The sequence below is a fragment of the Lytechinus pictus genome, unplaced genomic scaffold (genome assembly GCF_037042905.1).
Source record: "Lytechinus pictus isolate F3 Inbred unplaced genomic scaffold, Lp3.0 scaffold_19, whole genome shotgun sequence".
Lineage (NCBI taxonomy): Eukaryota > Metazoa > Echinodermata > Echinoidea > Temnopleuroida > Toxopneustidae > Lytechinus > Lytechinus pictus.
In genome coordinates, this window is record NW_026974140.1 from 12,980,074 (window position 1) to 13,052,162 (window position 72,089).

The 72,089-nt window shown below is 34.9% G+C and overlaps 2 protein-coding genes across 2 annotated transcripts; both read right to left on the bottom strand.

The window, feature by feature from the left end:
- Positions 1-297: 297 nt before the first annotated feature.
- Positions 298-23,225, bottom strand: LOC129259957 (Krueppel-like factor 12). The gene is made up of 7 exons (XM_064114472.1): positions 22,827-23,225; positions 21,410-21,467; positions 20,807-20,914; positions 7,629-7,788; positions 6,438-6,666; positions 5,535-5,791; positions 298-5,045 (listed from the first exon to the last, which is right to left on the bottom strand). Exons 1-7 carry the CDS (start codon positions 22,889-22,891, stop codon positions 4,873-4,875), a joined length of 1,050 nt encoding a protein of 349 aa, XP_063970542.1. The 5' UTR covers positions 22,892-23,225; the 3' UTR covers positions 298-4,872.
- A 33,624-nt stretch (positions 23,226-56,849) lies between these two features.
- LOC129260649 (magnesium transporter NIPA2-like) lies at positions 56,850-67,213 on the bottom strand. The gene is made up of 5 exons (XM_054898603.2): positions 66,906-67,213; positions 61,509-61,565; positions 61,226-61,316; positions 59,863-60,023; positions 56,850-59,242 (listed from the first exon to the last, which is right to left on the bottom strand). The coding sequence occupies exons 1-5, from the start codon at positions 67,144-67,146 to the stop codon at positions 58,599-58,601; spliced, it is 1,194 nt and encodes a 397-aa protein (XP_054754578.2). The 5' UTR covers positions 67,147-67,213; the 3' UTR covers positions 56,850-58,598.
- Between the last annotated feature and the right edge of the window lie 4,876 nt (positions 67,214-72,089).

Consider the following 72,089-nt stretch of genomic DNA (forward strand, 5'->3'; position numbering starts at 1 on the left):
GGCAAAATTGTTTCAGTTGTGTACAATGATGACCCCAATGAAAGCAATGTGTCTAATCTGGCTAGATTGACCACTGAAATGTCATGTGCGATGGCCCTCAACAAGCATCACTTTTCATCAGACTTACATGTAACTCTTTGTAACCCCCTCCCTTCCCCAGATGTAAAAAATGGTTAAACAAAATAACTCTTTTTCATGATCATTCGAACACATAATATCATTTAATTTCCTGGCTTTCTACTTCACACAAAAACAAATATTCCACTCGGCATATCAAGTAAACAAATAAACAAATCATTTTGTTCAAAAGGGCTTCATTATTACTTTTATTGAGGAAAAAATCTGAGTTTGGCATGAATATAATGCACATATATATTCTTTAGCTATTTACATTGTAATAAAGACAAGATTACATAGAGATTAGCACAAAACTTTCAACATATACACCGCCTATAATCCAAGCCTACATAAACACATAACAACTCTCAATAAATGTCTTCCACACTCAAAGTACCAAATTTAATTCTTGTAGACTCGTTTCAGTTAATAATATAATAAAGTAAAATGCAAAAATATTTGTATGAATTGTAGGTACATTGTTACTCAATCCCCAAGAATAAAGCCTTAAAATTAGAAAGAAAAGTTTGAATCTGAAGTCTGAGTAATTACTGTGAGCAAATGTTCATGTTTTGCATGTCAGACCAATTAAAACAAAAAAAATCAAATATATATCAAACACAGCATACAAAAACATTTATTTTCTACACATTACGATGACAAGACTTTTTGAAAAGCAATCTCAACTTCCAACATAAAACAAAGCAGGATTGCAACCCTGCAATCAAACTTTGCAAATTATTTATATATTTCAAATTATCAGTGACTTAGCAGAATTTAAAATAACTATAACTTTGACTCACTACATCAAATAGTGCTTTTCACTGAGAAACAAATTGTAAGTAGAAATTAGAGAAATGTTATTTCGTGTTGAAACATATACACGTTTTTAGCTTTGAAAAGAAATAACAAATGTAATAAGAGAGAGTGGGGATCATGGGAAAGAGAGAGAGAGGGGGAGCATGGGAAGAGAAGACAGCAAGATAAAGATTTTCAAAATGCAATGATATTAGAATGAAAGTGAGAGAGAGGGAGTGAGGAGACGGACAGATCAAATTTAAAAAAATAGAAGACAGAGGGGAAAAAGGAAAAGCAATAGAAAAACAGAGGAAGAAACAAGTGAATAAAAATTGTGATGTAAGAAAGAAACAATAAGATTGGCAAGTAACATAATTCAAGACTTTCAATATCCTTCATTTGAGAATACCCTTTAAAAACAAAACAAAAAAGAATTATTTTTTTAGCTATTTAGGATTCAGAATTAATGCATTAAGATTCAATTTAGAGTATCACACTTTCTAGAATCTCTCAGTACAATGCAAATAAGTATCATTGAGTCATTGCAACTCATAAAACATAAGATTTTTTTCTTTTTTTTTAAGTTTTCAAACAAACTCTCTTCATAATATTTTTAACAAAATGAATCTACAAATGAACCAAAACCAGAAACAGATACCCCTTCCTCTTTTAGACACACTACCATACAAATATCTGGGCCCTACTTCATAAAATATGTTACTCTTATAAGCTACTGGAATCATGTCACTTAATTGGTTAATAGTAAACTTGTAATTTATCTTTTATGAAACAGGGCCCTGGTGATCTATTGAACAAGCTTTTTACACACTTTGGACGGATAAATAGTGAGTAATCTTTGCATTTGATTGACACTAGAATGAACCCAACTAAATCAACAGAGACAAAAATAGTTTCACATTAATCAAGTGCATTATTCTGAAGACTATGTTAATATCTACTCTATTCCCATGATAATTGCTTTCTTAATAAATCCTAGATACAACTTTAAGGGTATGCTCTCTAATTTGGGAGGTTTTAATCTTTTTGTTTAATATTATTTATATGAACTTGTACAGCATGTCCTTTTGTAAAACAAATGAGAGGAAAATTATTCTATTTTTGTTTTATTGTTGTATATTGCCAATTTGAGTAGTAAAAGCTGATTATATGAAACCTTCATACAGTGCTGTAGGTCTCATGGTTTACCTTGCTTACCTTTCATTAGAAGGAGCTTTGTATATAGTTGTCTTGTCATGTGTCATGATCTTTTCAACTTTATTTTTCATTACACTTTATACTCAAATGTGTAGAACTCTCTACACTTTCAAACAATCTTTCACCTCTTTCTAATATCAATATTAAGTGATGGAAAAAAATAAAAGATATATCTCTGAAAAATAAATAATGAACATGACACAGAACACTTTCTTAACAATCTCAGTAAACAAAGAGTGCTTTAAACTAATCACTATCAAAGCCTGTGTGTTCTCAAAATTTTCCTTTAGAGATGGACAATTTTGAAGTGATTTTACACAACAGAAAAACCATGAAAGAACATGATTGGTTGAATAAATGTTGTGAACTTAGCTATTTGGGGCCTGTTGGAATACTTTCATTTAAATGTGTAAAATCATATTTAAAACACTTTCTTTATTTCATTGAGTTATTTTATCCATACAAGCAAAATCAGAATATATGATTACCAATTTCAATAGTTCCTGAAAGTTTCTAATTTAAAAACCATTATTCTTTAATTCAATAATGCACAGCATATCTGGTTTTATTAAAACAATGATCATAGCCTTGTACCAAATAACATACAGAATTCAAAAACACACTTATAAAAATAAGTCAAAATAAAGAAATAAACATAAAGACATTCACACACTCACGCACTGAGACAATGTTACACAATTTTGCAGCAATAAATGGCATATAATAATATATAATTCTGATTATGAATGATAACCAATAAAATGGCAAAATGTAATATAATGTTTGAGGGTAGGTGATTGAGTAAGTCGGCTGTTAGACTTGGGTGAATTCCAGCACCACTTAAAAAAGGAGAGAATTAAACCACATCATAATAACTATAAGTAACATACTATAATTTCAATACCATATAATTTCACACATGGACACCCTCAACTAGTATACATAGATATTGAAACACATAAAAATATATCCAAAAATACACATATTACTGGTGACATTGAGTAAAGACTTTTCCTTTCCTGATATTCTTCTTCTTTTTTCATAGAGATAAAAATTATTCAGAAAAAACCATTCCAGGATAAAACGATGACATCATCATCTTGACTCTTCAAAGAAAGTTTACTTCTATTTAAACTCTACTCTTTAATTTGAAGAAACATTCTTGTTTTTATTTTATCACTGAGATATTTCATTATAATCTACAAACCCAAAACGTGGAAATTTTAATAAATGTGAATGCACGATTGCAAAAATATCATAGATTTATCACCTTTTCCTTAAACCACTTTAGATCAAGATAGACAAAAAAAAATGTTGTTACACAATTTGCCCATATCAGACTCTGCATAAAGATAATTAAATCAGTTAATTCAATATCATCCAAGTCATAGATATTAGTAAAATGGACTTTGAAAATATGTTTCATTCCTGTAAGTTAAATACACAATTATATCTGTAAAAATGCTGGACTCCCTTTCTTTGATGTGCAGGTTATTTAATCAAAACTTTGCCATCATCTAATGTAAGTAATTCTGTTGTAAAACACCTTATATACATCAGACCAGCATTCAATTCATCTATTTCATGTTCAGATAATTAAAAAAATTATAATTCATAAAACTGAATTGGAGAATGAAATGGAAGAAATAATAAGGAATATATCAAGTTAAATCTCATTTTAATTCATCTAGAAGACAATTTACAAGGAATAAATAGCAGAAAAGCATACCATGACAATAAATGTTTTGAAACCGAATTGTGGAAATATCATTTGCTATTATTTTCATCATAGAAGACAAAGTAGGAGTATTTCAACAGATTAATATTTCATCTATGAATGCACAGAAATAATCTAAAATTTCAAAATGTTTTAATACAACATACAAATGAAACAACTTACTACAGTAAATACAGTGTAAATCTAACTTTGGGTGAAAGTACATTCTGAACTTTGCATACAGGTACCTTTGGTCTTGTGCATTACTTGGTATATACCTACTTGCTTTATAAAATTATAATATGGTGATGGTATACCCAAATCGTATGATAAAGATACCATTTTTTATCATATACAGATGCGACTGTAAGCATATATTATACATAAATGGGAGTCAAGAATGACACTGTTTAATACCTGAGATCTTCTACAGGCATTTCCTGCCTCTACAATTGAAATTCAGTTTAGAATCATCTTCTTTACCGCTCTACAGAGTACAAAGAGACTCCATGGTTCCAGAGAACTTGATGCGTGAAGTTCTAATCACAACAATGGACCACATGGGTTCATCACACACCTTCGGATGGAATCAGCTAATAAAAATACAAGATGGCTTAAAAGAAAAGCAATGATCCAATCACAGAGGATGATATGAATGAGATAGTCTTTCAATCATCCAAGGAAGGATTCTGCCTATTTTCAAGGAAGCATCAGCTTTGCAAAGACTAAATTTGAGTAGTCTTCCAGCCATCCTGAAGATCTCGCTACCTCACACAAAGATACGAAACAATTCTATCGGAACACACTTCTATTTCAGACTTCAGGTAGCTCAATGGCTTTGGAAATATTGATCCATCAAGCGATCTAAGAAACATCTTGGTTAGATAGTCACCATGTTTCCTTCTGCAGGACCAAAGCTCTTCCTGGTTTAGAACCACATCAAGTCTGCTGCCCTCTACCATCACAGTATGACAACATCAAATCAAAAGACGCACATCCACATGGCCGGTTTGGTTAAAAGTAAGTCAGTGTCTCTTCATGTGGAGCGAGAGATGATCAGATCTTGAGAATGCCCTCTCGCAGTGAGGACATTTAAATGGCTTATCACCCGTGTGCTTACGATAGTGTCTGGTGAGTTCATCAGAACGGGCAAAGCTCCAACCACACCCATCCCATTGGCATTTATATGGCTTTTCACCTGCACAGATAGGACGGAGAAAAGAAATTCGCAATCACAGCAGGAAAGAAATGGTTTAATTTGCAAACTGGAGAATTGTAATTTTATGCACACAATAATTAGCAGTTGGTGTTTCTGAAAGGGGAAATCTGTTGAAAGATGCCAGAAATACAATTTAAACTTTTTAATACAGATATTTTGCACCCGAACGATTGACATTTTGGGTATTTTTTCGTGGTCTATTCTGGTAATGAATGTTGCATGCAGATGCTTGTTGAATGTCAGAATTTTTATCAACAAAAAGCATATTTCAACTGTAATTTATAAACAGCTTTATAAAGCCCCATCATCATCTTTTGACCAGACAGCTTAAAGGAGGGCCATGAAGGAGCAAATAAAAAAAAACTCCAAGGGTGAAAGTATATGACAGAAGATTGAATATCAATATCTCTTTCAGTAAATCAGTAATATCAATTACTCTTTCAGTAAAGAAACTAATGACAAACTCACCCGTGTGTGTCCTTCTATGTGCCTTGAGATGCGAGCTCTTGGTATAGACCTTGTTACACCCAGCGAAGTCACACTGGTGGACCCGTCTCCTCTTACCATGATCCATGACAACAGTCTGTAGACTAAGGGGTAGGTTAGGATCACCTGCAGTAGGTACTACCATCCTTGGTCTTCTGTTACCTGAGGGTTGGTTGATGGATTGGTTCATGGAGTGAGGTGGATGCCATGTCCTTGCTAGGTTGTCTGAGATGAGGTTACTGGGAGGGGAGACCATAGGAAAGTGTGTTTGAGTAACATGTCTGTGGTAATATCAGCATTTATTACATAATAAATAATTTTTCAAATAAATTCCAATCAATCATTACATATATATCATTTTTAAAATCAAATATCCAATCATGGCCACACACTATGTGTTTCCTCATGAGTCAATATACTAGAGTAAGAAAGGGGTGAAGCAACCAAGGACAATTTATGTTGTTTTTTTTTCAAACTGATATTGAAGCAACTGATGGATACTTTGGCAGATTTTTTTTCTTCAGATTTGCGATAAAAAGTAGGTTATGACAATATCCAGAAAGAGTTCTTTTTTAATCTTTATTCTTAAGCAGTCATTAACAAAGGATTTTGAGTTCATTAGATATGGTGTTACAAGCTATTTCAAAAATATATCAACCTGTTCATTGATATTTGACATCACGACCCTTACATCTCAAATGACAGCCCTCTCTTTTAATATTAGACACAGTTGCAGTGTCATGAAAATCTGCTTATCAAGATACAGTGCCAACATATTTTCATGGTTAGCCTGACAGAATGGTAGAAGGCAAACTGAAAAACAAATACATTTACACCCATCAAGGTTGAGGCATACCACAAAAGTAAATTTTTTATATAACTTACTCAGCTGCTCTAGTAATTTTAATAAGGGCGCCAGCGCCTGTTCTCGTGATACTCTCAAGGGTGACGTTGGGTTGGTCATCATCCTCATCCTCCTGGTCATCCTCCTCATCGTTGTCATCTGCTATTAAGACACCATCCCTGTCATGCATTCTGTCATTGTGTCTTAGAACTGGCGATGGGATATTGAGTGTTGCTGCTGAGTGTTTCTTCAAGTCTAAAGCACCATTACCTGTTGAAGATAATGTCAGAGCAGGTAAACATTTCATATTCAGCATTGCATAGTTTATGGGTAAAAATATGTATTAATTTACAAGATACAATGGCCATGCATGCATATCCCCCGATTCCTATATATACATTTTGATTGTTATTTTGATTGTTATATTCAATTGTATAGCTTTTATCAAATTTCCAGAGATCTTTATATGTTTTCTAAGACTTACCATCACTGAATCAGTGATGAAAGGACATTATAATGTAAACTTGCAAATTGCAATGCAAATACACACCAATATGGTTCCTCAAACAACTACCCCTCCCCCCCCCCCCCCAAGTACATATATGAATCATGCAAATAGTTAAATTTATCAATTTTAATTAAATGATACTTCTTTTCAAGAGGAAATCAAGAAAAACACAAAGGTATTCAAAATCATTTTTTCCTCAAAAATTGGACTTTGTTCTACATTATTTCATGGTTCATGTCACAAGGTAAATGTTTGACTTGAACAGTGAATTGATCAAGCAAACATATTTTCTGCTGTTTTCTACATATTTATCTCTTGTGCAATCAAACAGTCAGGTATACAAATGATACTGCAGGAAATACTTGTGGTCATTTGGGTATGAAGAAGGGATTATCTATCATTAAACAATGTAGAATAATTGATTTGCATCTTCAACATAGCTCAATGTGCAACACCCTATTATTCATGTTAAGTATTAAGGTTAAAAAGATATTTGACTATATTTCAACCAACAAAACAAAATCTTACCTTGTCAAAGAGACTCGATTTGAATTTTCAAGAACAAAATGATCTTAAATTTCTTTGAATGAGTGACAGTGAGTGAAATTCACCTTCACAAAGTATTAGATGAAAGTGGAAAATTTATTTGATTTCAATCAAACAGGAATCTTAATCAAATAACTACTTGTTTAAGTGGGCGACACAGGAAATGCAAGCTACTTACTGTCTACTTTGTGATATGCCTTGAAAGTCTTGACTGGATAGATTGTGGTTTTATTGCTTTCTGACTGTGAGTTGGTTCTTTTCCTTGGTATAGAGAGGTCGACTGGTTCTGTTTGGTATGGTTCCTGGTCTACGGTGGGCGGAGAAGGTGAACTGTACGTCTGCAAGAGGGAAGAGAATGGGTACAGATACGATATGAAAACATTTAAGAATAATGATGACAAAACTAATAACAACAATAATTTAACTTTGATACAAATATTATTAACAATAAAATAATATTTACAATAAAATAATATTAATAATAACAATAATATCAATGATGATGGATATTCATAAAATGACATATCCAACATGGCACTCAAATACAGACCCTAACTCATACATTTGAGTGGCTACCATTTACAGTGTTCGGAGAATTAAAATTTAAAAAAATTATAGAACAAAATATCATATTTATTTCCCTTTTACAAAATCATATCCACAATTCCTCTGTATGACCTTTTGACCCACCTTCTCTCCATTTCCTCCACTAACTTCCCTTCTTCTTTTTTATGTTATCTTTCTTATTTCTACATTTTCTTCCTACTATCCTTTCCTCCCCTAATCGATCCACTTTACCAATCTAATCTTACCTATTATTTCCTGCACCACCCCCTCCTATCCCCTTCTCTCCTTCTTTTCTTTCTTCCAATCTATTATCCACTCTCTTGCTCCTCCCCCTTCAACCCCTAACACATATCTGGCAATTCACAATATTTTCTTTTAGAAACATATATTTTGTTTTCAACATTTTTACTACTCTTTTTTTAAACGCAGAATAAGTCTCCATAAAAATCTGCAAATTCAATTTGTTTTCAAATGAACTTATTTCATGCAATAAGACCTGAATAAATGAGAAAAAATTCGGAGGAAATGATAAGAGGAAGAATCGTGACTAAAAGACAATTTCCTGTAGCTTTATGAGGTCACCTAGTGTAATTACTTTTTTCACACAAGCGAGACTGTATATTTGGAATATACACAATGAAAATGACTAAAAAGGCAATCGAGTACGAAACGGGTGGTAAATATATAATATCCCTACAGTCCACTGGTGTCTATGGGGGAGGAGTTCTTGTGTAGGTGTATGGGAGAGGTTCTTTTCTGTTTTTTTTTTCTTAAGGCAAATGTCAATGACCCCCACCCCCTACACCCCCCCCCCCAAAAAAAAGGGAGAAAGGAAGCCCAATGTTGTGATTCAATATCGATGTAGATCCTGCCAAAACTAACAAGGCTGAGTTTAATATCAAAGCTGTAAGATTGACTTTAGGGGTGCCCGACCCCCCCCCCCCCCCCTCTAAAAAGGAAGAAATCCTACAGGCTTGGCTTTGTACACCTTTACAGAAGTCAGTCTACTTGTATCCTGTAAGCAGGGGAAATTGGTACAAGCCCTTTTTCCTCCCCTATAGACCTGAGTAAACAAACAGCAATGAAGTCAAAGTGGGATGCGTCCCATTACTGGGTAATGACAGCAATTTAATTCTCTGCTGTCGATAATCAAAAGTTATTTTCAGGTTTCTCACCTTGTGAAAAATATCTGCAAAATTTGTTTTGACTTTTTAATTAAAATGGCTCATTCATAAACAATGTATAGTAATCAACCATATTTTATTAAACTGTGTACATTCCTTGGACGCTGTGGGAACTAAAAACTTTATTATAAAAATACAATTCTTTTTTTTTGGCATGAGAACATTTTCAAAAGGAAATCTTTCATTTTTTTTTGCTTTTAAAATCATGTTTTCAGAAATAGTTTCTCTGAATTTAAGATTTTCTCATATATGAGAAAACTCAAATTCAGAGAAACTATTTCAGATTTGCTCTAAATACAATATTGTTCCATTTGAACCATACTATAAATAATATCAAACCCATATCTCATGAAAATTCTCTTAATTTAATCAGAAGACTATAAAATAGCCAGAGACATGATATATGAACCCAATAGATAATGCATCATGAATTATAAACAATGAATGCTTCCTCATTCAGGCTTCGGCTGGCTACAAAGGAATAGTTTCCATAGTGTATACGCACATGCACGTAAGCATGGCAATATATGCATGTACAGTAAACATAGGTTCATTAATAGAATTGAATTAGCTTTGTGTATTAATACTGTTGAATGCGGGGGGGGGGGGGTTACCAAGAAAATAATGTTTTTAACAATGCTAGGAATGAATACTAACCATATCAGCACTAATCACAATATAGATGAACAACTATATCAATGAGACATGTTTCATTCATACTATATAGCATATTGCTAAATACTTGGAGCATTCTTATGAAAAATGATTTCAGTTCTTTGTATGTGAACAATATTTTTGCCTCCTCTTGTTATTTCTGACAATGAATCTATGTGTGTTGTATACTTGAATTACTGAAAGTATTTCTTTAAGGAATACCTGAAATGCACATTTTTAAACCATTATTTGTTTATATTACTGTTTATTTCTGCATATTTTTGGTAAACATTAATGCGCTGATAATTTCAAATCTTAGAAAATAAGACTGATATCAGTATTATGTACAAAATCTTAATACAAGGATTGCACTTTTCAACATGAAAAAAGTACATATTTGTACACGTACGGTAAAATAATTTCTAAGTATTCAACCAATACCATAATTTGTAAACGGCAGAATTCACCATCATGAGAGATTTGTTTGACGTCAAACAACAGCAACAATTAACATATCAATGCTCCCCTTCCCAAAAGGATGAGAAAAAAATAACTGAGAAAACTGAAATGTACCAGAAATAATGAAAAAACAATGAATTGCAAACTGTTCTGTACTTCTGTACAAGAATCCCCTTTAATTTTCCACTCTTTTTATCAAATCCTTTATTATTGTAATTTTGTAAATATGTAATTCTCTTAATTCATTAACAAAATAAAACATACGAAGGGAAAACAAATCCTGAACAGACAGAACAAATAAAAATAACACTGGGGAGCAGAGTTGAGTAGGTGGGGAGATTTTGGGGGAGGTAACAGAGGGGATTATATTTGCTAATTTCATCTCTAATAAATGGTTTCCAAAGCAACCCACATCATTTTAATTATGTTTACTATTAAACTACGCAGGTTAATATTTTTCTGGTTGGTGAGTTGGTGGTTGCTAAATGCAAGATTGCTGCATTTAAGGTATTTCAAATATCACCATACCAATGAGAATAATAAAGAATGAAAAAAATATTTGCTGGCATGTTTAAAGGTTTGTTCAACATACAAAAATAAATCAAAAGCCTTGGATAAATTTTATAATAATAACAATAATATATATAATTTGTAATGCGCCAAATCCACTCGGCAGAGTGCCCAAGGCGCAGTGAAAGAAAGAAAGAACGAAAGAGAAAAAGTATAAATATAGTAGTAATAGATTTATCACACCTACTCACCCCACCCCCCCCCCCCCACAAAAAAGAGAAACAAATGCCCTACAGAGTCCTAGGAAACACAACTCTTTCATTCTCCAAAGATACATTGTTAACTGTTATAAGCCACTGAAATAATAGCATTTGATTGGTTGGGAGCAAGATTTTGTTGAAAGTAAATTCAGCACCTATATGTGAAACAGGTTCCCGTTGCCTTCATTCTATGCAGAAATCCATATTTCCTCAATGGTTTGCCACACCTCTTAGTGACACACCTAAATTTGATATAGATCTCTGGATCAACGGGAACAACCAAATACTCGGCTGGATACTTTTCACACCAGAAGAATTTCATTGATGGCAATTTATAAAGAACTACAGAAGTTTCATTAGAAACAGAGTGATTCATTTTAATTCTATACAAAAAAATTATATCATTCTAGTTTTGAACAAGTCAAAGAAATATGGTAAGAAAAATACCGACATACAAGTAAATATCAACATTTCTCCTTCTTCTTCTACAATTGGTTATTTCTTGTTTAAATGACATTTGGAAAATAGTCGGCATGATTAATTTCCAAAAGATTGTCTCAAGATCAATTCTACTTCACATAACTTTCATTTTCAGACATAACAAAAGAAGCCCAGGGGCATATGATTCAGTACTTCTGATTGGCATCAATTTCCATTTCAATCATTTCTCAATTAATTCCATTAAAAAAAATAAGAAGGAAGGGAGTAGTATTCTTCAATGGATTACTGATTAAATTTTGCTGTTTTTTCATGACTGAACAATGGTGGAAGGTAAACAAATCATGCAGATTTGTCTTTTTTTCATTGAATTAAAAGTGCCTTTCCAAAGGTCTGGTGTATCAAAACTAGCCAGAGTTGAGGTGCAGTGCTACCGCCATTCTTTTGACAGCCACGTCAAGCCAAGCCCAACCCTAAAGGTTGGGGGGCAACAGGGGCGGCCGATTTCTCTGGCAATGGGTCGGAAAGCAGGGCTTTGGTGCGTTTCCTGTTTTTCAATAGGCACATGACTGTTAGAAGTGAAGACTTCCTTCTGCCCTCTAAGTCTGATTCATACCCAGTGTCGAATGAAAGGTGGGCATTGACAAAAAAAATTACAGATGAATTGACTGTCAAAAGTGATGCACGTCCTGAATATCTGTCTGTCTGTCCGAGGGCCTGATCTTCTCTTGCTCTAGATTTAGGTGCTTCCCTTGAAAGTATATATCTGGGACTAAGCAATGATAGACTAGCTCACTTTCGAAACCCTTGGCATTGTAAATATGAAAGTGATTTGAGGTAGAATTGAAAGTAGGAGTGAAATATGAAAGATAAGATGAAAGCATATCCTATATTTTCTTGAAGTATATCAATAATTTCCTGAAGTATGGAGATTATTTCCTAACTAGTGGAAGATGCTGGATTTTTATGCAGAAAATACAATTTTTATGTACAAATTCATCAAGAAAGATATCCAGGGCTTACATATATTACCTTTAATACTAAATAGGTTCATTATTGCAGAAATGAATACCCTCTAGCGATTATATTACCTTTGTTTATGAGTTTATCAATAAAAATTTGTTAAAAAGAATGATGTAATCACTTTACATACAAGGTAACATGGTAGAATTAAGGAGGTTTTTCTAATCAAATATCACTTTAGAAGTAAGAGTACCCTATATCACTACACCTGTTCACATCAATTGACAGGCCTTTCGGGGGGGGGGGGGGTGAAAAAAATAGGATGACAATGGAGGGGCGTCAATCAGAGGCCTTAAAAATATATATATGCACAGTGTTCACTAGATTTTTACAAGTTCAGCTACACTCCCAAATGTACAAGAAAAAAAAAGGCAAGGTATGTTTTCCATATCAGGATTGGGGGTGGGGGTGAGCACCTCCCCCCCCCCCCCCTCCGTCACTCTCTAATATATGAGTTGCCTCATATTACCTTGTCTATGAATTAATACCCATGTTCTCACATTACTTCCGTGAGTACAGGTGAGCACGACTAGTCCTCGGATAAAGATCATATCACAAGTACATCATTCGTAGAAGGGATCAGTTTTATGACAGGCGACAATCCAAGGGGACAATATGTTACACCTCTCTTCTATCGGCCAGCACAGGGTCATTTCCTACTGCTGGCTGAAACTACATTCTCTTCATACAAGCTTAGGCTCCATCCGTCCGTTTAGACTCAACCTGATTCAATTTGTCATAATTAGTGGGAGGAGAATATTCATCAGATTTGTTTGTCTCCAGCCTACAAGACTCGGTCTCTTGGCTGACTGTACATAACATGATTATGTTGTCACAGCCCAATGTTCCTATGCACGATATGAAATGTTTGATTTGACAACTGTAGTTCACTCATATTTTTTTTCTTTGAAAATAGTACCTTAATTTGCCAATTTATAGGGTGTGGAAGCTGTTTTATTGTTCAGACATCACTTTAGACAAACTCACAATAATGAACAAGCAACAATCAACAATAAAATTAGCATATTTACTCAAATATTATGCTTTTAAATTATGTCTGTGTGCACCTTTCACTAAGTTTTTTTTATTCAATATCAATTACACATGGCGGTACTGATTGCTAATAATATAGCTGAACTTAAGTACACAGAAAGTGGAGGGTGATAAAAAATGGGAACTGCTACTGAAAAAAAGATGTATATGCATATTAAAGTCCTTAGGTAAAAACTTAGGCTCTACATTATTGATACCCATTAAGGCAACAAAATCTACTACATTTCACATAGGTGTTGAAAGATTAAGCAAAATGAGGAAAGAATAAAATAGGAAAATAATACTTGCAAAAGAAATGTATTCATGAGCATAATAATTAGGGGTGTGTGTGTTCCAGTTATTGTGAATGAAATACCTTCCTTTTTCTTTCAAATGGATCTAGTTAACTAATGGTATATTTCCAGATTACAAATTCATCGGGTGGGTGGCATAATTGGTAAAATACATGCACCATTGAGTATACTATCTGTTTTAATTTGCATGGGCCATGTTCTCTTTCACATGTTATATAATACATGGAATTGAAAAGAAGTTAACCCATTGCCTACTGGGCCCGGGCGATTCCTGTACAAAGCCTATGGGAAATAAAGAAATCAGTAGTCAACGGGTTAATAGATGGGGAGAAATGGATGACATCCCTGAATATCCATGTTATGTGGCTGTAACATGCTGTTTCAATTTGACTTGGGTTTGTTTAATTTGTTTTATTGATTTTTTTATGCGTGGCACATGATGATATTTTCCCCTATGCACTAAAGAAAAGAGCTGGTTAACGAGAGAAAGGATTAATTTTTTTCGAAAAAAATTCTTTACTATTGGTTATAATATGATATCCATCTATTTAAAATCAGTAATAGATTAAGGCTAGTCAATAATCATAAAAGTTTTAATAGTCTATAGATCTATAATTCATACGCAAAAGGGCTTATATCCAACTTTCAAAAACTATCTCTGTTACATTCTGCATACATATAAGTTTCATCAGTCTCTAATGAGCAAAGGTTGTACTGCTTCTAAATTGAGCAAATTATGGCTAGTATGGAGGGTAAGAAAACCTTACAGAGGGATTAACAACAAGATACTCTTCTAAACAGCATGACTCGCTATCCTCTTTTATGTTTCTTTAACCACTTGCGGTCTCTCTTAATCCACTTGTTAGACTCCTTAATCCAAACTGTTGTCACATGACATATGAGAAGCGTTGAATCACGTTTGTAATTGACCCCAACATAATTCCCCCCTGCGTATTAGGGCACGTATCGTGATAATTGAAAAACGATGGATCAAGAAGCCAATGAATGCTAATAATAGACTGCCATATTTTTTTAGAAAAAAAAATTGATAATTGAAGTTCTTGGGGTTAAAGGATTAACAGTTGTCTTGGATAGGGTATTCTTGAATAACCTTGTAAAGACTTATTTCAAACAGTCAGACTAAACCTTTCAAGAAGCTTTTCATTATTGTTCATGGTTGTACAGTTGTTGTAATGATCTTCACACTGTGAAAGTGCACAGGCCGATGAGTAGGCGGTAGGCCTATAACCTTAAACAATATAAGATGCGATAGTGCATCAGACTGGTAATACTAGAAATGAATAAATTAAAATCAACACCCATCTTTATGTAAGTCTCGTAAGTTACGTAGCAACCTACAAAGCCCCTTACCTCTCCACTCCTCCAAGCACCAAATGAACCCCATCGTTACCATCCCTTCCCCTTCTGTGCCATATCAACTGATGCAAAGTTCTCCTACCTCTAGAGTATAGAGTAAATGTTATCATCCTCCTATCTTCTTACCCCCTTCAATGCCCTTCTATTCTACACTGCACTTCACCATACCTCCCATTCCTTCTGTTTCCCATCTACCCATTCAGCTATCAGGTGAATCAAGCTCATACTAATTTTAACCACCCCTCCCATATCCCCCTGGCCCCCCCCCCCCCCCCCCACTCGCAACTCTCCATTTTCTCATTCTCTTTGGTGGTTTCAGACTGCCTCGAAGTTCGTCAGTTCCAGGTATTTTCTGATCTGGAAATTTACCCCGATCAGAAAATACCAGGTAATTTTGGAAATGTGAAAGCAAATTACACGTAATCTCCCGGAAAGAAAATGGGGGGGGGGGAGTATTAAATTTACAATTTAGTTGAAGCTTAGTTATCTGTCAGCTCCTAAGCTCAGGTTGGTGTATATGACACCCAAAGACTATATAAATTCTATATAATTAATGCCCTTCCCCAGTATAGAATTGAAGAACAGCAATCATTAACATAATATCAAAGATGGTTAACTCTTTAAATGTGCACCTACATGTATTTCATTTAAATCTGCAATTGTTGAACTTTAATGGCACCATTTGGCTATAATCCAACCATATAAATACATAGCATTTATTTTATAATCTGTCATCATAAATTAAACAGTTTTGTAGAATAAAGAGGATGGAGGTGATGATGAAACCATTTCCAGGTCACAATGATGAAGACCACAACTCCTCTATTAATACTTGACAACTGACATCATGACTTCATAATTAATCATTAACCCATTTTACCTATCTCATGCACTTACATTGATGGTTGCAGACCAAATCACCACACATAGTCTGATCTCCACACTCCATAGACATAATTAACTAACCAACTGACTATAAAAAGGGACAAACTTTAGTGGTGGACAACTAATTTATATAAGAGTAGAGAGAGAAAAAATGTTTAAACAAGTGTAGTTTATGATTTTTTTAAATAATTTTAGCTGTAAAGGATGCTCTTGTCTGTAATTCCATGGTACTATAAACTAAAGAAAGCCTGCTATATCAATCACACTCAAGAGGTATTTTTACTATTTCATGTTTTGTTACCTCCATTAAGGGGGAAGGTCACCCTGAATAAAAGTTCATTGTAAAAATAGCAGGAAAAAATAGAAAATATTAGTGAAGGTTAATATATTAAATCCATCAATTTTAAATTTTTTATTGTTTATGTCATACATGTAAATGAGCAGCTGCCCCATATGCTATGTAATGTAAAATGCATACATTTCAATGTTTTAATGGTTAGTGATGACTTCTTTTTGTTTTCTTTAATACTTAGGAACGGGTGTTAAATGATTTGCTTATTGATATACTGAAGGTACAGTAAAACCATTTTCAATTTTCAGAGAAAATAACATTTAATTGATTTTTTTACCATACGATATGAAGGAAAGCTGCTCGCATATGACGTCAAAAATCAAATGATTAAAATTCTAATAACTTTTTTATTCTTTGATGGATTTTTCTCAAACCTTCACCAACATTTCTTATTATTTTTTCTGCTATTTTTACAATAAACTTTTTGTCAGGGTGAACCTCCCCTTTAAGAGACAGAGTTGCCAAGCACCTTCTTGAGAAACGGAGGAATGTAAAGAAAAGACAACATTGCAGAGTAAATACAGATCATACTTATTTGCTTTGCATGAATAATCCCCAAATTAATGCAGTCTGTCAGTAATCACATAAATCTTGCTGAAATCGCAAATTTGCTTAAAATAACAAATTCCATTATTCTTTGTTTTAAACAAACAGATATGTTTAAACAGTTTAAATTGAAATTAGTCTTTTTCCAATCTTTATTCATAAGCAAGCAACTTCGGTTTAAGGTTCACTTAGCTCCTCATATGGGCGTGTTCCTGATGTTTACTCAAAGAAAGAATTACGGTCTCCAAACAAAGATGGTTTGCTTTGTTGAATACATGTATAGTCTATTATGCTGGTCATATAGCATGTTTGAGTTGTTAGTACACATTTATGGTAAAGTGGTATCTAAACAGACATCGTTAGATTTCATTGAAGGGCGTGATCAACTGGGAATGGTTTAGCTGTAAATACAAATGTTACAAAAGATTGTATCACTTCTATGGGTTTGACTTTATGATTGTAAATTGATCTGTATGCATTTTCTAAAAACTCTGAATCTGACATAATGCTTTAGGTAGCAACAAAAATCATTCATCATCATCGTTATCATAATTATCATTAGGTCTATTATTATCAATATCATTTCTATAATTAAAAAATTTGTCATATATTTGGTACTCATACACCTACAAAGAACAGAAAAGGTGTTCAAATTTTAAAATACATGCTTCAGGGGAAGATATCTTGACAAACTCAATTTCTGGGTTTTTATAGCTTCCCTATTTCCTTTTTAATGGTAAACTTATCATATTATACGTGAAAGACTTTTATAATACATTCCTATATGGTTTACATTTGCTCAATTGCTATATATTTTTATGAATTGTTATATTGTGATTCTTAATTGATTAAATAAATGAATTGAGCTGAACTGAACTAAAAAAAAACAAATATATGAAAGGAAACCTGTCTTCAGCAGGACTAGAGAACCCTTTGACTACACGGACAGGCCGCTCATGTTTTTAATTGATCTTTAAGATTTAAGAACAAAATGAGGGATTTGGGGTAACTAATTTTAAGTCAAATGTGATTTTTTTTTTTTACTTACATAATCAACACATTCATTATTAATTAAGTTATGATTACACACAGAAGGTGTATAATGATGTACAGCAAAATAGACACTTATTTCATCTGTTATATACAGACTACATGCATCAGATTCTATCTAGATGGTCATACTGGATTCGACTAGGTTTTGCAAATTCAAGAACATGAAACAGTGAGAGAGAATTTCTAATCCCAGTATCATCATCACAACTACAGATTCATTGTCATAACAATGTGATAAGGATTTGCATATCATACTTGAATTTTCTTCTTTCACTCTCAGTTGACAAACCACACACATTTTACTTGGAATTGATTGGCAATGTATAAAGATATCTGCTGGTAATATAACGATAACCACAAATACACTAACTAAAAGGGTTTATCAGTATTTTTTCCATTTCTTTCTCTCCAAAAATAAAATAATTAAAAAGGATAGCTTCTTTTAAAAGGCAAAGGTAATAAGATACGAAGGCAAGCAAAACCAAAACTGAGTCTAGAAACCTTATGGTATTTTTATGATCACCCCCCCCCCCCTCCGCCATAATGTAGGGATGCCAATAGTAATACCAATACAAATTCACCAGTATGCGTTAAAGCCTGACACATACATCAACCTGGTAACCATATCTAGGCCCTATAAGGCTCCATTGAAGGCTTTTCCCTGAACTATCATAAACAGAGTAATTTTTCAAATTATTATACCACAGAGGGTCGAACGTTTTGGCCAAAGTAACAAAAGTATTATGGAAATTGCAAAGTAATACTAAAGGTATTCATGATTACATGCAATCTACAGGGGACCTGGGTGAACGAAATATGGTACAATAAATGGTAAAAAACAAAAATCTAGAGCAAGATTACTGAACCCAACGTTCTAGTCGACTGAGCCTGAATTGTTGAGGGAAGAAAGAAAAAAAATCTGCCATATTATTGAGCCTATTCTGAAAATCCACAACAAAGAAAAAAGCACACCTTTCTGGAGCGGTCGACTCATTCACTCTCAATGAATTGCCTTTTAGACTTCATTACACAGCATTTCAGTATTTAAATATCTTCATTAATACTGTACATCCAAATTCAATTTTGAATTTCTGAAATGTGTATCTCATGACACTATAACCATGTTATGAATATACTAATATAATATACCATCCTTATAATTGCATAGAATTTTAATCTTTATCTAAGCTAAGGACAGTTGTTTACCGTTTGTGGCATTATCTCATATAAGGGGGGTGGGGGATAAACCAGAAAATGGGATCAATATATTTTTTTATTTTGATCTTAGAATCATTAGATGAAACAATATCTTCATTCATTCATTTGATCAGTCTACTCTGAACCTACTGCATAATGAACACATGTGCACTAATCATTTCCTTACTATCACGGATTTTTTTTTTAAATCTAAAAAACAGGTTGGTACAAAGCAAACTTGATTTTATTGAGGATACTCTCTTCACTTTTGTCTAAAAAAGAAAGTTAAAGTTCTCCAAAATTGTTATGTTTGCATTTCCAAGGATTGAAAGCAAAAAAAACATATGAATTAAAAACAGATTGAGAGTTTAAAATGTTTAAAAAGAAAAGTTCTACAGCTTTCACCACTTCCTCACTTCCCTGAGTTTATTGAACCAAATTTGATATTTTTCTCAGAAAAAACACCCATAATAACAAAAGTTATTGTACTCTTGTGGAGTTCACAAGTCTTTGTTGCTGGTTTATATTTTCAAATCTGGTAATCATGCACAAAATCACTGGTAACTTACAATAACACATATTGCTATTTTACAGAAACTGAACATAAAAATATGAAATATGATTAAATCTGTAATATAATGGATGCTTATTGATAGACTCTCTAAAATTGTAATTCTAATGACTCGATTTAGAAATGGATTCACTGCATATATATATATATTTAAGAGAATGTGAATATGAATAAAAAATCAAAATGAATATCATATGAACATATGATTCAAAATATTTGTAATCTTATTGCTGCTTTCTTTTCACAGTTTAACTTGGGTTATTTGGATCAAAGCAATGACAATTGGTGACTTGAGGTAATTGATGGGCTGCTAACAAAAATAACTATTTTGGCACAAACCATGACATGAGGATTCTCGTCTGTTTTCATGGAAGTCAAACACTGACACATGGAAAGTGGTTAGGAGGTTAAATGGAGTCAAAGCAAAGGCTTAACTTGTACATTGTAATCAGCTGATCATAAAAGTTTGAAGTTAGAGACTCTAAGACTCCATACCCCCCTAACAGATTGTAAAAACAAGACAAGATTTATGAAAATTTATGAAAAAATACATCATTTCATAAATACACAAATTGATAAATGATACTTGAATAATGAATTCTACAAATAAATGAATGAATGAATAAATAAAATAAATAAATAAACAAATAAATAAATAAATGAATTAATTAATCAATGTATCAATGAATCAAGTAATTAATAACAAACAAACAAGTAAATAAATGAATGAATGAATGAGTAAATAAACAAACTAATAAATACAAATAAACAGGGAAAATGACATAACACAACTAAAAGTAAAATAGGGCAAAATCTTACTACAGCAGTCTAGAAAGATAGTATTTTTTAGCAAATCTTGAATGTTGACCCTAACCCCAAATAAATTAAAAAGCTCCCTGTATGACCATGCCTTATAATGATGAGATATACTCACTGTTTTACTGTCTTCTATACTACTACATCCAGGGGGGTTAGACCGGTATACTATTACCCCGTCATGCATGGTGCCCGATGATGTAGTATGTGTTACTGTTAAGGGTCCCTGTAGTTTTGTGAGATGGGCATCAATAAGAAAAGAAAACAACAACATTACGCTATGTCATAGACTGCAAATCAAAGAGAGGTATCCTAAGTTGGAACAGTTGGAACTGTTGGGAAAATAATTTAATTCAATGTAAAATTGGAGCAGAATGTCTGTTAAGTTATTTTTTTGCATGAAATCTTCAGTGTAATGTTTGATTTTTCTCCATCTATTCAAATCTACTCATTGTTGTTGGTGTCAAATTTGTCTAGACCCTGAGAATTGAATGAGTTTTGCTCAGTGTATTTTATTACTATCCATCGTACTCAAATAGGACAGAGATAAACATTTGGAAATTCATTAGGTCAATGACTGCATCAAAGCCACCATTACTTTGACAATGTAGCAAATTGGCATAGGCAAATGTAAAGAGTGGGCTCTGTTTTAGGTTGGATATTAAATTTCCAAAGCAAATGTAATTTTTAGTATGAATAGATAGATACCATGGTAACTTACCAATGTTGCTGTTTTCTGTTGTTGACATGGATGTATACCGCTATTGATGTGTTTGTTACTGCACGAAAGACAAACAAACATCTAAATTGTTAATATTATCATTATCATATTCATTTATATCATCAATATCATCATCATCATCATCATTAATATTAATATTATTATTATCATTCATTTGACCAAGATTAGCGAGAGTGGAATGTTGGTTTGGGTTCACCAAAGTGAAGTTCTTCCCTGTAGCCCATTGAATGAGGAAAATTCATAATGGTTCAATATGTTAACAAATTTGAAGCAAAATAGTTATATCACAGAAATAACAAAACCAGTGTAAACCTAAAAGGGAGAAAACATGCTGATCCTGTTAACCACTCATGGAGACATTTATAAATTATCATTCGTAGTCCTTTGCTGCCTATGTTAGTTCTGTTACCCCCCCCCCCCCCCCGGACTATTGCCATTCAAAAACTTATAATAGCTGCAAAAATGCTCATTGTTAGTCCCTATCTTAGCTTCTTGATTTAACACGAACATAGAAAATTCTTTGGGAGAGTACAATGGAAATAGTTTTATTTCATACTGGGTTAAAATTCTATAAACACCAACCTGGCCAAAAAAAAATGAATACAATAAATTCTAACTGCAAGTTGATGGCAATCTTGTGCAAAATTCCAAAATCGATTGTAAATATTGATCATACCTACACCCCCTGATGATTCATCTGTTCAAATGTAAAGTAAATAATCTTAACCTTCTATAATGACAAATCAAACAATAGTAACAGTCAATGTAAATATTTCAGCTTATAGATCAGAGTAGGGTGGGATGGGGTTCATGGTCGGAGGGGGGAGGCGGGGTAGACAAAAAAGAAGTACAGGATAGGGTACACAAGTGGGTGCAAAGAAGGGTGCAAAAAAGGGCGCAGAGAGAGGAGCAAGAAAATGTTGGAGAAAAATTAGAATGTGTTCTATAGCAAATTTTTGAGAAGGAAGACTTTCTACACACTTGGTGTATTTTTTCTCTTGCAAATATCAACAATCACAATAAGTCCTTAGTCTGATTAAAATGAAATATCATCACAAGGAGCTAATGAAAGAATGAGAGAGAGTTTATTCTCTTGAATGGGTATTCATACAAGGACTGGACACACCTACCACAATGCAACTAATAAGAACATATCCAAAGAATAAGTGCAGAACATTGGTTTGTGAGGCATTGTTTATAACCAAGATTTGTTGAGACTGAGAGTTCTGAATACATTATCAACGTAATCAACCAGACCACAATAAATTAGACAAAATTAACAGAAGAGATATCTTAATTATGAAATCTACTACTAGTCATCAGAACTCTGAAGCATATAATTTGAACAAACAAATTATCTATGCCTCATTAAGAACTTGGAAAGTCAAACTCTTACCTATGCAGTAAGTGCATGTACATAAGGTAGTCATGATAGAACATTGATTTCCAGTATAAATCCATGAGGTGTCAAGGAACTCTGCAGCTCGGCGGAACATGTGCACAGAAAACAGGATAAGATTCCACAAACGGCGGCGGCAGTGTTATGATTAAGAGGCCAATTATAGCTCTCGCCAAACAAATATTCACGCATTTTCAGCAGGAATCTCGAACAGCTCGCAACTTCCTGCCTCCCGTTCCTTTCTGGGCCTATCTTTTTTTTCCAGCAGATACACAAGTAATAAAGAATAGGGGTCGGCAGCAGGTGCTTTGAGTTGCTGGTGAATAGCGCCTCTGCTTCCTAGGAAGGTTCGTCTCTCTTTTTTTAGGGGAAACATGCTAGAGTTTAATGGTCTGTGGGTGCAAGGTTATTTCTATAGAGCACAATTGTCAAATGGAGTCACTGAAGGATGACTTATGAAAAAACAGTTATTATTTCTTGTTTGGTCAAATAGAGGGATAACTTTTTTGGGGGTCGGCTGAGTGTTTGTTCTTGTGGGGAAGGTGGGTGCAGTTTGTTTTGTCTGCTTCCTGGTTTGAGCTGATCTGCTTTGGGTTGGGCTTATAATAGTTCTTACTTGTGCCCCCCCCCCCAATTTACCTCATGCTAATTCACTTCACCTCTTTCTTTCTTTGTAAAAGTTTCTATCCCTGACCCCTAATTTATTTTCTCTTTGAGGCACTAATCCCCCCTTCCAATCTCCCTCCACTTCTTACCTTTTCTCTTTCCTTCTTTCATTTTTTGTATATTTGAATTATGTGCTAAAAATTTGTAAATCAAGTTTTCAATTGAAAACGTTTTTCGTTCTTTTTCTCACTTTATTCATTTCTCTCTCTCTTGTCATTAACATATTCAAAATTGTATGTAATAGTTAATGTACTTTCACTGTTGGTTCCTTCTATTTGTTCTTACTATTACTGAGTGTTCAAAATTAAAAAGAAATCAGAATAAACTTGATGACAAGTACAGAAATGTGTTGATATTGGGCCAACCTTGAGAGCAAAACAAACAGAATTCCATAGCAATATCATGTAGGCATATGTAAGCCAATTCTACCATTTCTGTTTTAAAAGTCCTTGAAAATAATATTTTTCAGTGGGCATTGTTAATTGATGCTGATGGTAACTTAAAAACAAAATTTACACCTATGCATTGTCACACAAAAATATATAGGGCCTATATACTTACAAATTAAATTGGCCTTGTCTTGTCAAAGCCCTATTTATCCTTTCTTTATCTTAAACTATGTGTTTCAACAGGAAAACAATGATCTGGGTCTTTTTCACAACAGAAATCTAAAGATTTTCAGAATAAAAATGATGACAGCTAAAAAAAATTCTGAAAAAATCTGTCAAAAGCAACCTTGTACATTCAATAGAATTTAGCAGTGGAAAGGTGGAGGTTAAATATACTTTGAAATACACTGGTCATTGTAAATAAATCACAATATTGACAATGCAATGGTCTGGAATTTGGTATGTAGGTCACTACAAGATAAATGGCTATTAAAAGTTATCTTTGTGTTGATGGTGCATGAGAAGGCAGATCAATTTTTTTAATCTATAGTTTTCCTCCATACAGGAATTTACGTCAAAATCTAATGTGGATATATAATTAGAATAACAAATCATTGAATTTCTGAATAAATCAACCAATCCATCAATAATTCAATGAAATCTAACAGATACTTCTATTCAGGTGTCTGAGTGTGTAGACTATTTCTGCTAGTGAAGGAGGTAGAAACATTTGAGGTTGGCATACAGAAACTGAAGGATACATTCCTTCATGGTTTTTGCCATATTCTTTTTCAGAAAATTTCTCATACAGGCTAACATTCCCACAAATCATCTCCAATGTGCAGTAGGACAAAAAGATCAAAATGACCTGAATTACAACTTAATATTAAAAAAAAAAAACATATTATACATTTGTATCAAATTTCACTGAATATAAGTAATACAGAAAATAAAATTTAATAACTTTGTTAGATAAATTTGTTTTAATATGTTGTAGAATTGGTTTTCTTTGTTTAGAAATATATTCAAGTTTTCAAGTATGCCTTCAAACATATCGTCGGCGGTCATCCGAACCGTCTTATCCACATACGATGGTGCAAAACGTCGTATCGCTTTTCACGTGCAAAGTCAATGCAGTGCAGATGGCCGATACGACAGTTTGGCTGACCGCGCACGTTGAAATCGCGGTCAGTCAAAATGTTGTATCCCTCTGCTACAGTACACGTTTCCAATGGGATTTGCGCATTTTATTAAAAATTTGTATGGCATCGCCGTGAAAATCCCCTCATATCTCAGAAACTAAAATAAATTGCTACCTAGAAATTCAGTTATGAATAGAATGGGACTTGTGCATTCATTTTCTGCAAAAATCTCAAAATTTATTTATTTTTTGACCAAAACTGACTGATACGACGGTTTGGAAGAACGCCGACGATATGTATTCAAATCTATTTTTTATGTTTTATAATAAAACTAATGGAAAAGGGGGCAACGGGGTAGGCTACATGCTGAAAATTAGCTTTAAAGATAAATGCCAGTTGTGGTAACGATCTCAAAATGACTTTTTACAGAATCCAATATAATGACCACCCAAGTGTCTGTTGATATGAATAAAAAATATGTGCCGAAGGATTCTGGAAGAAATTGTGTAATTGCTGAGAAATAAGCAAAATAAGCGCGGATTCGGGCACTTCCGTCGGGTCTTTATTCCAGCAATATAATATACACTGTCTCACGTGTGCCTATCTGTGTTAGCGATCTTCAGTGTGATTGTTTTTCAGCTTAGATTTTATGATTTCACAAAGTTCAGTTTATGTAACTGTACCAGATCTAGATCGACGATGATATAGTAATACTTAACCTTGGTTTTACAGACTTTCTTACGAAATCAGTGTTTAACTGCAACTACTGTAATTTAGCTTTAAACTTTGATATCGTAAAATTTAGAGGGATTTTATTTTATGTGAATTTGATACCAGAATATGGCCAAAGTTCATTGACCTCACAATATGACCTTAATTTTGTGACCTGAAATTCATAACAATTGATCAGTGGTACTTGCTTACCCTTTATGAAGTAAGTTCTTATACTTTCAGAGTAGCGAATTTCAAAAACTTTACATAAGGTTAACATTTAATGTTAATGCACTTGCCATAAAAAAATTGTGCAGAAGTTTCGCTTTTGCTATGCATGTGAACCCAAATATTACAGTTCATATCCAATACACAATTAAACTTATTTAAATACAAAGCAAATCCTCACCCCCAAAGAATGAAATTAGAATTCTACATGTAAAACTTCTTTATAGGCAAAATAAGACAATCCACTTGATGTGGGTGTGTGGGTGGGCGTATCCAAGATAATACTCCTTTCATATTGCGCTTTTCACTGGCGAACTTCATTAAATAGTTTCAAAAGGAAAATGAAATTTTATTTACTTCAAAACTATGTGGGTGTGTTTGTGTGTTCTGTCCATTTTTTTTTTTTTTTTGTAAATAGGTGTTGATGATTGCATGTATGCATGTACCTTTAAATTTTATCTTTTGTTTAAATCGGTTATGTATACTTTGGTTTATAATCATGTTTGGAGCTTGGCTTTATATAAGGCTCAGCCTTTCCGCCACTCCTTATACTTTCATTTCTATCCGAGTAAAGTAATTTTTCATTCTTCTTTTTCTTTATATCGTTTTGCTTACTATTAATGTCATAATTATTTCTATTATATATTGTCTTTGTTATTATGTCTTTATATGTTTGTTTTTAATTAAAGTATTAAATAAATAAATTGAATTGAATTGACTTCACCGGAAAAGTTCGCCAGCAAAGGGGAAAGTGCCCAGTATGAAAGGTACACAGGAGAACTTCACCGGTGAAGTTCGCCGGCAAAGTTCTCCACCTCTAGAGGTGGAGAACTTCGCCGGCGCTAGAGGTGGAGAACTTCGCCGGCGAAACTGTTTCACCGGCGAATTTCGCCGGTGAAAAGGCCAGTATGAAAGCAAACCGGAGAACTTCTCCTCTTTAATGACGTCAGAGGTAAATTTTTTTCTCTCCCGAAGTCCTCTGTACCGAGATTCCGCGCGCGATAGTTGCAAGCTCAGCTGAATGCTATGGCCAAGTAGATAACCTCGAACATAATTTTTTTTTACTAACAATATTTATTAAAAAGCAATTTTTAAATGTATAAAAAGCGCTAAAATATAAAAACAAGGTGATATTGTTTATTTTTCTCGTAATACTTCCAAAATATGTTGTAATTATTTTAATACCTTTTGTAGTAGGTAAGAAGTAATGTTTACAATTTTCTTTTGTTTGTTCTGCAATCGCCCGTTGACTTTTGCCGGGGAAGAAATGTCAGTGCGAAAGGGTACATTTTTTCTTTGCCGGGGAAGTGAGGAATGAGAGGCGGAGAAGTTCGTTGGCAAAGTTCGCCGGTGAAAAATGAAGAGAGCAGTATGAAAGGGGTATAAGTAACCATCTCTTCAAGAAAAACAGGTACACATTTTCTGGTTCAAAAGAGAATAAATAAAGCATCAATTTCTGTGATATAAGGGATCATTAAGCAAATTATTCATTCCTCCTACAAACAAGAGTGAACTAGTAATAAAGTAAAAACTAATCAAACTAAAAGTAATCACCAGTGACTTATTGTTCCATAGTCTACTTAACATACAGTCAATGACATCTAAACAAGCAGAAATCCCATTATTTAAATCACTTGCTTTTTTGTTATCTGAACTTTATGAGGAATGACTGATATACAACTACCAGTAATTGTACATGTAGTTCATGACAAAATTTTCATCATAAAATGAGTGTATCTTTGAAGGGTTTTCAAAACCTGAGCTGCAATGCAAATTATTACAAACTGTCACACAAAGAAAAACATGCTTCAGACAGAATGAGGGGTATTTTTCCCTAATGTATGATCAGCAATACCTGGATTTTCAGATGAAATGGAAGTTATCTTTTAAAAAAAAGCCAATAAAATCAACTCGCCATACTCAATGCCTGAGTGTGCAGAAGGCAACACTCATGCATGGGCCAGCACAACGGCCTATGAGTGTCATGCCTTAAAGAGTTTTTAATGGTGTGTTAGTACACTATTGAGAGTTGAAATTTCTATTATAAATATTGTGAAGTATGAATGACCACTTAGTCTGGACTTGGAATGCTTCCCTGTCTGACCAAATGTTTAACAATTATGATTAAAACAGTATTGGTTAATGTGACTTTTATTTCAAATCCTGGAAAAATTGTCTTTAAGCCAAAATAATCACACCATTATTGGTCTGTTCTTCCTTAATGTCTTCCCAATTTTTTCCCCTGAAAAAATTACCAAGAATGTCCACATAATTTGTTTCCTGAGGCATGAATATTCTTTCACAGCTCACCCAATCTTTCATTCATGGATCACTAAGCAGCTACAGATTCTTAATTCATAGTTTACAGGGAAAGGATCATAGAATTTCCCTCTTCTACAAAGTCTATTGTCTGGGTGCCAAGACAGGTATAAAGTGGGCGCAGTCTCCGCCCCATATCTGGGGTGAACCACAGTGACCCCAGCAAAGGGTCATGTTCGTGTATGTATCTACCAGGGGTGTGGAGGAAAGGAGTTCTTTCAGGTGAAGTTCAACTTAGTCTGGACATCCAGACTCCCAGTAGGTAATGCATTGTGAGAACTGAAACTAATTCACTCTACAAAACAGAAAAGAAGATGGCAGGAAAATACAGGAAAGACAGTAAGACTGAAGGACTGGGTTGAGGGGGGTGGGTAATTGAGAAAAAAGGATGTCACAGGATGAAACAAATAATGGAAGTAACATTGAGAGAAAAGATTAAGATTTCTAATAGGCCAAGTTCACACAGAGAGACAAAGATACTGTGCATATAATAAAGGACAAATATAAATTATACTCAATACACAAACATGGAAGAGAGTCAGAAACTCTATAGATACAAAATAGAAAGGGAAACGGTTATAAAAAACTGATGTCCCTAAAATATTGTGCTTGCCTCATGCTCATCTCATTTTTAATCTGTAGTTATATCCATTATACTAAAAAATATAACCTTCCATGTCAGTAGATTGTTTTGATCTTTAATGCATTGAAGTAAAAATCCTACTTTCTCTGTGTGTTTCTTTACAATGCTTGGCCTATTTCATACCTTAATCTAGGCCCTACTCCTAACCTGACATTCCTGTAATCTGTAATCACAGGAAATGACACAAATTGCTGGTGAACTTGGTGGCCCTTCTCATACTTCAATTGTATTCCATTTGACCTGTCAATTCTGTATTCAACATTTTCATAATTGTTGCAACATAGAGCTGGTTGCAATGCCAATAAGTAAGCAAACATTTGAGCCACTGACTGTACTCTTAATGTGAAACTTCACGGGGAGGAATTATTGATGGCAAAACTGTTCAAAATGCTCAGCGGATTTCAGAGTTGTGATTGGACCAACACACTAGCTGACTTGTAATTCTTTTGAAGCATCTTGTTTTATTAAATCTTTATTGACCTCAATTTTGAATTCATTAATTACTAAACTATCTCTCGAATTACATCAATTTATTCATAATATTTTCTTTAATTTTTGTTATTTTTTCTTAATTTTTTGTTATTTATATTACTTTTATTTAATCTGGTTCATTTTAGGTTCACCAATAGCCTGTTTATTCATAATGTTTCACTTTTTTTTAAAGAAAATGTTCACCCTGACATTAAGTTGATTTCAATGAAAGCAAACATACAAAACAAATAAATGAAGGTCTGGTGAAGATACATCCAAGAATAACACAAGTTCTGGACTTTTAACTTTTGATTCAATGATGCCACATGTGAGCAGTAACCACATAGCATAAATTCCATAAAATGCAATTTTTCTCAGAAAATTTAAAATTGATTTCAAATAAAACTGAAAAAAAAAACATCTTGTTCATGTGGTAGCAATTAAAATTATGCCATCTCTGCATTTCAAAAGTACTTTATAATCTTAATCTGAAACAAGTTTTAAGTTTTTCTCTGAGATCTTCTTTTAAATGTCTTTATGTAATATGCTGTCATTGCTGATTACCTTCTTCTCTCTCCGGGTGCTTTTATCCTTTTCCATCTTTTTTTCCGCCCCCTTACCTCCTCCGCCCAATCCTCCATCTCCTCCCCCTTCTCATTCACTCTTCTTCTTAACCAAAAAGCCTTCTCACACAATACAACATCTAAAAGACTGCAGTATTTAGTGAAAGTTCATACAAAGTGTGAGAAAATATATGAAAAAAGGTGACTTCATGACTAATTTCTGCACTAATGTAAAACCTCTTGAAATGGAATTAAGCCCCACCTCTGAATTAACATACATGGAAGTTATAAGGAAAATGACACTTCTGATCTACAGTTTTCTTATATGGGCAGGACACCAAAGCTTTAACCTCTATTCCATGTCTACCAAATCATTTCTTCAAATTGAATTTTACAAACAGAAATTGTTGAAGTTTTAAATGGAATATCTTATGAATGAAAGGAAAGAGAATATCATACCTTTTAAGCTTATTAAAGGAACATAATTGAATTTAAATAGCGCTATACAAATGCTGTTCATCGTCATCATCATCATCATCATCATCAGTTGCCATAAGGGAATTCAAACAAATCAATGTTTTGTTTGCAGATTGGTGAAAGCATTAGAGATCCATGGAAAAATGAAAAGGTTTTATGTATTCATGATAAAATGGGTTTCAAATGTTCTCCAGTGATGCACAATATTTGTTTTAATTTCATAACAAGAGAGGACTCAGAAGAGATTTAATCCAAGATTTATAAAAATAATGATTCTCAGTAACCACTAGCCGTTGATTCATCAAGGATAAAAGAAAACTTAAGATCAAAGGCGCCGGATTCTCTTTAAGGGTGTGAGAATTGTCAGGTCCACTTAAGTATTATGACCACTAAACTCTAAACTCAAATTTGATTAAGATGGTCAAGCGGTCAGTTTTGGCCAGTAGACAGGAATTGAGATATTTCCACAAGGACCGCCCAGTCAATGTCAAACTCATAAGCGATAGGTCATAAAAACAACAAACTATCTGAATCAGACAAGTTAATGTTGTACCTTGAAGAGGGGCTATGCCAGAAAAGAAGAAGTCAAACAAAAAATAAATTAAGAAGACAAAGCCATATTTTCAAGAATACATTGCAATTTCTAGAGTAGGCCTATATATTCTTTTTGATATCAGACTCTAAGTCATGCCATTCTGGAATCAATATAGTGACAATCATACAATTTATCATAATTTTTTAAAGAATCAAGAGTACATGACTGTAATCCTAGATCAAAATGCTCATCTTTAAATCCTCAACCCTCTCCCTAAAAAAAATATCTCTTTTGAATTTCATACTGAATGCACCTTGAGCAATTGGTAAAAGATTCACTGATATTTCTTAAATTATGACACTGCTATAGATATGATTAGATATGATTCCTTTTGGACTTTCCATTGAAAACAGAATTTAGGGTAACTCTTTTGTTACCTGTGTGTACTTAAAGATGTCCGATAATTGAAGTTGACAGTTATGGACAACTGGCAGGGTAGGAGACGATGTCCCAGTTGAATAGGTGTGAGAGGGGGATAATTTGGTATTTCTTGTGTTAAATCAAGAACTTTTCTTCTTTCAAGACTTCACCGAGGAATGACCCAGACCCGAAGATCCACAGACAACCTTGCTTTGTGATGAGAATTAAAGTTTAGCAGACAGGATTTCCTAGGTCTTTATCCCTCAACAGAAATACTCTATCATGAACAAAAGGCTTCCTAAACAAGGGGCGAAATTTGATAGCTTGAACAGACTGGAAAGAAAGAAAAGAAAGTGATGTGAAGGAGTTGAAGAAAAGCCTGGCAACTGGCAAGCATATATACAGGGCCAAGGGAAAGTGAAAGATAAATGGAAAGGGACATCGCCAGAAAGTAGAAAGGGGTGGGGCCCAAAATAAGAAAGAAATGGGTGGGAGAGAAATAAGATGAGAAGGAAGGTTAAACATGAGAAGAGAAATAAAGAAAGGAGAGGAGACATGCAGAGTGCAGATACTTCAAGGGGGTGAGATAGGGGCATGGAGTATATACGGAGAGGATCATGGGGGCATTTTTTAATATGGTACAGTAGTTCTGAGAAGGTGGGGGAGGGGCAGAAAGGAGTTGAGATGGCTTAGATGAGGTGGGGTAGACAGAGGAAGAGAGGAGGGTGGAGCAGGCATCATCAAGAAGATGAAAAATAAGGTAGAATCCGAGGTGGAAGGGGGAAGGAATGAAGAGCTCCAGGGGAAAGATCAAGTGACAGCTCAAAGCTAGTCTGCAGGCACAGACCCTGCTTGAAACTTTGATCAACAAGTGTCTCCACGCAAAGACTAGCACATACAAAACTTGCTGTTTCAATTCAGGGCCTTCAGAAGGCTATACAAGGCATGAGTAGGCTGCAATTCAGACCCTTTACTCGAGTAAAGGGTTTGCACAGCAGACTAGCTCAAAGCATGGGTATATAATAAGATTAAAGACGATTCAATTCCCAAAATACCCATAGATTAAACAAACTTATTCAGGCCTCAAAATACATCAAAATTATTTTCCCCTTTCACACAGAGGGGAAAGATGTTCAAGAAAAATAAAAGCTGGGACAAATCACAGCAACAAAATGAAATGATCTTAGCCAGAGACAGTGAGTGACTCACTGTACTTGAAAACTGTGATGAAAAATTGCTCACGTCCAAAAGAGCAACAACAGACATATTCAATGACAAGAATATTAAGTCAGATATACAAAATACCTGACTGTAATTTAAACTAAAGGAAATCAACTTACCAAAATGTTCTCATGCAGTCATCACATGCTGTATAAACTTGTTCTGTATTCAGAGAAAAAAATAACAAGCCAACACATTAGAAATAGTTTGTATCCCCACTAACAATTCGCATGATAAAATGTATCCTCACTAACAATGCACATGATTAAGCGATAGGAAAAGCAAATTTTACTATTCATTCACTCGCATACATGTATCTATGTATGATTAAGACAACTTTGGAAATTCAGAAGCATGTTTCTTTCCCATTGCAATCCACCCCACCCTCACCCTCCCTCTCTAACCTTCCCTCTTTTCTTTCTCACCCCCCCCCCCCCCACTCTCTCTTCCTCTCTTTTCAAACACTCGGATACCTTTACATAATTAATTTCTCACAATTCCTGCCCTTTGATAGAATGTAGAGCATCGATTTCCATATCACAAACATTCCAGGGGATAGATTACAAGGTATTAAAACAGTTGGGTTCTAATGAGACACGAGGGTGTGGCTGTTAATTCAGGGCGGGGTTGCTCAAATGACGCTAATTGAGACATGTGTTTGCTGTTTCGTTCTTTGAATTGCATACAAAATTTGACTATCCTGTCTGTTGCATTCCCAAACAGTGTTGAAGAACTTTTATAATCAGGTTTGGTTTTGATCTTGAGATTCCCAGACAATCAATACATTCAGTGCAGAATCGGTTTCCTCCCATTCTAGGTGTTTATCATTACAGGTCAATATAACCCTGAAAACAAGAAAATCAACATTCACTTGATATGAATGTTTTCAAGAACAATAAAAGAATGATAAATTAATTTCAATCAAACTAAATTCTAGTTTCATTATGTCAATTTGGATACATGAAAAAGTTTGAAGACTTACACGTTTAAAACGTGTTGTAAGTAAGAGATCATAATTATTCGTTGTCTATTTCTTTAAGAACTAACATTATGCCAGGGGTGGAATTCCACTTAAATATTCATCTAAATAGTTTGATGCAATAACAAAACACTGGTACAATAGAACTCAATTGCTCCCTTTAATTTTCAGAGATTATAGGGCAGGTTCATGTTGGGCGGGGCAGTATACATCAACAATCAATATCTATTTAATGTAGTGCGAAGGAGATTTCATGATAAAACTTTTGTATGTTTCATGTATGCATGAAGACAGTAGGCCTACTATATTATATTCATTACACAATCAATTTAGGGATTCAATTTCCTTGCAAGCAGTTTAAAATTTTAGAAGATTTTTACTACATTAAATAATAAAGTAAATTTTGAGAACTATTCCAATTTCAGCCAGTTAGCAACTCATAATAGTTCAAAACGAAATAAGTATGTACAATAAAGTACTACAACAAGACCACTTCAGTAAAAATAACAGCAGGGCAAGTACGCAATTTATTGAGTTTACACAACTCGTTTCTTGCTGTTCTTTGATATTGGCTTATTCTAGATTAGGTTTTCACTTCATTTTCACTAGATGATGTTTTTTCTCCAATATATAAATATATTCTATAATCTCCAGACTTATGCACTATATTGAAATACATATTGTAATACATACATTAATATGGAAATAACTTGATATTTTGAAGTCCCTCACCAATAAAAAAGAAGCGATTATAAGAGGCATTACATATGGCATTTCTTCAAGAGTGATCAACTCTTTTACTTTTTATGCTGCCAGGAATCAGAAATGAAAATTGTCATCTATTTTTTTTTCAAGAAGCATATTTATATTCATATGGTAATGAAGAACTACGCTATATTCATACTTTAAAAACTACATGACTAAAATTTGTTTAAAAAATAAAAATACATTAATACTGATGCTCCATGCTGAGTCGACTTAAAAACATGCTCATTCTTTATCATAATTTTTATATATCTTTTATTTAATTAAAGATGACCATGACCATGAATCCTGATCTCATAGTAACGTACATTGAACTTTGAAGAAAAATGCAAGTTAATTACTGTTTTTATAATGAAAAACGATATTTAACCACTCCTGATACTATTTGAAGGTGCTCCATGTAATCTTTAAATTCTGCATTCCTTGTGTTTATCACATGACCTCCAAATCAGTCAGGTGACAGATGAAAAAATACTAAGTCCTTGAAAAGGTTACTTTTGGACAAGAACACGACCTATGGTCAACGACCTGACCTATTTAATCTAGTCAACAATGACCTCATACATTTCTATTTTGAAAACGTGAATGAGGCAAGTTCTTTGGTATCCTCCACTCTCTCTCTCTCTCTTTCTTTCTTTCTGTAACTCTCTCCCTCTCCCTATCTTTCTCCCTTCCTTCTTTTTAACTCTTTCAAAGTCAAATTGTGTACCAATTTTATAACATCCATTAATTAAAACATTTCAATATAAATACAATTGATATTGGGAATTATAACAATCATATCCACAGATAAATTTGATGATGGTTGCATAACAGTACATGTAGGTATAGGGAAAATGAATTAATTACAAAACTTTGCCAATGGGCTTTTAGTTTTAAATACCCAGTAGGTGAAATCATGGACCATATTAAATGGCCAACACCACATATTATGGTCAGGGATACCATTATAAGAAAAAATCTATTTTTTTTAAATGAATTTATCTTAACATTCATGTTTAATGTATTTGTTCATTACATCCAAAGGAATGGATGGCAACATCAAGAAAAGATACATGTACATGTAGCTCAGACCACGGACCTACTACTCTGTCAGAGCAGTAGGTCTATGCTCAGACAGACATCAATTCTAATTTTAACTACACTGTCCATCTCCCTCTCTCTCTCCTTTTCTTCTTCATTTCCTATTCCTTCTCTTCCTTTCCTTCTCTTTTAATAACACTGGGCAGGAATCTTTCCTGGGTTGGAAAGTAGGGTGTGAGGCCAATGCCACTCAAAATTTACATACAATCACCAACCATCCCTCTGTGTTATGGCGGTGGTTTGGACTTCTGCAGATTTTACTCCTCAATGACTAATATAAATGTCTAACCACAATAGTTGAGCCCTCAGATTATGATTCCTACAAATTTCTATTCAAGATGTCCTTAAAAAAGTGGTATGTACCAAACATTTGAGGCTTCAAATTTAGTGAGCAAGAGAGAGAGTACAAGAGAAAATAAGAGATATAGGAAGAGCACTCTTGGAAGATGATCGATGAATGAAGAATTATTCAACATATTTAGGCCCATCTCTTCTCTGAATAAAATACCTAAGCGTGTAGCCCTTCATACCGATCAGAATCCCTTGAAAGCAAGGCCATATGATATTATGATCAGGTCTATTCCTACACCATGCAACAACCCCCCCCCCTTCCTCCCCTGCAGTGCTGATCTTGTGATCTAATTTGAGTTTCTCTTGGAAAAACCAGCGTGTATACCATGACATGGGACTGTTTCTTACATATATGTTGATGATCATACCAAAACCACTGGTGAAATAAGTGCTTGATCATATCATGGAGCTAGCTCCATGATCATATGTCAAACTTTGATAGCCAATGGGTACATCATATATGACATAATATATTATATAAATAGGCCCATATATTTTTAGACCTATACTAGTGACCATATACACAAGATTGTAATCTATGAAATTGTAAAAATATAGGCCAAGCAATCGCATATTTTTATTAAAATATTGAAAAGGAGAACATACATAGATAACATAAATGATAAAGTATACATATTTCAAATTCTTCACAGTTAATAAAATATCAGAACGACTCAAGTTACAATTTTACAAATTCCACAAATAATTACTGTAAGTAATGTTCATATATAATATAATTATATATGACTACAAACAAATTTTAAGTGATAAGTCAGAGTAAAATGAGCCGGTATGCTATGTAAAAGCAAGATTTGTATATTCCAGGGGAATAAAGATAATCCTGAACATAGCTGTTGGTCTATACTCTAATGCCATATAATGAATTAATCTATTACATAAATCACAGAAATTTTAATATTTTAGTATACAGATTTTATTACAAAGATAACATAAACTTTACCTATGTACATATAATTCCTTCAATCTAAAAAATATATATTACAATATGATTTAATACTATGAGAGACAGGAGAATTAAATTAAATTTAGAATGCTCATTTCCAAGGGTGAACATTCCTAACGTTTTATCTATAATTATTGGCAAACTCCTTCGTTCATGGTTCAAACACGATACAGGGTCTATATTCACAAATTAAACCAATTTATGTTCGATTCGACTCAATACACTCACATACAGAGAACGGGGAATTACTATACAGCAAGCATACTGAGTCCATTATATTGCAAGCCAGTGTATACAATAAAGGGCTGCGGCCGCACCCGATTCTCGCTGTGCATACGCCCTACACATCGTGCGGTGTGTGTATGTATGTTGCGTTATATATTCAGGCTGGCATAATAACACGGGCAAGGCTTGGGTTGGGCACGTACGGCGAAGGGCTTGGCATGCAAGGGGCCTTTCATCATCACATAACCTAAAATGAGACTATTTAAAAATTCAGATAAAACAGAACAGAAAACTCACCATCTTCGTTGCATTTGGAGTAAGCACAGTACTTATTTTTCCCAATGACGTCTGCCCCTTGGTCTCGCCTCTTTTCTTCTGCCGGGAGAATTGGGCGTAGTTTTTTCAACGAGGCTTCTACGGAGCTTGAAGGTACGCACTCCATGATTGTATATTCTTCGAGGGTGATATATTCGCATTGCAGGCTTTCGCGTTTGACAGTCGCCCACAATAATCATGCCACACCCTCTTTCAGCATCCGGGTTCTTGAGTAGAGGGAACCTCCCCGAGGTCAATCGGCATTGATATCACCGCACCCTTTCAAAAGAGGGGAGGCCTGGGTTTGCATTATGATTAAGGCAAACCTTTGTTTTGAAACGAAATATGTTCACTCATTGAACAATTTAACTATTTTATAGGCCTATACACCGGGCCTATACAAAATACCAATTGTATAGGAATTTCGAGGGGTAGTGTGCCCGGGGTAGTGTAAGGGTGGGGCAGTACGTGGTTTGGGGTGCAGTCGGGGTCACGCCGCCGGATGATGTCTTTGCCCAAGTCAAGACCCCACATGAACCCGGGTACATAAATATCTTTTAAGCAAACACTTATGCTATCAAGATCAACCAGTTGAAAACAATTAAGGAAGCTAAAAAAAAGAGACATGTATGCTCATTTAACACATCATGTATTTTTATTTTCAAAGTGGTATATTTTTTTAGCAGAGGCAGAGATGTGCAAAAAATGTTTTAAATCATATACCAGAACTGGACTGAAGGGAAATATTAATAATGATTTCTTCTCCACATTCTCGCTTCCAATGCCCCTATAGTCCAGCACCCCTTCCGGCTACCCACCCCCTCTCCTCCACCCCTCTCTCTCTCCCCCCCCCCCTCTCTCCCCCTCTCTCTCTAAGAGAAAAAACGACAATAATTTTTAATGATTTTTTCGACATTTGAAAGGTCAAGAGGTAGCGTCCACAAACACACCGCCCTTCGCACTTGACATTTAATTTTTTTTTAATTTCCATACTACCAATGAGTGGCTTTTCTATGTTCTGGTCCACGCTTTTTTTATTTACCTTAAAAAGAGAATGTCGAAAAATACATTGATGATTTGGCCCTCTTTTTTTTTTACAGATAATCAAATTTTGTCTTATAATTAAAGGGAGAAGTTGATTGCGTCAAAACAGTATATAACTCAATATAAAGTCAAAGTAATCTTTCCTTTCTTCATTTTCGCAATTTCCTGCCATTCGTGTTTCTTTCTCTAATCATGCTATAATACCTAAATTACTTTGGTCTTTTGATGGGCTGATTTTACTGTGCCCTCTGGTTTACCAAAATAATGATAGGCCTCCCCCTATATCATTAGGCCAAAATTATAAAGTTGGCTACTGTTGTCATTACTGCAACAGAAACGAAAATAAAAATGTTTATCTCTTCGCATGAGCAGAAACGGGCATACACGGCAGGAGAAGGGAGGGGGCACATAATATACACCCGCCCTCGCCCATAAAATTCTGGATACGCCACAGATAAGAATCAGCGTTGAATTGGGAAGTCGGATATGGCGGGTCATGCTGTAATCAATGTTCACCGGAACCTAACCCAGAGAGCTCCCGCCCGCTGCGCGGGCGGGAGCCCAGAAGCTTACCGTATATTTTACCATTGTCACCGGACTAGGGTGATTTATGGTCTAAATATTTCTCCAAATGAATTGTGAAAACGGAAAGTATACAATTACCACGATTATATGGATGAAGGTCTAACGAGTGGTAGATTCCTGACATCTGGGCACAGTCTGGAACCTCAAAAAAACGAAAAGTTCTCTCCTTCTACCCAGTCTCGATCGGCCATTTTGTTACGATTTTTAACAAAAATGGCCGATCGAGACGGGGTAGAAGGAGAGAACTTTTCGTTTTTTTGAGGTTCCAGACTGTGCCCAGATGTCAGGAATCTGCCACTCGTTAGACCTTCATCCATATAATCGTGGTAATTGTATACTTTCTGTTTTCACAATTCATTTGGAGAAATATTTAGACCATAAATCACCCTAGTCCGGTGACAATGGTAAAATACACGGTAAGCTTCTGGGCTCCCGCCCGCTGCGCGGGCGGGAGCTCTCTGGGTTAACCGGAACCTAGCATACAGGGTGTAAAGGCTAAGGGGCGTTGTCTCATCAATATGGACGGATCGTGTGATAATAATAAACTGAGGGCGTGATTCGTGGTACACAGCAGGGGGGTGAAACTCCGCTTCTGCATCCGGTCAGACATGGGGAAATTTTGGAAGGTCAAAAGTGCACACTGCTCCCATTTTTCGCGTACAAGCCTATGGACACCGCAACTTCATGGCACACCAGCGAAACGGAGGCGTGGTCACAATTGGCCTGCGCGCACAGCGTAAAGATATGCAAATAAGTATATTGTTACTAATTAGCATAATGCGCGACGTGATTGAATATGAAATGAATTCAGGGAGTTGCGTCTTTGGTAAATAATATAGGTAGATTTAGTATGTCATTCATTCCCCCGTTCACCCCCCCCCCCCCGGTATTCAATTGTTAATTCATCTTTCCTTGTTTACATATTATTTGCTAGCTATTTCCCTTGAAGAAATGTGGAAGCTATTACAAGGAATTCATTAATAGGATTGAACTTAGGGATCTGCTTGCTCTATTCATGCAGTCATCACTGCATAATATTTTCATTACACATCATTATGTTTGGGTTTTTTTTTTTTTTTTTTTGGGGGGGGGGGTAAATACTTAAAATGATCAGAAAAATCTGAGCAAGAGAGCAAAGCAATTTAAAAGGCCGTTTTGTCTATATTTTGAAATTGAAAGAACAATCTGGTGCAAATCTTATGAAGATCAACCCCCCCCCCCCCCATTTTCCGAGTTTGGGATGGGAGCAAAATTAAGACAGCCCAGTACCCCCCCCCCCTCATGAATTCACTCTCATCAAGGCTAGATCTTAAAAAGGTCACTTCCAAACAAAATTTTATTTTTACCTACCCGCCCCCAAATCTCTCTATTGATCCCATCCCCCCCCCCTCTCTCTTCCACACACACACATACCACATATCATGCGAGCAAACAATTATTCTTATATCATTTTTATCCCACTCTTAAATCAAACTCATTTATCTCTTTAGGAAGAATATTTAATTTGATTTTAAAATGTCACAGTATGCCATGTTGCAACATCTTTTATGGGTTATCTTGCCTCTCACTAGTACTATACCCATAGATACCTGACAAACAAAATCAATCAAACAGTAGCACCATCATATTCCAGTCATATATAAGTATTCTTCAGTATCATCATTACCTACATCACAACACAATTTGGTAACAATAACATCATTATCACATATCTTTCACGCAATGTGAATAAATGAATCACGAATATCAAGATTAGAAAGTATATTTCAAATTAAAATATTTATTAAGGAATCAATTTCTGAATACGTGATCAAAATATTCCTATCCTTTTTTTCTAGCCAAAGCATCACATTACATCAGCAAAATGCATATAATGATTGCAACAGAAACGGCTAGGCTGTTACAAGGGAGGGGATGTAATTTCTTTGGTTAAATCTAGAGAGAAAAAAAAATAAATATAGAAAACTTACATAGGTATTGATAAGCCTTATATATAGTCAATATAAGGGGACATCAAGGATGTCATTAAACAAAATTAACGATACACCTCTATCTCAAAGTCAGTTACTTAAATATCAAGTAATTTTTTTTCAGCATTTGCTGACAAGAAATAGCATGCTAATCTAACTGAGGGCACTTCACAAGAAAGGGACCACATTGCCACATTTCTCTAAAGAGTGCCTTCCCAAATCTGCACATTAGTAAATTAATAACAAATTTGCTTATTGTCTATTGTTGTGAAGTGCTGCTAGAGCTGTGTTCTATTTCCAACAATTTTTTTTTTCATTTGCAGAGCTAATTTAGTTCATAATATGGGACATGAACAATACAGTGCTACAAGAACAAAAAAGAGATTAAAAACGAACAAAACAGTGCAACTTTTCACTTCCCCCAAAAAATAAATTTAACAGCTTAATGTCCAGCACTACAGATCCTTGTTTCATAAAGACTTCAATTATGGTAAATTTGCCCCAATTGTAACTAGCAACTAGCATTGGAACCTCAATGTTGATCTGTTGCTTTAATGTTTCCACGTTACTTACCAGAATGGCAAAGTTATAGTGGTTAGTCTTAATGAAATGGGGTCCAGGAATGAGAGTGATTTCTTAATCCTTTGTTCTGTCACCTTGTTTTTTAGTATGCACATTTTTCAATGAAAACCAATTATTTCTTATTGTCTTATGCATGTCTGTAGGCATGTATATTACATAGCCCAGAACTTAGTAAAGACACATTCTGAATTAATTATATTACCATAATACAACTTATCCCTTTCAAACTACTTATATCATTAAAAGTTCTTTCACTACTACTACATGTAGATGAGTAGAACATTAATAAAGGGTGGGTAGGTGTGCCCTTTGGGAAAATATTTCAATCTTGTGTGAAACCTATGGACCTAAATATCTATACTCCAATTTTTTTTTTCTACAGATGTGTAATTCAAGCAACATTAAATATGTATTGACACGTTTATTCAAATTCATTCAATTTTTAAAATGTGTATACTGTAATTGTGATGAAGTAACTACTTGTTATGAACTTGGCCTCCATATTTCTTCTTATAGTCTGCCCTGGTGATACTCAAACTGCCTGCGGAACCTGCATGGTAAAAAAAAAAAAAAAAAAAAATGAGCTGCTGATATAAATTATTCTAACTCATCTACTTCAGTTTATTAAGAAGTTTTAAACTTTTTTATTAGGCCCTACTCTTCCATGCAATATTGTTAAGATAATGCACATGTAGTAATCTATATAGCCAGATAAAAATCATAGATCACTATTTGTAGATCATTATTCAAAAAACTTTTTTGATTAAGTGTGTAAACTCATTTAAATATATATCATAAGATTACTCTCAATATTTTGTCCTTTTTTTAATTTTTGTCTACAGATTAACTGAGTTTTAAAGTGATTTCACATATGACTCATGTAGATAAGAGACATGGACAATAAGTATGCATTGATGAGAATGGAAATACTGGTAAATCTGAATCCAAATAAATATTAACTCACTACGGAGCTTTACTATATGGGATAACATGATTCAGAAAAAGTTGCTATAGCCCTCCCCCCCTCCCAAATAAAAAAAAGAAATAGGAGGCCTTCTTTAACGAAAACAAGCATACCTTACAAGTTTTGAGTTCATTTATCCTGTTCCTCATCAGATTGTAACTCTTGGTGATGTGTAAATGGTAGTTGACTTGGTACTTCTGACTGGGCTGGGACTGCTAAGAACTTGATCCCATTGGATCTGCAATTCAAAATACACACAATACAGTTTAGAATTTTAGAGGTGATAAATAAAATTCCTCTTTTAAAACAATATTTTCAAAATTTCCAGCTAGTCCTATTCTAAGCCTATGAATATTCCCAACTAGAAAAAAGCTGGTCTTGACCGAAAACTTCCTTCTCTCTATATTATGTTCCACTGACGAAATAGGCATACCTGGCTCTGTTTCCACCGACCATCTTCATTGTCAATAAGAGTCAGTAAATGGTTCAAGCATACGTGGCCTACTATAGCGAGGCCTTTTGTCAATCTTATACACCAAGCCAGCTTTGACAGATGTAGGATAATTAATATTTGTGTGATAATTTGGCTCTCGCTCATTCACCAGTGCAAGACAATTATTTTTTTTTTTTTTGTCTAGATCTATAAACCCGTGAATCTCTACGTCTAAGTGAGTTCCTCTTTAAGTTTGATTTTGATTAAAAAAAGTTAGCTTGCTCGCAAGTTTAAATGACCCTTTGCCTTTCACCATTAAGGTCCAGTGAGGAGGACAATAGAGATAAATCAATTGGATCAGCCCTCTCTCTGCTAGATACTTACAAAATTGAAAATGGGGCACTTAATTTTCTCAACCCTTCCCATAAAAATTGCACTCATGGTATACGATAACTGAGCAGTCTGAAACCTGACAAAGAAATGCTGCCCCCCCCCCAAAAAAAAAAAATCATTTAACTCTGTTATATAATTTAACTTAAGCCCAACGGTCCAGGCAGGGACAAGAAAGTAGAATAAAGTTAACTGAAATCTTCGTAGAAAAAAGTCAAACCAGACAGATCTAGAATTTCATTTTTAGAAATCTAGATCTAAGTTAGACCTATCCTAGGGCCTTACTTTTTTGTAGTAAAAAGGGACTAATGTTAAAGTCTGTCTCAAATCATTCCAGTGGTAATAAGTGGGCATGCAGAGGGAAATCTACCGATCATTCCAAATAGATTTAGGCCTAGTTCATATAAATAATTAATCTAAATTAACTTCTTTTTAAATGCAGATAATTATATTGATTCATAAATAGTGTCAAAAAATCAGTAGGCCCAGGCCCAACTTTAAACTTCAACTCAAGCTTGCTTGATTCCAAACACCTAATGACCTAGCCTACATCGCCATCGGCAAATATGCAGCCGACTGGCACCGGCGGTATCAATGCCCATTTCTCGCTCTGATTACGGTATATTATTTGGCTTTATTTAATGCAGCTTTGCCGTTACTGAACAAGTCCACATCTACCCCTGATATTTGACAATGTACTGAAATACATATTTAATAATGACGGACATGAAGCATTCTAATTAACCAACTTAGTTCTACGAAAAACCGTATTATTTTCTGAGAAAATATGTCAGTCAGATCTCCGATTTATTTGGGATCAGGAAAAAGAAATGGAAATTGTGGTTTAGGCCTATAGTAAACTACACAAAGCACATAAGGCCCTGACTGCAACGCCGAACCCCAGCGGCAAACACATTACAATTACAACCGAGATCAAAGCACGAAATTGAACTTAACTTACTTTTATTTGTATGGAATGCCATAATTTCGATGTAGATGTTCCCTCATATATTTTCTGCTCAGCTGAATTTCACTCAGAAAATCATGATTCCGGATACTAATTCTATAAACAGATAATTAGTCTTGCTATTGTATTTCAGAAAGTTGAATTTCGCAGAGTCAAAAAGAACGACACTTCGCACAGCTATCGCAGGGAATTGTGGGACGGAAAAAAATGTTGAATGCATGACGATATGAATAAAACATTAGCGCTTTAGCCAATCATACAAGTGCATTATGCGTATTTTGACGTCATTACTCATGAATTAAACATTGACCTTCCAAAATCAACCTTCAAATTGTCCACCGGCATCCATGTTGGCTGTGTACAAAACCTATGGGAAATGAAAACGCGCGGAAAGAGTTCCCTCTCTAGCTCCCTTCGGGAGCTTACGTATACGTAAGATCGTATCTCTGTGGTACACAGTGCTCTAAGATAACGAATCTTTCCCCTGGGAGTGAGGGGGGGGGGTGATTACGGACTCAAAACTTGAGAGGCAAGAAAACGAAGTGTCCGAGCTGGTCATACCATATATTTCATTTCAAAAGTTGAAATTGAGCATTTTGAAGGATCTGGTAAAGACTGACATGTGGTTTTTCCGGGGTGGGTGGGGGGGGGGGGTAATTTGAAATAAAAGGAATAACGTTTTAATAATTTTATAGGGGCCATTGTATGTCCCCATGTATCCTCCAAACTTGTATAGGGAAAACAATGGGAGATAATTAATTACTAAGAATTAGATTAATATTGTTCTACCCCAGAGGTTCGTCATGAGAATGGCTTGATTGTGAATTTCTGGGGCGGTATTCTGAGGTCATTTTATCTTTAAAATATTTTATTTTATCTCTTAAAATGAAATTGGTATTCTGAGATGATATTTTATCTCTCAGATAAAATTTACAATTTTATCTTGCGTATAGATTTTATCTTGCGTAAATATAGATGATACGCAACAGAACAGTGCCTGCGTAGACATACCCATCGCGTATCTGGGTATTGCAACGCGGATGATTTGCTTGCGCCCAAGTTACTTTGAAGAAAAAATGAAATAAACTTAAAAGAGGGTAGGGGCTATTTTATCTCCGCGACGTTGATTTCACCAATATATCTAGGTGAATTAACTCCAAATGTTGACATGAAAATGAAGAAAAATTATATATTTATTGAGAATAAAACCTTAACGTTATTCCTGTACAATCAGAGAGTATTTCATAAGACTTTTCTTGACTAATATTGTCCTTGAAATGAGGCTCGAAAAGATGCGATATAGACTTCGCAAAAAGATGAGAGTATTGTCCTTTTTGTTAAAAAGAAATCTCTGTAAAGACGTGCAAGCGTATAGTGCAAGCGTATTTGAAGTCAATAAATTGACGCAATCTCACCCCTTTGCCACACCTCCTGGCGGAATGGATTTCAATTGGTTGAGTGACACGAGAGAGCTATAAAAGCGCGTTTCTAATTGGATATTGATTAAAAAGTAGGTGTGTCTTACAGAGATAAAATGAAGATAAAATTGTTCTCAGAATACCAATTCGGAGAGATTTTAAGGGTATTTTATCTCACTGATTTTAACGGAGATAAAATATTTTATTTTATCTGAGATAAAATGGATCTCAGAATACCACCCCTGATCGTTAAAACATGAATTCCGCATCTTGCCAAAGGTCTTATTAAGGACGTTCCACAGTTATGTTTGTGTGCATTATGATCTGCGCATATTTTACACTCTGCGCGCTGACGTCACAATGAATGAACAGGTGATTAATTAGCTGTGGGTATGAACTGAATTTTCTCATCATCTGCACTCTAACTGCAGATCCGATGCGTTAGTTTATGAAGCTAAAAAACTTTAATTATTCCATGGACCATTAAAAAAAAACATCTCTACAATTTTAAAATACTTTACTCTGCAGTGCTGCCAAAAATCACAAATATGACCCCGAGTTTAAATAAATGGTAGAGTGGTTTTGATTTTTTCTTCTCATAGATACAAAGCATTTGGCGCATTTTTGGTGTTTTAAAAAACACATTTGCTCTAATGAAAATGCTGATAGTTTGAAAACAAGCACATGAAGCCCTATTTTTTAATGTTTGCACCTCTTGGGTATACCTTCCTGTACAAATTTGCAAATTTTGGTGAAAATGACATGGATTTTGAATAAAGTGCAGCATTTATTGTACTTTTGTAGTTTGTTATTGAAATTTCACTTTTTTGAGATTGGGTTTTTGTTATGTTTTACGCCATTTTTAAGAACTCACAGTGCTGTTAGACTTAAAATTGCAAACAAATAACACTATAAATAGATTCTCCATTCTAACGATACACTTATTAACTCTCTTGCGAAATTTGATGACTTTTTCATGTATTTTGACTGAGTAATAGAGGTTTAAACTCATTGTAGCGATCTTGCGAGGTCTAAAAATGCCAAATTCTTTTGAATGCGCAATCCGTAAGAACATTCATTCGGGTGAACTTTGAAGCTCCAGAGCAAAAAATCAAGCACATGGACCTATGTTAATTTTTGCATATTTCGAATATTCAGGTTCTAAAGTATCTATGTGCAAAGTTTGGTGAAAATGACATGGATTTCATTTTAACTGTGGAACGTCCTTAAGGGGCGTTTCCTCTACACAGGATTTATTGCTGTTTATTGTTGATTTTCTAGCAGCAGAACGACCTTAGAACGAATGCTTTCCGACATCACAACTCCAAAAGAAAGTTCGAGCGCATGAAGGCAATATAGGGAAACTCCCCTCACCCCAAGCGCACTATGTATATGCGTGTAAGGTCTTCATCAGTAATACATCAATAATTCAGGAGATATTTAAAAGGAAAATGATGGTTACTTTGACAAAATTATTATAGAGATGACTTTGAATTTTCAAAATTATTTCTCGATCAATAAGTTGATTATGTAAGAAATCGATGAAAGATATATTAAGAAACAAACCGATCCTGATCTACATTCTCACTCATGCTGACAAGAGAACTAAGTTAGGGCGGCAGCCTTTCCTTTTCTCTTTTTTTTTCTTGGTCGTGAAAAAGCTCCCCCTCCCCCCCTCCCTCTCACATCTGTACGCCACTGGGATAGCCATGTTTTGTCTCTTATTCTTTTTACTCATAAGTCCACGTAGAACAGTCGCTTTCAGTCATTTTTGTTGAACAGTTACACATGATTTTGTTATCGGAATACTGTGCCACGATTCAACATGCGAAGCTATATAATAGACCAATTCAGTTTGAGTGCTGTTTTTAAGGTAATTTTTAACTGGGTGGGGGGGGGGGGCTTCAAGTTAATATGCCTAACAAAATATGCACTAGCATAGCAACGCACCTGGCTCATTGCTCTACTTTTGTTGGCGGCCATAAATTAAAGAGCTCAGGAGGGGGCCCGATCAGTGGCGTACCTAGGATTTTCCACAGGGGGGGCAAAACCGTCCGCCAAAAAATTTGACAAGCAAAAAAAAAAAAAAATAAATAAAAAAAAAATAAAGGTATTCGATCACAAATAAAGGATTTCGTTCCAGGAAAAAATTATTGACAAGCAAAAAAAAAAAAAAAAAAAAAAGGTCTTCAAGCTCGTCAGGGGGGCATTAGAGGTCTTAAAGCTCGTCAGGGGGGCAAAAAAGGTTTTTCAAGCCCGTCAGGGGGGGCAAAGATACGTTTTTGCATGGGTTGTGACTCGTCAGGGGGGGGCAGAGTGCCCCCCCTGCCCCCCCCGTAGGTACGCTAGTGGGCCCGATTCATAAAGAACTTGCAACTGTTGTAACTTTGCCATAGTGGCAACTACCACGGTAACATGCATGGCTCAGCAGCCAATCAGAATCAAGTTACCATGGTAGTTGCCATAATGGCAAAGTTTCAACAGTTGCAAGTCCTTTATGAAACGGGCCCACTAGCGTACCTACGGGGGGGGGGGGCAGGGGGGTAGTCTGCCCCCCCCCCCTGACGAGCCACAACCCATGCAAAGGACGTATCCCTGCCCCCCCCCCCCCTGACGAACTTGAAAGACCTTTTTTGCCACCTGACGAGCTTGAAGACCTTTTTTTTTTTTTTTTTTTGCTTGTAAAATTTTTTGGCGGACGGTTTTGCCCCCCCCCCCCCTGTGGAAAATTCTACCGGGTACGCCACTGAACGGGCCCCAGCGTCGAATTCATCCAGGGGCTCCAAATGCCCTTGGTGAAGGTCGGGGTGGGGCCTTCCAAAGAGTTGAATAATTATGTGGCGTTTTAATTGGTCGAAAGTGATAATAAAGTTCATGTAAAGAAATTAATCTAAACTCAACGCTGTTTATGGAAGAAATACGATATCTTCATTTTATTTATATATATTTTTTTCATATGGGTTTGCATTTGCCACTGTTGAAGGCTTGTGCCCCAAGTTGTTCGCTGGCCACCAACTGAAAAAAACTCATAGCCAAAAAAAAGAAATAAACTTTCCTTCCACTTTTTTTATTTAAAAAAAAAGAAATTTGAGTTCTAACCCTGATACTTTACATATACGCAGATTGCATGTAGTTTAGTCATTCGTCTTCTTTTGAAGAGTCTTACTTCGATTTTTTACAAGTCATGTGACTAGCAGCATGTATATCAAGTAGCCTTATGCATAGCAACTGTAATTTATAGACTATTGTTGTTTTTTTTGTTTACGATAACCTGATCTGTTGCAATTTCTTATAAATATTGTAATTTTATCGTGATTTGATTTTTATGATTCAATAAAACATACAAATGATAAGACATTTATGATGCTTCAACATAATGCTATTCGTAATTCCGAATTGAGGTTCGTATAATTCCGAAACACGTAAGTTGCCCATACCTCGATGTTCGTTAATCTGAAAACGAAAAGGGGTTCGTTAATCCGAATATTTGAGGCGTTATTCTGAAGGTTCATTAATCCGAAAACAAAATAGGGTTCGTTATTCCGAATATTCTGAAGGTTCATTAATCCGAAAACAAAATAGGGTTCGTTATTCCGAATGTTTGTGAGTTCGAAAAAGAAATAAGGTACGTTATTCCAGAGATTCGTTAGTCCGAAGGCTCGTTAATCCGAAAACGAAATATGGTTCGTTCATCCGAAAATGAAATAAGGTTCGTTGGTCAGAAAAATGAAATAATTTGTGGCGATGCAGGGAAAACTTGAAGGGCAAGCGTGGTGGAGGGGAGGAGTTGCTGTTCAATTGTTAGGAGGATGGGAAGGCAGGGGCGCGGTGCAAGTTGGGGGCAAAGCACAAAAAGGGCACTTGTATGTCAAAATGGGATTTTGGTGATATTATTTTCATCATGATGTTATCATCTGCGTGAAGTCGCTGTGTATTTTTTTAGTAATCAAGTTGAGCAAAGCCTTTTTGAAGTGATTTTTTATTATTATATTAAGATATATATTATAATTATAGGCTTTTTACGCGGTTTGGAAAAATTTTCAAATCTGAAGTTCTAAAGCTCGCTTTTTGGTCAATTATGAGGCTAGTTAGGTCCTACTGTCAAAAGGGCATCCTCGCGAGATGTTGCGAGTGCTAATCGCAAGCTCAAACTTTTGGACATTTCAATAAGAAATGAAAATCTAACATACCGAGCAGTTCTTGTAATCATGAAAAAGATGTGTATCTAACTAAAGAATTAACGCGAGCGCGGAGCGCGAGCTTGAATTTTTAATATACTGACCAGAACGGAACCTGTTAAGGACGACATTCAGTGACTCATGAATATAGTACATGTGTAACCAATCGAATAATGCGAGCACGAAGCGCGAGCTGAAAATTTATGATATTCCAACCTGAAAAATGAATATTCTGTAAGTATTTTATAACAAGAAACAGGGTGAGCACCTTGCTACATAATAACTTAGCCGAGCTCGAAGCGCGAGCAAAAAAAATGATTTTCTAACCTGAAATGTATTATGTTGTACTTCAAAAAGGGTATTTAATTTCGAAAAAGGGCACATTTCATTTTGAAAAAGGGCATTTTCCCTTTTGAAAAAAGGGTATTTTTTTCCTAAGAGGATTTTTTTTAAATCATAACCAACAGAAGCTGTTAAAAATGACACGCTCTCCCCTAATTATTTGATTTGATTTTATTTATTTACCAACAATATTCACATGTTTACAGGTTATAAAACAAATTGTATACAGTTACACATGTATAAAAATACGATGGTAAATGGGACCAGAAAATAGCACAAGTGGTAATCGAGCCTGGCCCCACAAATATTACATACAAAATGCACATTTAAGAAGGAAAAACAAAACAAAAATTTAAATTACAATATTCCTTGTAAAGGGTTATCATCAACATTTTTTAAAGTATCTTAATTGTATTAATTATCTACTGTAGATTTACATGTTGATGGTGTGATTTTATGAAGACAAATAACTTTTTAGAGAATTCCTAAAACTTTTTCTTGAATTCTTCAATTTGATTTCGACTGGTACTTTATTCCAGAAATTGCTACCTAGAAAAGAAAGTGAAAATTGGCCTTGAGTTGTTTTTAGTTTTGGAAGATTTACTTGTTGGCCTTTCTTCTGTCTAGTAGGATAATTGTGCTCAATTAGGTTACAATAATCTGCTAATGAGTGAGGTAGGTTATTATTACGCAGATCATACATAAAGGTACATACTAATATATTATGCAAATCATAAACATTAAGGATCTTTAAATCATTAAACAAAGGGCGAGAATGAGCTTGCCAGTGACTAAAGGTAATTGCTCGCACTGCCATTTTTTTGGGGAAAAAATAAACAATTCAGGCTGCTCTTGTATGTACTCCCCCACACCTCAATGCCATAAGTGAGATGTTGCTCTATAAAAGCTTTGTATAACAATATCAAAGTAAATTTGGGTACAAAATGTCGTAACCGAAACAAATTCCTATTTTCTTACGTATTTTGAGTTAATCGTCCGTATATGACCTTTCCATGACAGATGCTTATCAATTGTTATACCTACAAAAGTTGCTTCTTCCAATTCCTCTCCATCTAGTGTAATATTACCACGCAACTTAACATTCCTTCTTCTACTGCTGATTAAATAAATTTTGTTTTCAGAGAGTTGATAGTAAGCTTATTTGCAACACACCACTTTTGCACTTTATTTATATTAGTATTTATCTCATTGGTATCGATCTCATCCTCTCCAATTGGAAAGGTGTGAAAAAGATTAGAGTCGTCAGCAAATAATCTAAAATTTGAAACGGATGGAAGATCATTTATGTATAATGATTTATGTATTATCTGGATGTTATTCATATCGTGACAAACACACAGTCCCCAATATTCTTAATCCATTCGCTCAGGCAGCAATTGCTCAGAGAAAATCATAATCAAGATGCTTGATCCACGCGCCAGTTCTTGATGCAATACATGCTTTGACCACAACATACACATGTATCTTCCGTTGAAACTATATTATTGCATATTATCCTGTTCTTTTTTAATTACAACACCGTTTTTGTTACTGAAATAAATTACTGTATTTTCATTTTCGGACTAACGAACCTTCGGATTAACGAACCTTATTTCGTTTCGGACTAAGGAACCTTCGGATTACCGAACATTATTTCGTTTTCGGGTACACGAACCTTCGGAATTACGAACCTTCGGACTAATGAACCTTCGGAATATTCAAACCTTGGGAATAACGAACCTTCGGAATTACGAATGTAACCCGAAGAGAAAAGGAGACTGAAAGAGAGAAAGGGAAAGGGGAAATGGTGAAATAAAAATAATTTTTGAATAGTACGTCAAAATTTTGATCGATCGCTTTGCTATCTCGCAGCTTTATAGAAGTTTTGTTCCATACGCTATCTCAAAATTTCCGGCTCATTACGACAGTGGTGTCTGCTCTCCCTAAAATGTAACTCAATCTGAATATACGATTAAACTAGGTAACAATTGGTAGGCCAACTGATTAAACGGGGCGTGAACGCCACTACATTGAGTTGGAATCCACAAACATCAATGATTGGTTTTCTAAAATGAAAAATTATTTCAAGTTGATTTGCTCTGATTTATACGGCCCATCTACTCCTCCCCAAAAGGTAATTTGTATTCATGTCAAAGCTTTTGGAAAAACAACATTTTCCTCTCCACGCTACGCATGTATATATTACCAATAACGTAATTTAATTCCTGTATAGGATTTTCTGAGTTTGCTGTTTGTTTTTTATAAGTCTATTGAATACAAACTAGAAGTGCACCAAACAAAAACATGATAAACGAGGTCGTGAATATTTGAAAATTCCCAGGTACGCCATACTATATGCCTCCTTAATATCACTGCCAGAAGCGGATCTAGAGGGGGGGTTGGGGGGGGGTTGCAACCCCCCCAAAAAAAAAAAATCCGGGGACCATTTTTTTTAAATCTTATCTTTTTTTTTAAACTTGTAATTTTATTTTATTCTATTTCTATGTATTTATTTCATTTATTATTATTATTATTATACGCCATTTTCACACACAGGTTTTCAAAAATTTTCCCTACTGTGGCCTCCACACCCTCCCCCCTCGCTCGCTCCGCTCGCTTGGACTCGGTCGCTACGCTCCCTCGCATACCACCCCAACCCCCCCTTTATAAAAAGCTGGATCCGCCCCTGACTGCTGCATGACGTACAACATTTTCCACCTTGTCTATTTTATCATATAGCAGAAATTACTGCATTGCATAATTGTTATCATGACAGACAGTGTTTTTCAACACATTACACGGATTACAATCACTTTAATTTTCAATTTATGAAAAATTGTTAATAGAAACCCGCAATTTGATACGCGCACACCCTATTCACTGCATGCATAGCGGAATGGAGGAATAGGGAATGAAAACACAATACAATTGTTAATCAACTGGGTCTTCAAAGGAAATAACAAGTTTATCACTCAGATTCCTGTATCCCTAATGGCTGGCCTGATCAAGTTGACAAATTCAGTCAGGCGGATCAGGATTTAACATAAAGCAAATCAAAGCAGATCAAGGAGTCGGGGCCCTGCCCCCCCCCCCCCCCCCCCCGAGGAAAAAAAAATATTATCAACAAAAAAGCGGGGAAGTGACTTCTCTGAGAAAGTGTGCAATTCTCTTGCCCCGATGTTGGCGTCGGTGGGTATGATTGGAGCGATAAACAATTTTCTTTGTTGTCTCCCCCAAAAGAAAAATCACCGAGAAAGTCGCAAATGTCGTGACCACTGATCTCCTTTTGGAGGGCTTGTCAGAATTCTTAAAGGAAAAGTAGGTCCCGCTTTAGACTCACCTCCTTAGGAAACCTGAATCCACCAATGAAATCTTCGGCAGTCGGAACCTATATCACCGAGCCAATTACTGCATTGTATTTTTCTTTGTTATTCATTCATTCATTCATTTAGTTAATTGTATTACTTTTTTTGGGGGGGGGCTCTCTCACAAAATACGCTGTATAAACCCCCCCCAAAAAAAAAAATGGCATCATGACGCCCTTGACACACTTGAGTTCTGCTCAGTTCATTATTTTTTTTAATTAAAAATATAAAATTAGTATCGACCATCTCCCACCCCATTCAAAAACACAAATCAGAAATCCTCATACTCTCTTTATATTGAAATGGTTTTAATTTAAGCTTTACGATTGCTTCACTTTTAAAGGATGAAAAGAAATTGTGATTATCTTCATCAATCAATATACAAGATTTATCCCTTTATATTGATTTAAATGCCATTCACATGGCGAGAATTATACATAACCCAAAATTCCACATTGAAGTGAATACTAATTTCCATTCACTTTCCTCGATACTTGAGTGAACAGGTTATAGAATGAATTTTACAGCAGTTGTCAATAAATTGTATTGTTATATTTGTAGATATCATGTTTTATAATAATTGATTTCATGAAAAAAGTAGAAATCGTCTGAATTATATTATAAACCTCTTTTTTTTTACAAATACTGTAGGTATCATGTTTAAATCTCATTAGCCGATCAAAAACAATTATTGTACGGCTGATACAATAAATGACGGAAAGTTGCAGTTATTATTAATCGATTACTATTATGACCTTCCAGGATAAGATTGATTTTATGCAACGGAACCCAGGACATCGAAAATTTGCTCTGTCGCAAAATCTATATAGAGGATAAACTCAGTCAGTAACGAAATTCATCCAATTATATTCCTCTACATGCACCAACGATAGATGGCGTGATATCCATCGGGCTTTTTCATTCCTCTTCCTCTCTTTCCCCCTCATGACTGTATCTGTCTTTCCACCGGCTTTCCACACATTCTCTTCTCACTAACGTCCTAGTTTTTCATACTTTAGAGGATCGATTGGCCAAGACTTGGGGGTTGTAGAACAGAAAGAGAAGATTACGAAGGGGCGGCGGAGGAGAGGTGGGTGTCAATATTTGAGGAGGGAGGTCGGTAAATTCGCAAAAAAGGCAAGAAGGGGGTATATAGAGGAAGTGGATGACAATGGGAAGAAAGAAATAATAAAGGGCAAAATTATGGGGAAAGGTTTGATGGAAAAAGCAGACAGAATAAAAACAAAATAAAATTTTCCTCGCTCACCGCCCTCCCTTGTTTTGATTTACTTACAGGATGGATTGAGAAGTGAACAAATTTTGAAAGCCTGGAAAATATATAATTAAGATATATAACTTCATTGAGCCAAAGAGTGATTTGTGGTTTCACGTGGTCTTAAAAGTCAAACGAATCTAGCAAGCAAAGTGAAATTAAGAGTCAGAGAGTGGCAGTGAAGTAGGGGCACATACGGCCCGTGCGCAAGCGAAGAACTTTCCCTATTTTGGCTTGTTATTTCTTTTCTGAAAAAAAATCCCCTTTTTTAAATCCTAAACTCGCCCCTGAAGAGAGGGTTGTCATGATTTCAGAAATCAAACGCATTCGATAAGCAGAGAGATGGCCGACCAACCATCATTACAAACATGGGTACTGTCTTTGGATTGTTCGTTCTCTAATATAAAATAATAACTTTCTTAACAATTAACCATAAAGTTGAATGGAGCAATCAAAATCAATTATTGATCGATCGAATATCATTTTCTTGCGTGTGTTCATGTCTAGATCTAGACTTATATTTGAATGGAAAACCCTATTACCACTCGTTGCATATTATAGTATACCCTCTGGCGGATCCAGGGGGGGGGCACATCCGGCCCGTGCCCCTCCCCTTTGGAGAGGCATAATCAAAAGTAAATATGCCATTCTAACATAAGTGTACCCCCCCCCCTTTGAAAGCGAGGACTTTTTTTGCTTGTCGAGTTTTCCGTGAACAAAATGACCCTAAATTTTCTTAAATTTCGGATGAAAACTTTTTTTTTTGCTCGTCAAAGTTTCCTCGGGAAAATGTGCCATTCATTTTGGAAAATCCTGGATCCACCCCCGAATATACCAGCCCCCCTCACTTTTCATCTTGAGAATGTGAAAAGTGGTAAGGGAGGGACAGGGACACGGGTCTAAAAAAATTGTTACAATATTGTTTGCAACACCGTCTCACCCCCATCCATAAACGCCAAAATGCGATAAACCAATGAATGTCTTGAAATGATTGTTATAAACTTCAGAGAAACTATTAACCAGTGTTTTGTTTTAACAAAATCCGACGGTATTTTGGTGGATGATCTTTCCACTATATATAACATAACGTTTCTTACAGACGTATATAATGGTTTGATGAAAATATCCAAAATGTCTTTGTGAATATTGTGTTCGACAGAAATGTAAAATATCAGTCGACTTATTAGTTAGAATCTACCAGAATTTTCGTTGATATGGACCATTGATCATTTTACTCAGTTGGACTCAAATTCACTAACAGTAGACTACAAAATGGGTACTTTGACCAATCAATGCAAGAGTGTATAGGCTATTGCTAACAATATGATTCAAATAACAATGTATCATGCTAATTGTCCTGTTATTAAAAAATTGATAAAGTTCCGTTTGAAAATTATCTCAATATTGTGTTTCTTTTTGCCTAAATAATTTCAATTGTAAAAATCATATTTTATCGAATTCGATTCGATTTCAATTGATCATTAAAAAAATAAAGCAGCGATCACCCGGTTTTATAACGACCAATAAAATGGTGCCATGCCAAAACATAAAGCGATCATAAGCCTTAAAAAACAGAACATACTGCAGAGTGATTACTGATGACACATGCAGTGGATAACTAAAAAAATTATTGAGACCCACATGTATATAATAATATCTAATAACAGCTCTAGGGATCGTTTCATGAAATGACTGGTTTTATAATTTATCAGAAAATCCTGCTTTATCCGACAATTCTATAGTAACAGATACTCAGCTAATCAAAATCAAGGAAAGTTGTCAGATCTGACAACTTGTCGGACATAAATGTTGATGAAATGCTGCTCTGATTTATTGCTATTAATACCAGTCTTTTACAACAACAGAGGGCTCACTACAGGAGTGACCACATTTTCAAATTAACCCTTTTCCAATTTCGCAACGATCGGAAAGTTGCGCAACATTTTGTACTTGGAAATGGGACAAAATTTTGTTCATGCACAACTCAAATATACATATTACGTTGTCATAGATAATTAAAACAACACAAATGATCAACAATATCAAGTTATATCAGCCTCATTTATATTTTCACAATCTATTACAAAGGTTTAAAAATATCAAGGTAAAGTATTTTTAGTATATATACTCTTGAAGATATTACATTTCAAAACATATAAGATAATGTAAATATAATAATGATAAACACATCATACCCTTTATTTCATCAATACTTTACAAAAACAATACAAAGTTTTTCTGATGCAAGAGGTGAAAGATCAAATTATTTTTACATTATTCTGAATAAAATTGTGACTAGGAAACTATTATGCATAAAATAAACAGTTTCACTAACTCAGATTTTATTTCAATAAGGCATGAAATGCATCCATCGTTATTTTTTTAATAAATAATAAGGTTTTTCTTGCTACCAGGGAACCGACTAATAAAAAACACACACACAATCAACGAATTTTTACAAACAAAACAGACCTGGAGAAAAACATAAATTATGACCTTTTTAAAGATAAACATTGCGTAACTGTTACAAAATTGAATAAACTAGGGATTTATATAATAACATAATAACAACAACAACAACAACAACAACGATAATAATAATAATGATAATAATAATAATGATAATAATAATAATGATAATATAGCATATCATTCAATTAAATCAGGAGATAATCACTCTAATTTTCATTTTAGAGTAGGCATACCTGCATGATAATAGTCAAATAATTGAATAAATATCAGACAAATCTGACTGGCTCACAAGAATATCTATCATACCCGTATGTCTATAGCTGTTGACATTTATATTCGTGGTGTCAGAAAATGAAGACTTATTCAGAAATTTAAAGTACATGTACATTATATAAAATAGAATTCACCCTAAACCCTAAAGCACATATGTCTTTTTCACATTGATAATTTTTCCAGTTTGCTACAGTATACTTTCTACACTTTTGCATAACGGAACCATATCCGATATACAGAGTTACTTGACTCTTTTCTTTCCTCTAAGTTTCCTGTGTAGGCATATTTCATGTTCTTCCAATGAGTTCAAGAATGTTTCGACTAATCCATTTATATATTCAGAATAGTCACCAATATTATAAAATTATCTGGCATAATTATATGGAAGATTGTATAAAACAGCGAAACTGCAAGATTTCATTTATAGGACAAGTCCACCCCAACAAAAAGTTGATTTGAATAAAAAGAGAAAAATCCAACAAGCATAACATTAAAAATTTCATAAAAATCGGATGTAAAAATAAGAAAGTTATGACATTTTAAAGTTATGCTTGATTTCACCAAACAGTTATATGCACATCCTGGTTGGTATGCAATTTGTATTTTATTATATGAAATATTCTAATTTTCTCCTCATTGTCAAGTAAAACAACGATTAATTCCTCCCTGTACATTAGCATTAGCATTGTTCAATATTATATGGTTCAGTCAAGTTGGTCCATATTGTCAAATATGTAAAAAATGAAATATTGTATAATTCAAACAATAACAAAACAAAAGAAATAATGAGTGAAGGACATCATTGACCGTCTCATTTGCATGTCACTGAAATATGCACATCACTGTTTTGTGAAAAATAAGCGAAACTTTAAAATGTCATAACTTTCTTATTTTACATCCGATTTTGATGAAATTTTCAGCGATATGCTAGTTTGATTTTTGTCTATTTATTCAAATCAACACTTTTCTGGGGTGGACTTGACCTTTAAAAATAAACTGGCAAATATTGAAATTCGTTGATATTGTTTATGATACCCGCCTGCATGTTACGCCATCTCCTGGTCTGACAATATGTCATTCTGAATGCTTAAGTCATTAAGCAGACTGACAGACTCTACATTAATACAACAATCATCAGTGTCTGACCGTGGTTCATGAATTGAAGCCGCGCACGAGCTCGTCGTCGTCATCATCTTCTTCCCCGTCGATGGCAAGTCTTTCAACGACATCGATAAATCCCTGAAGGTGTGTAGGAGAAAAATCCCTGAAATAACGACACCGAAACCATCGAGGGCACCAATGACATCGGTGGCCGTCATCCTCCGCCAGTCTTGGAAGAAGAGTGATGACGCAACAAGGACGCTAGCGGTGAAGAAGACGTAATAGATAGGAGTGACGACGGCGGTGTTGAAGATATCGAGAGATTTGTTGAGATAGTGCATCTGGATGGTAATGAAAACGATCATGAGTATGATGAGGATCCATGTCAAGGGAGAAGCTAGGGTGTTGGTTCCATCGAAGAACTGGATGATCGCGATGCCGACGCCCTTACACGCCATGACGGTGAGGGAACCAATTAGGGAACAGATAAGGATGTAGATGATGATGTTGGACTGTCCCCAGCGAGGATTGATGGCGAATATGAGGACAAGACAGCTGATAACTACCAAACATACGTACGATATGAACGCTGAGTTAAAAGAGGGAAGAAGATAGGATAAGGTTTTTAATGACTAAATCGAAATTAATATGGTTAAATAAAAGAAAAATCATCTCGTGTACTAAAAGTTAAAGAATTTTCTTCTTGGGGAAAGGATGAGCTTTTAGTATCCTGAATAATCTTGTTTCATTCATACTTTGATAATAGAGCAATTTCAAACAAAATAGCGTCATTATTTGTGGAAACATCTCTATTATTACCAATTACATATGTGACATCAAAATTTTACATTGTCAAACTTTATATCGTGTCGCGAATGTTATATGGTGAAAACGATGGAGTTGTGTTCGAGGGTATAACTATATGGTGTAAACCTGTAAAACCAGCTGCCTGAGAGCGATTATGAACTGACTGGCAACGCAGAACGGTCTTCATCGCGCATCGATTTCCTCAATCAGAAGATTCTGCATTATAAGTGACATGTTTAAAGTTCCCTAATATAAAAATGCATTAAAAGGTGACATTCATACAAACGCAATATGTTGAATATATTATCAAAAGATTATAATAAGTAGATACTGAGAATAAATATAATTTTATATCATGCATAAAAAAAAAATCTTAATGCTTTAATTGTCAGTATAACTTACGCGGTGACTGCAAACTTTTGGCTAGCCAGCTGAGAGTATGACCAGCCTCATCCGTAGGTGTATGTAAGACGATGACGATAGACCCCATAATGCAGAGTAAACAACCAATCTTTCCTAAAAGATTTAGGGTCTCATTCAAACAGTACGACGACAACACAGCTCTATAAGACAAAATAGATACACCATTCGGTTAATGAATACATTAATAAATACTTTCGAACGAGATCAAGAAAGCGAATAATTTATTTATTTATTTATTTATTCATATTTCACCAGGGTAGCTCATTCAACAAAAGTTGATCTTCCATGAGGCCCTGGATAACAAACAATACAACTATATACAATTAAAATCAATCAATGGTGATAATACATATACAATCATCAGTCCATATAATATTGTTAAAATACAGACGTATAAAGTGACAACAGTATTATATAAAGTAATGCATCAAAAAAGAGATGATAGTTAAAAGCAATTTAATAATATTTATGAATAAAGTAAATAAGTGGGAAATAAATCAAGGGCAGTATAATGAAAAAAAAAACCGATATTAACGATTCAACACCCAGCACCTCCGTTTCCCAGGGCCATGGCCCTTCGCGCCAGATCTTGGCCTATTATATCTTATTCAATTTTCTTAAATGTTAAAATTTGCTTAATAGAATCCCCATCGAATTAGTATTTGAGCAACTGCGCTCGCACCATGACTTTTATTTTAAATAATGTTTGTTCCGTTTGAGGTCTTAATCTAAATTTAAAAAAAATCAGCTCGTGCTTCGCGCTCGTATAGTTTGTTTTTCATAAAAGCGTGCTTAAACTGTTAAGTTTTTCATGCCAAAATATTAAAAAATTTCAGCTCGCGCTTCGCGCTCGCATCATTCGTTTAATTTGATGTCTATCCTGTTTGTGATTAAAAAAAGGGATGATAATGTCCCATTAAGATCTACATCTAAAAAAAAACCGCTCACGCCTCGGGCTCGTTTAATCTGTTCTTTATCGAAAAGGTGCTGAAAACTTCCTGTTTTCAGCTCGCGCTTCGCGCTCGTTTTAATTGTTCATTCACATACATATCATGTTTATGATTATCAAAAGTGAATAGAATGCTCTGTTTCAAAGTCTAAATTACAAAAAAAGTCAGTTCGCACTCGCATTATTCAATTACTGAGATCTATTTTCTTAACTGTGAAAGGTTCTCCATCGGATCAGTATATCCGAAATTTCAGCTCACTCTGAAATTTCAGCTCGCTCACACAGATCGTTCTTAATTTTGAAAAATTGGTTCAGATTAGAATATAAAAAAAAATATTCAGGATTAAGATACCCATCATCATCAATGGCAACCATCCGATTTCTGAAACTTACGAGACAATGACACTGAGGGCGCCCAAAGGAGTGACAAGTGTGGCAGGAGCGAAGGCATATGCCATGAAGTTGCAGAGTTCTCCGAGTCCCACTTTAAAATAAAGATAAATAATAGTAAAAATAATAAATAATAATAATAAAAACAAACATGACTATGCACTTGATTAGAAGAGGCTGTAGACCTACGATCTTCAGTTTCTAAAATCGCAATATTATGGTCTTATCAAGTTTAGACTACATACATTTAAAATATGGAATAAGACAAGGCTTTGATAATACTTACGTAATAAAAACCCCGCCCACCAAAGCCACTCCTTCAGGTATGCATGTCCTCCGTCACCTTTGGATGAAACAAAATGAACAACAATCAATATTGAAACGACACAAAACAACAAAAACAATTAAATATCTAAATAGAAATTGTCAAGTAAATGTTCAGTGTGACCATGGACCTGCTAGTAGGTCCATGATGGTGTGATTAACGCAGTTTAGATTTAATTCATGCTATTAATTTGTCATCCACGCACTCTTATGTACTTATAATATCCCAGCGTCGGCCAGTAGACATTCATATGGTATTTTCTACATGTACCTTTTATATGATTAAAATATCACTTTCATTGCGTTTAATAAGGTAGTTTTTCAAATTATTAATACATACAAGATTTGTTTAATGTTAGAATACATATAACCAAAAACTCAAGTATAAGTGGTGCTCAATGCACTATAGGGTGGAGAACGATCACAGAAGTATTAAAAGCGCCAATGTTCAATCCTTTCAATTCTAGTGTTCCCGGTTTATATGATTTTGTCTCTGTTACCATACATAAATAGGCCTTCAGTGCCTAGTTTGAATTAAAAAATCGTTTGTTTTTATCTCATTTATAGTCTATTTTCCCTCTCATTTGACAAGTTTATTTAAATATTTAACTGGTTATTGTCAATTTCGTATGGTAAAATTAATTCTACTTTTATATCATTATAAAACCCCCCGTCGTTGGGTTCTTTTATAAGTTGATCAGCTGAGATTAAAAGCCCTATTCAAAATGCGATGGAAGTATATATCCTCATTTTGCCTTAATATTGCTTTCATTTTCCATTGTGAATAGTCGTTTCTGATATTCATAGCACACTCGTTACACTTGTAAACATTAACGGAAATAACTGTATATGAAATGAAACAACATATCTTTCAGTATGCCTGTCAGATTTGTTTGTTGTCTCGCTTTGCTTTCTTGCAGAAGTATGATCAGACCCTTACCGGGCAGATTACAATAAAACTTATTTATTTCATAATTCGAAACCTTAAAAAGACTTTGTCTTTAATGCGTTGGAAAATAGACCTTGTGTATAATCAGATTATATCTGTCTATTATTACCTCAAAGTACTTTCTGATCTAATTTCCACCCAATTTGACTCAATATGTTAGTGACATATCTTCCTTGTTGACATATTTCTGAATATCAACAATAATCATCTTGGGTACTCAATCACTCATTATATTTTATGAGTGCGGAATATTTTTATGGTTGGTGTATTTCATGTTTGTTCTCATGTTCTCAAGCTAATTTTATTGTATTAATTTGGTTACCGCATAACGATGTGTGTGTGTATTTTATTATTTGGAGAGTTTCCCCGCAGTTAAGATAATCGTTAATGGGCTGTTAGTGGGAGATTAAAGAGAGATTAATGTCCTAGGCAGGGACGGCGCTACGGGGGGGGGGGCATGCAGGGACACCCGCCATACCTATATGATTTTGCAGTTGGGAAGAAAAGTGTGTTATGCTTATAACATTCGATTGAAAACTACAAAATTGTAAAAATAATGTTAACCCTAAGAAGACTCGGCCCCCCTCGACATTTTTCGCGATAAATCCGCCGTGCGAATTTTTTTGACCGCGTCGCTCGCTGACTTTTTAATTTCAAGTCTCGCACAACATTTTAGACCAAAATTGTGACCTTCGGGTACCCGGTTCCGAAATTACGCAACATTTCGTAAGTGCATGCAGACCCAAAATTGCTCAAAAACGTGAATTTGTGTACAAATCCAATGCAAATAGTGTTTTTAGCCAAAATTCATATAATGTATCATTATTTTTCCCTTTACTGCTTAAAAGCAATTAATTTTATCTTGTTTATGGTCAAAATAAAGTCCCCAACGATTTCCATTGACAAAACAATGAAAAACAAAAAGTTAAAAAACTAACAAATACATAAGAAATTTAGAAAACAATACAATACATAAGAAAATAAATGCGATGTTGACATTTAAAAAAAATAAATTTGATCAGATGCCTATAAAGAGTATGTGAAACAAAAATTAGCATTTTATGGGCATTATTTTATGATTTTACGCATAAATTAGCATAAATAATGAGCAATGAGATTTTTCGCAGAATTTGATATTATAGTTATGTAAATAATGCCATGGGTAACGCGCGTGCCAATTTTCGACGGCCGAAATCATAAGGGGGGGCTGAATCAGCCCCCCCCCATTCTTCTTAGGCGTCGAAATAGCCCAGTCTATTTAGGGTTCTAGAGTATTACCCCTGTCATTTAATAATAGACAAAACTTACATCACCTTTAGCATGTTTAGGTCGTTTTGCATTTTCCCCCGATCAAAATTACCCTAGCTCTGCCCCTTATACTGGACCTCATGCTGTAGAGTCTCTTGCTGATCGTGGGACTATCTTTTAAAATCTTTTTGTAATCAGGGTTCATTTGTGCCTCCCTTTGTATTACGAATAAATTTTACGTATTTTTTTTAATCAGTCTCAATGTGTCTCGACGACCTTTTGACATAATCCTGAGCCACACATAAATGAAATGTTTTCCATTATGAATCATTCATTTTCAAGTGAAGCAAATATTTTTTCTTGGGGTGGGTCTGGGATATATTGCACTATTTCAGAAACTGTGAGTGAGCAAGAGAGCATATCTGTACAAAAACAGATCAGTATTGACGAATCATGTGAAGAGCAGATCGAGTCACCACGATAGAGAGCGTCACATCCATTGAAATGATTGAGTGACGACCACTGATCTTTAACTACATCGATCAATAAATGTAGAATATATAGCAGTGTTGTAGTCAAGGCATAAACCTCCAAGGCCAAGGCTTTAATACCCAAGGCCAAGGCTTCGATACCCAAGGCCGAGGCCAAGGCATGGAAACCAAAGGCCAAGGCCTGAAAACCTCAAGGCCAAGGCCAAGGCATTTCAATCTTTCGATACATGGAACAATAAGCCAACAATGCTTAGGCAGCAGACATGGCACACAGGGCAAAATGTATAATAGGTGAGAGCGAGCGAACTGAGGGAGCAAAAATGTTGACCTTTGTACATGAAAAACAAAAATAATTTCATGGTAGATTTAGACATTATATTAAAATAATAATATAGTTACCTTTGTACATAAAATTATTATTATTATTATTAATATATTATTATAATGTATTATTTTTTTAATGTGATTTACATTGCAATACTTATTATTACAACGGTCATCTGATCCTGGCATGCCCATTCTCAACGTATGTCTTTCTCCACTCCCTAGGACAGGGGCGGCAGAATGTATTTTTGTTTGGGGGGTCAAAGCCAAAAAGGGCACTTTTATGTCAAAATTGGCATTTGGTGCAAACATATATTTTCAAAATGAGATTATCAACTACGTGAAGTAGTTGTGTATTTTGTGGAAATTAAGTTGACCAAAGCATTTTTAGTGATTTCTCATTGATAAGATAGATATTTTGATTTAGTGGTTTAAAAAAAAATCAGTTTTGAAGTTGAAAAACTCGATGTTTGGTCAATTACAGTGCTAATCACTTTTAAAAGGGCATCCTTGCGAGATGTTGCCTGCACGAATCATAAGCAAAAACTTTTTGACATTGAGACATAAAAAATAAATATTCCGGGCTGTTTTTGTAATCATGAAAAGGATGTGTATCTAACTAAAAAATTAAGCGCGAGCTGAAATTTTTAATATACTGACAGGTCTGCAAAGTAAGCTGTTAAGGACTGCATTTAGCATGTTTAGTGACTCATAAATATGATACATAACTCACCGATCAAATAATGCGAGCGCAGAGCGCGAGCTCAAAAATTTGTGATATTCCAACCTCAAAAAAATTGGACATTCTGAACATTTTTTTTTGTAAACAGGAACATTGAGTACCTTACATGTACCTAACAATAATTGATGCAAGTGCAGAATGCGAACCAAAAATATTCTAACCTGAAAATTCTAAACATTTTTGTAACCATGAACAGGATTAATACTGTACTAAACAATAAATGATGCAAGCGCGATCCAAAATTTTGCGATTTTCGAACCTAAAATGTACTATAATTTACTATAAAAAAAAGGTATTTCATTTTAAAAGGGCATATTTCATTTGGAAAAAAGAGCATTTTCGATTTTGGAAAAGGGGCATTTTTTCCTACAAGGATTTTTTCGGGGGGGGGGAGGGGCAAGAGAGCACAAGTTTAAATTTTCAAATGCTGACCTGAAAATGAGTCACTTTTAGTACTCGTGTCCGTTTTCATAGTTTTTTCCTGCTCACAACCCCTTTTAAATTTCAATTTTCATTTCTTGTATCTTCTACACTTATACCTCAAAACCGGAATAAAGAATATTAACGAAATTAAGTTATATTCCCTCTTTCTCACCTCTTTACAAATATCAGAACCCCCTCCCCCCCCCCCCCCGGCTCAAAAAAGAGAGAGAAGTTCCACCACCAAGAATAAACTTAGAAAAGGAAAAAATGAAAGGTAAAGGAGTAAATGTGATATTATTTTCTTAACATATTGTCACAATCTATCACAAAATTACCTTTTCTTATGAGGGTGAAAATTTTTGCTCGCTCGCTCACTTCAATCGCTTTCAACTTTATTTTGGTGGAATTTTGCTCTATATATATGCCATGCTTTTGGTTGATCATGCCATTGAGATAGCCCATTTGGATATGACAAAATTGAAGATTGTGTTCAAGTTTACCAAATCTTTTCAGAATTTGTATTAAGACTTAAAACATTCTTCTTGGCCAAAGGAAATAATACAAGGAAAATCCTTGTTATTATTCTTTATGAAAATTGTTGTCAAAATTAGCTGTCAGATCTGTCAGAATTATTCCTGTCATCAAATCACTGTAATCTTTATCATAATGATTATTACTATCATTATTATCATTATTAGTCATGATTACAACACATTACCAATAAACAATGTTATTTTTCATCATTACTGTTTTCTTTGTCACATACATGAATATGATGATAATTCTGGATGATGGTGATAATCACAATTTATGGCACTGCTAGTACACTTACTACTGCTGACTGGAAGTAGTGCCAATGAATATACAGAACAACTACTAATAACATAATAACATTTATAATTACTTATATAAAAACAAATGAAAGTACAAAAAACAAAATGCCTTGAAAAATCCTTGAAAAATCCTTGAAAATGAGCATCAAGGCACTACAACACTGATATATAGTCCTATCCCTTTTAGATAAATCTGGTTAAATCAAGAATATTGAAATGAACAGTTTCCTTTAAATTCTTAACCCTGACTCTCAAGTCGAATTCACGTCCAGAATTATGAATAACATTATTGAAAGTTGTTTCTGAGTATAATATAAAATCATTAGAAGAAAGTGATCTAATCTCAAACCTGCTCTAACTGCGTATGATGATATCTTGATCAGAGCTTGCTTCTTGACGACGAAGCTCGATCCTATGAACCCACTAGAACAGATTGCAAGGGTAAGACCAATGTAGAAATCTTTTGAAACCAAAATCTTGTCCCTGTTGTCGAAGGCCATTGTCGAGTTCGGTGATGGCGTGGTCGAGGTCATAGGCGTCGGTTGGTTCAATATTGCTTTTTGAAGATCATACCATACAACTCCAGTCATAGTTTGGCACAGTTTATCTACATCATGAATTGCAAAAGGAGAGATATAGACTGTAAAAAAACGTGTGTAATATTGTATACTTTATATGACATGGAATATATACTTGCATCACCAGTTGTGAACGTGACGACGGCCATATTAATAGAAATGACGGAACCAGCATTTTCACTGTAATATTGACGTTCACATTTTTTTTTTCTCAAGGAACTTATTGTCAATTCCATGCTAGAAAAAAACAGCCAATATCAAACATTTTCAGCCAAATGTCCAAACAAACGACGAACTTCATATTATTCATACAAACAGTGCTTAGAATGTTTGGTTTTATGGTAGGAAATCAAAATTTTCAGCTCGTTTGGTTTTAAATCCATCCTTTTAACAGTTACAATCAAGTTTTCAGGTCGAAATATCTAAATTTTCAGCTAGCGCTCGCATTTTTGGATCTGAGAGATATGTAGTATATTCATGGACTACTGCGAGCAGTCTTTAACAGGTCTATTTGCCATCGTTCAGTTCGATATGCATCTATAGTTCATGAAAAGCTGCTCAAAATGTTAAATTCTTATAGATCTAAACATATAAAATATTCATTTCGCGCTCGCATGGTATTTGATATTCTGACCACATGAAATACCTTATCTTGTTTCTAAGAATGAAAAATTTAGTTAGGACTAACCCCTAAAAAAAGGGGGGGGGGGAATCGGATTTTGGCGGCCGCGACGGGGGAAATGTGAATGAAAATAGTTTTCCGGCCACTCCTCTTGATGAAAGCTGGATCTGCAGAAAGAAAATGTGACTGAGGAGAATAAGGAACTCTTACATGACTCATGGTCGTCGGACGTCGGTAATCGGTACCGATCGATATTTGTCAGTAATCAGGGCCTTCACCCCCCCCCCCACTGAAAAAGGCCTAGCGACGAGCTGGTGCTATAATGTAAGTTAGGTTTGTCTGCCTTTCACTAGACTGTGACGTAGGCCTTTGTTTGGCCAATACAAGCAAGTTGTTCCTACTATCAAGGGGTACGTGGTGCTACGGCCGGGGCAGGTGCGACCACCCCCTATAAACGTGGAAAAGAGAAGAAAGGGGGAGGAAGAAAGAACAGCATAAAAAAGGGAGTCTTGTGTTGTTTAACTCTATGTAAATAAAAACCTTCCAAGTCTTCTTGCCCCCCCCCCCCTCCTCTATCGAAACACCCATGCGTCGCCCCTGCGACAATCAGATAAAAATATCATCATCTTGGGAACCCCAACTGTCTCAACAATAAACATAATGGCGGCTTGTTGCATGTTACATTCTTCAGTCTACTCGATACATATCGTACGTGTGGATTGGCTTGACTTTCACCAGTACGATATACTAGTACCTCACACATAGAGATATAAACTAGTATAATATATCTCTATGACATCACCGTAGCCCTGTCCATGCCATAGGCATCTAGATCTATGATCGTGTGAAATAATAGCATTTTACGGAATGGTGAACTTTTACAAATATTTCAGCTAAAGAGCCACTTCTTTCAGTTTTAAGAGTTATTTCATTTCAGTACGTTCTTATGTCAGTTCGACCAAGGGCCGTGGTTAGATCTTTCTACCTCTATGATCAGATGAAATAAATTTATAATTCCACAGCCTATCACGTGTTTGTTCGCGTGATGACGTTATGTTAGTTATTGTCGACAAGCTTGGTGGTGTGACTTCTTATTCAACCACGGGTGACGATCGGGGATGACGAAATTGTGACCGACGACACAAAGGTCACATCTCGTAAGATCATGAACATGGGCGGGGGGAGGGGTCCTTTAGAAATACAAAATTTCGCATGCACTGAGATATTATGATCTATGATTTCACATTGGTTGCTCGACATGCTCGAAATAACCAGTCTTGTGAACATCCGCTTTTGTCATTTTGCAATCCAATCATCCGTGAATTGGTTTTGTAAAATTGTATTTGTAATGTCATAATGAAACCAGAAATTTAGCAGTGAACATTGAATATCAGTGAATACAAGTGATTTTTATTCTTAATTCGAATTATCCTAGTCAATAATTGGTTAACATTGCAACATGATATAATGCAATCGAAATGCAGTGATTCATGTAATATAGTAGACTTCTATTAGTACACCAATTTTTTTCATCAATTTGGATGATAAAAAATGTGCCACTTTTATACGTTCACAAAAATACTTGAACAACAATTCACGTGTTGTTATGCTTATAACATTCGACTGAAAACTACAAAATTTATATAATGCTAAAGAGGGATTAATTCTGGGCGGGGCGGCGCAACGGGGGGGGGGGGGGGCAGGGACACCCACCATACCCTATGTTTTGCAGTAAGGAAGAAAAGTGAAGTTATGCTTATAACATTCGATTGAAAACTACAAAATTGAGTACTTAAACAAATAAAGAAAGGGGGTCGGACTTATTCCAAACTATGGATATTTGTTGCACCATTCTTTCAAAATACGATCTATAAATTAACTAATTTCATGAAAAGAGCGTGCAGTATGTTTTGTTGTTGCTCTATAATTGTTCTCAAATTTGAAAATATATTTATTTCAATAGATAGGAGAGAGCGAGAGAGAAAGATAAAGATTGGAGAGGGAGGGGGTAGCGCGAGATAAGTGAGTCGGGGATAGAGGGGGGGGGGGCAGACAAAAAAATAGGGGCATGGGTAAGGGATGCTATATACAATCGCTCAATATACTGTACAATATACGCCTTTAATAATCCTTGTATTTTCTTTCAATGACAAAATACAACCATCAAAAAGGGGGGGGGCTTCAAAAAAGCATTATTAATGATCTATCTACGCCTACATGCCCATGAAATCTACACTTCTGAAGCCATATGTAGTCAAATCTCTCAGATGATAAGGAAACCCTCATAACAACAATTTACAGAAACTGAGAAGCATTCTCAAAGATCTTTGCTTTTTATGGTAAGGGGCAAGATTACATTGCTAGTGACATTTCAATTCGGTTTGGCATGTAGTTGTGATACAAATTTCAGTAACAAAAACAAAACCAAAAGCGAATCTGCCCCATGGTGGGACACGTTCCCTGATGGGTATATAGGTATACAGTCTCCATCCCTAGCAACTTTCAGAATGGCATTGAAAGCCCATCTCTTTCCTAGTTTGTTGTTTTAAGATTATATGATTCTTTTTCCTTCATCCATTATTACAAGCCCTTCAAATACTCGTGTAAACGAGAGGGAGTTATCATTCAAACTTTTTCAAAGTGAACTGGATGCCACTCTCAGCAGAATGTCAAATCTCCAGCGGCAAGTTGACAGCTTAGAATATTACTCAAGGCGCAACTGCTTGAGGATTTTTGGTCTTAAAGGGATGCTCCAGGCTAAAGATATTTACATTATAATGAATAGAGTAAAATTCACAGAGCGCAATGCTAAAAATTTGATCAAAATTGGATAACAAACAACGAAGTTATTTAATTTTAAAGATTCGCATTATTCCGGTGAAACAGTACTGTTATAGGCATGTCTTCATGAATATTCATTAGGTGGACTGATGATGTCATATCCACACTTGTAATTTTTGTATTTTATTTTATTAAATAATACAGGCATAACCATTCAAGGAGATCTAACAGAAATAAAGAACAGGGAATTACTTCAAGAAGCATACAAACTCTTGAAAAAAAAAACAGTCGGTGGTGCGTGGTCTTCAAATGGAAGAATATTTGTGTCAATTCCAAATAGAAATGGAAACCCCCAGAGAAAGCTCATCACGTGCTGAGAAGATCTGACAAAAATTGTATCAAAAACTTGATCAACCTGTTTACTTTGGAGAAATGATATGGTTGATTGATGCTAATTCAAGTTATTTTATTCTGCACCATGTCTACAATCTATTACACAAATTTTACCTCAATTTTACTTGAATTATAATGATAATAATAATAATAATAAAAATATAGGTATATTTACCCAGGGTAGCCACTTCAGTTTCGAAAACTGTTCTACCAGCGGGCCCTGCTATTATTATTACCCCGGCTTTAGCTGAGCTGTAAATATTGTTAATATTGTTCCTTTTTTGGTAATGTACGTTAGTAATACTATATTTTATGTATGTCTTTTAATGATGGATGTGTATAGTGCCTGGTCAGTCTGGAATTTCAGAAGATAGTTTAGAACATTGTTTGAGTACTCAGTCATTTAATGATGATGAAATCATTGATGGAGTGTATGATAGTTATTCTTTATATTATTCCCCAGACAGTCTCAATGATATGGTCTGTAAATGCAATATTTAAAAAATATATACAGAAACCTATCTTTAGTTCATATGAACTGCCGTAGCTGGACATGCTGGAGTAAAAACCACGAAGCTGTATTAAATTATTACACTTGTTAGAAATTGAATTTCATGTTATTGCTTTAAGTGAAACATGCATGGCTCTCGGATCAACTATGCATTTTATGGAACAAACAGAGAGACTCTTGGTGGTGGAGTTGGTATCTTCATAAACAAAAAGTTTTCTGTAAATGATCGATAGGAATAAATGCATTCAATTATATTATCATAGAGCTTCACTGTGTTGAAACCATGGAAAAGGGTCGAAATTTTGTTATTGCTGTTGTGTATAAATCACCAAAAAAAAAGCAAGTGATGAACGCTTTATTTCAGAATTAACAGATGTGCTATCCAAAATGCGTAATGAAAATAAACGAAACTATATACTTGGAGATTTTAATCTGAATCTACTAAACGGGAGTACAAATTGAAATGTGAATTTACTAATAGAAACTATTTTTTTATCCTATGATAACAAAACCTACAAGAATAGTGCTGTGTTGTGCCACATTTTCACTAATGATATGGATTGGATTTGAAAAGAGTGGTATATTGATTACAGGTATATCAAACCAACTACCTACATTTACCCTGACTCAAAGAGATACTATAGATCA

Excerpts from the sequence above, each read along its gene's own strand:
- LOC129259957 (XM_064114472.1), bottom strand. The coding sequence starts at position 22,891 with ATGGATTTATACTGGAAATCAATGTTCTATCATGACTACCTTATGTAC. Across the intron at positions 21,468-22,826 it reads TACATGCACTTACTGCATAG|TAACAAACACATCAATAGCG; the intron begins GTAAGAGTTTGA and ends TCTTTCGTGCAG. Across the intron at positions 6,667-7,628 it reads GGCATATCACAAAGTAGACA|GTAATGGTGCTTTAGACTTG; the intron begins GTAAGTAGCTTG and ends TATCTTCAACAG.
- LOC129260649 (XM_054898603.2), bottom strand. The coding sequence starts at position 67,146 with ATGACTGGAGTTGTATGGTATGATCTTCAAAAAGCAATATTGAACCAA. Across the intron at positions 60,024-61,225 it reads GCCCTCAGTGTCATTGTCTC|AGCTGTGTTGTCGTCGTACT; the intron begins GTAAGTTTCAGA and ends TTTGTCTTATAG. Across the intron at positions 59,243-59,862 it reads CAAAAGTTTGCAGTCACCGC|CGTTCATATCGTACGTATGT; the intron begins GTAAGTTATACT and ends CTTTTAACTCAG.